This window comes from Mytilus trossulus, chromosome 14 (genome assembly GCF_036588685.1).
Source record: "Mytilus trossulus isolate FHL-02 chromosome 14, PNRI_Mtr1.1.1.hap1, whole genome shotgun sequence".
Taxonomy (NCBI): domain Eukaryota; kingdom Metazoa; phylum Mollusca; class Bivalvia; order Mytilida; family Mytilidae; genus Mytilus; species Mytilus trossulus.
This window is the reverse complement of record NC_086386.1, coordinates 51,886,186-51,958,274: the sequence shown is the minus strand read 5'-3', so window position 1 is coordinate 51,958,274 and position 72,089 is coordinate 51,886,186. Positions and strand designations below refer to the sequence as shown.

The following is a 72,089-nucleotide window of genomic DNA, read 5'->3' as shown; positions in this document are numbered from 1 at the left end:
GAAGGATCAATTTATACAATTTTGGTATTCAGAAATGTCCAAATCTCCTAAGGCATTGTACTATAGATTATTTAAAACACATTTTTGTTTTGAAAATTATATCTCAGAGTTATCACCCTATTATATGTACATCCTTTGTAAATTTAGATGTGGTAGTCACCGTTTACCAGTCGAGACCGGCAGATGGCGTAATTTACCAAGAAGCGAAAGAGTGTGCTCTCTATGTGACTCTATGGATATCGGTGATGAATACCACTATATAATGACATGTAGCTACTTTATCAAGGAAAGAATAAATCTGCTTCCCCCTTTTTGTCACGAAAATGTTAACATTTATAAGTTTGAACAGCTATTTGCTTCCAAAAATTGTAATTGTATTAGAAAAACTATGTAAATTTATAAAGAACGTCCAAGAGAAGGTCGTTCCTCCAGGTAAGAACTTCTTAGTATCACTTTATATATGTTTATGTTCTCCTTCGCTTGCTCATCCGAACATAAAACTTTTCTGATTACTTCAAAGACAACTAAAGACTTATGTGCATTGAGAGATGCACCAAAGCAGTTTTAATAAACTTTTTTACAACAAAATATTTCATTCACAATCAATATATTAGTCCAAATTGTATTAAATTATTTCAAAGTCCAAATTATCGACACAATTCTGGAATCACACAATCTACAAATATAAATAATATGAATTAGAACAAGAAAAAAAATAAACTTCCATACACAAACATTGTAATAAATAATATCTAAATATAACTGTAGAACTCGCTTTGGTGTTTTCTCGATAATTAGAAAAAAGGCGCCAAAATAGTTATATAAAGGTCTAGAACCGAATTACTTCTTATTACGCAAAGAAAGTAAATACAATTATTTTATTAAATAAGAAATATTAATATGTAATTCACACATGCTATATAAGTTTGTATATTGTTAATATGTATATGTTCTCTGTAACAATTGTTTTAAGAGAATAAAGTATTCATTCATTCATTCATTCTTTAATGTTCCACTAATATATTTTTTTTATACATTTTCGCATTTTGTTTCTATTTATAACTTCGACTTGAAGTATGGATATCTTTTTATTTGAACTAAATAACGGAAATATAGTAACTCTGGAATTTTTATTTACCTTCGAAACTTTTGACAGTCGCATCATCTTTCCATCAATATTGTCACTGGAATGACATTGATTGTTTTACACTTTTATTAACAGAATATTTCTTTTCAGTCGTAAAAAAACTCGAAACAGTAAAAATAGAATTAGTAACGGAACTCAAGAGGATTGCACATACCATGTTTATTTTACAATTAACCATATGGTCTTAATAAACGTCTATCTAAAGTACACACAATCTTTAAAGATATTAATAAATGGTTAATTGTGTCTACTTAAATACATTTGATATGAAACGCGTGCAACTGAAATGTTCAATACCTTTGGTCACGTAACATTGTCAAAACATTGTCACAATGTTACGTGACCAAAGGTATTCGGAATAGTTTCGAAAGGTGACGAGGGAAAAACAAGGCATGCATGCATATGGTGCGTTGAGTTTTGGAAGGGTGCATAACATAGTGTTGTGAGTAAAAGAGTTTCACACCAATCAACGATCATTAATGTACTAGTCTGAAGTCTGAATGTCAATAGTTAAACTGAGTATAAAACAATATAAATAGGTTTATATCATTATGATTCTTAACAGTATGTTGTCTACCATTTCGGATTATTTAACACAAAAAGTGGGTTTTGTTTTCAATTACTTCATATTTTGGTCGAACATATTTTCATTGGGTATGGATTTCAATACAAACTCGTGCGTTGTCGAAAAATACTGTATTCGTTGAACCCAGTTTTCGGCTGAATTGACACCGAGTATAGTATTGAAAAGCACATCTCCTTTTAGTAGCTCACCTGGCCCAAAGGGCCAAGTGAGCTTTTCCAATCACTTTGCGTCCGACGTCCGTCGTCGGGGTGTCTAGTTTTAAAAATGTGTACGGTGACCCGGCCAACCAACCAGTAGTAAAATCGTTTATCAGATCAAGATCTATCTGCCCTGAAATTTTCAGATGAATCGAACAACCCGTTGTTGAGTTGCTGCCCCTGAATTGGTAATTTTAAGTACATTTTGCTGTTTTTGGTTATTATCTTAAATAGTATTATAGATAGAGATGAACTGTTTACAGCAATAATGTTCAGCATAGTAAGATTTACAAATAAGTCAACATGACCGAAAAGGTCAGTTGACCCCTTAAGGAGTTATTGTCCTTTATAGTCAATTTTTACCAATTTTTCGTAAATTTTAGAAATCTTTTACAAAAATTTTCTCCTTTGAAACTACTGGGCTTAATTAATATAAACTTGGCCACAATCATCTTTGGGATATGCAGTTTGAAAAAAGTGTCCGATGACCCAGCCATTCAACCAAGATGGCCGCCATAGCTACAAATAGAACATAGGGGTAAAATGCATTTTTTGGCTTATAATTCAAAAACCAAAGCATTTAATGCAAATCGGGCATGGGGGTCGAATTGTTTATCAGGTCAACATCTATCTGCCCTGAAATTTTCAGATGGATGATCGGACAACCCGTTGTTGGGTTGCTGCCCCTGAATTGGTAGCTTTAAAGAAATTTTGCTGTCTTTGTTTATTATCTTGAATATTATTATAGATATAGATAAACTGTAAACAGCAATAATGTTCAGCAAATAAGATTTACAAATAAGTCAACATGACCAAAATAGTCAATTGACCCCCTAAGGAGTTATTGTCCTTTATAGTCAATGTTTTATCAATTTTTATAAAATTTGTAAATGTTTACTAACATTTTCCACAGAAACTACTAGGCTAAGCCCAAGTTCATTATAGATAGAGATAATTGAAAGCAGCAAGAATGTTCAGTAAAGTAGGATGTACAAACACATTACCATCACCAAAACACAATTTTGTTATGAATCCACCTGCTACCTTTGTTTAATATTCACATAGACCAAGGTGAGCGACACAAGCTCTTTAGAGCCTCTAGTTTAGGTTCTGATGATTTAGTTTTATGCAATGGTAGGACTTTCTAGATTCACCTTGTTTTGTTTGTTTTTTATAAATCAAGAAAAATAGTCTTCCGTGTTTATTTTTTTTAGTGCACTTTGCTTTCAGTTAACACGATTCTTTTCACTAAACACAGAAATCGAAGCAAATCAGTTCTTTATCTAAAGTTACTTCTCTAACCAATGTGCTTTCCTTTTTAAAGTCGTAAGAAACCTCAAATCAAAAAAAATAATGCATATGTTTTTTATAACTCAATGGATAGTTTTCATTGTAAAACTTATGTACATATACTTTTTTCTGAAGAAAATTCTTTAATTTATTCATATTTAGAAGAAGTTTACTTTATTTGAATTGCTTCCTTCCAGCAAGCAATTCCCTCGATATATTTTCCGTATGCAAGGTGACCTCAGTGTGACCCATCTCGTAAAAAATCCGGTGACCACAATACGCATGGATGTCCTTTAAATAAACTATTATCTGAATTTACATGTTAAACACGTGCTCAATTTCCATGCTTTTTTTGTTTATGTTTCGTCAATTGTTGACAAACAGGTAACAATCGTTAAACTTCGGATTCAAAACACGGACTTTAATTACCTGCCATATTTTCACAACAACACTGACCGATTGAAAAAAAAAATTGACGATTATACGAAATTTACACGAAAAAAATGAAAATTCGAGCTCAGAAGACTTAGTTTATGATGTTTGTATGCATTGGTTTAAGAATTGGAAGAACATTATTTTTCACCGGTCACTCGTTTCTTATTACTTTAATAATGATTTATCATTTGTTACGATAATGCAGGATACAAGTATTGATTATAGTGCCTTACAAGATTTTGTGAGGTAGACGAAATGGACTTTAAAACGATCGTATTGACTTTTGATGTCCGGAAATAGGCATATCGGACATATTCCAATGAGACTGAAAAAATCTTTTTTGTTGTTGAGATAAATAATAATTTTACCTGCTGTGGTCGTGCGTAAAATATATTTCGACATTTCTATTAAGAAAATGACTTGTTTATGGAACAAAACGTCTTATATGTAACCTTCTCATTTGTCTCCTCAATAGGCTTTTAAAAAAAAATCTTTCAACTGTTTATTCCGAAAAAATGTGAAACTAGAAGAAGTGGCATTTCTATCCTTTCTTACATTAACTTTCATTGATAACACATAATATTGACTCTTCCAGTGTCAAGTTTGATGTTCATTTCAGTTACCGTACATATTAATGCACAATTTTTTTTTATAATTAATCAACAGTCATGTATGAAAAGCATAAACAAGTTTAAAGGTAAACTTATAACAACCTAATCAAAATAAATTGCCTACGATTCAATAACAATTTTAACAATGACCTGTCTACATCATAAAAATGTATAGGGGTAAGTTGGGTAGGGAGAAAATGTCAGATATTTTTATTTCATTATTTTTCAATAAAGAATAAAAATTTGTTAACCAATAGATTAGCTATTTTTTTCATAAACATGATGTTATGTATTGGTATAGCATAAGTTTTTGAATCTTTTATTTGCGTATTTAAGGCTGTAGAAAGTTGGGCCTTCAGAAGTCATCATAACTATTGACTTTATACAGAAAATTTGTCCTTTTAAAATATAGAATATTTCACAAATGATACGCGACAACAAAGTAAATTCATTTCTTAAAACACTACAAAAAATCATTCTGATTGATGCAGTGGCATTGTCATAAATTGCGCTGGAGTGAACAGAGGTACAGCAAATGTAAAATTCCCTCACACAATGTTATCACACACATAGTGGCTGTAAAAGTTAGTCCACAGTAAGATTTAAATTTTCTATAAGAAAATATTAGAAGTGTTACGTGTCTGTAATTGAAAAGAGACGAAAATCAAGACATAAAGGCATGAACGTTTGAAAGTTCAATCTTTGTCAAACAAGGAGTCCAATATAAATATAGGAAGTGCAATATAATAAAATTAAAAAAAAATAAAAATGTACAGTGGAGATCACTTCTAACCTCTCGTTAGAACTGTCAGAATAATCTGTCATAGAACTGTTCTAACCTGTCCTAGAACAGTTCTAGCTAGAACAGTTCTACCCTAGAACTGTTCTAAGTAGAACTGTCAGAATCAGTTCTAGGTAGAACTGTCAGGATCAGTTCTAGGTAGAACTGAGGAAATCAGTTCTAGCTAGAACTGTCAGGATTTAATTCTAGGGTAGAACTGTCAGGATTTAGTTCTAGGGTAGAACTGTCTAAAACTGTTCTAGGTAGAACTGTCCAAATCAGTTCTAACCGTAGAACTGTCAGCAGAACTGACTTAATCAGTCAGGACTGTAGAACAGTTCTAAATGACGTCACTGCAGAAAGGGCACTTTAGAATTTAAAAGAAAAAAAACCGTTCCAATTACTTTACTTTATATAAGAGCAGATTGTTCTATATGTTTTACTGATCACAAGTTACATGTACAAATATCAAGGTAGATAGAAGGTTATCCGACTCATCGGAGAAATATTTTTATAAGATTGCATATGAAACATCATTGTTTACGTTTCTTCGTTTCCCGTTTTTAACTATGTAATTCTTTATTTGCAAAACATATAAGAACCAATTTTGGTTATGGCAAATACATTGACAAAACAACATAATCAAACATAATGAAAACTCGACAATATTATAAGAAATATGATAAAAACAGTTACTGTTCTCCTTTCCTCAGTTCTAATGACCCTTTAATAAAAGAAACAACTGCTTTTACATCATTTGGTGTTGATGGATTTAATATTAGCACGAGTTTATCAGTAAAATTAAGTGTATTAAAATTTACATATTTTTTATATAATATTTTAGAAAGATTTTTTTTTATTTATTTATTTAACAGTTGAAGAAAAAATGAAAGTCATCGTCTAAGACATTACATATTTTACATTTTCTTTCATTTCGTGGTATTTTGGTATATCGTCCAGTTTCTATTAAGAGACAATGATCCCTTATTCTAAATTTGGTTAACATTTTTCTTATTTCTTTACTTGGGTGTGATAGGTAGTATTTCATTTGGTTATTTATATTAGATTTAAGAAATTTATATTTTCGTTTAAGTAATTTATTTTATCATCAATAAGAGTTTGAAAATAGTGGATATAACTTTTTTTTTAATTGGGGTTTTAACATTTTAGGCTGTTTTAAAGTTTTAGCTTCCTCAATAAGTTTAATGTCAATATTTATATATCTTGTGGCACATTTTTTGCAAAAGTATACCAAGAGTATGTTCCCTTAGTATCTAAACTTTTAGTTAATTTAAAGGCTTCATTAAGAAGTGGGTTTAGATTTTCATTATATAATCTAGATAGGTACATCATTGTTTGGGTTTTTATGAAAGTTTCTAATGGCAGAAGTCCTAGTTCATTTCTAACAGCTAGTGTTGAGCTTCTTTTTGTCCCCAGTACTTGTTTAATAAAATGTAGTTGTTTTTTTTCTACAATAGTTTTATCAATAAAATGAATAGCATCTGGTGTTGTGCTATTTTTGTTAGCTCGGAGTTTAGCTCAATAAAATTGAATATAAGTGTCCATATAACATATTTAACTATTATATGTTAAAATAGGTTTGACCAATGTTTCAAAAAGGTTGCAAGACACTCTCACAGGAAGTTGTCCAAAGCCTGATGAGTAAGAGTTAATAGCAAATGAAACTTTTCTTGTTTTTTTGGCAAGATCTGAACTACAACTAGTTAAATTGCCATTAGATGTTATAACACATCCAAGGTATTTATATTCATATACTTTTTCAAGGTATTTTCCTTTAAATTTCAAAAAGGGTTTATTTATTTTACTAAGGTTATTTTGTAGTATCATGGTTTTAGATTTTTTTGTAATAACTATTAATTGCCATTTATCACAATATCCAGAGAGATTATTTAAACTATTTTGCAGACCGTTTTCGCTCTCTGGTAATATGACTAAATCATCTGCAAATAGGAGACTTCTTATGTCTGAATTTATAAGTTTTACAGGGGTACAGTTTGGCTTTTCAAATATTTGACTTAATTAAGTCATTATATATAAAAATATTAAATGAAGTGGAGCTTAAACAATCTCCGTGTCTACCACCTTTATCTATAATAAAATGTTTAGACTCTGAGTTCTTATGTTTGAAAGAACCAAGAGTATGATCGAATTGTGCTTTAATGATGTACCAACTCCTATTTTACACAATTTATACATTAGTCCTAGCCGCCAAAGAGAGCCAAAGGCTTTTTTTAAAGTCTATGAATCAAATATATATTTAACAGTCTCTTCCTGAATATAACTCTGCATTTAATTCATGGAATTTTAATCTTAATTTACCTTGTTTACCTTTAATTTAAATTCATGATATAAGATTCTGTTTTGACAAATGTACCAACGAAAATTGTACAGTGGATGAATTATGGGATATTAATGAAAAAGGTGTTGTTAAACGTAAAAAAAAACTATGTACATTTGCATTATCTCGTAGCCAAACTTATCCACAACGATTATAAATAATATCTGGGAGTCTGGAACGTCAGAAAAATATACTCGATCTGAACATGAATGAAACATTTGCCACTGGGCGTTAGGCTACACACAAAACCAATCATTTTCCTTCTTCAAATTATTCCAAGAAGAGAACTTTTCATACATGTACTTTTCATTTTAGAATAAAGAATATGAATCAGTCATGTGAGTGTTGGATGATGCCGTTAAATAGTTTTGTTTAAAAAAAAACCATCATGAACTACAGTAACTGACTTAAAAAGTAACTTTTGTGAGAATTCATTATTTAATAATTTAATTTTGAATGTAACAGGTCTTCTGATTGGCTGACGTTATTTTGTTAACAGTCCACAGATAAAAGTTAGTCATATGACCGTAACGTTTTTTCATTGTTTGCCAAGGTTTAAAATGGAATTTAGAATTAAGTTATAAGAAATGACTGTTTTTCATGTTTTTTATGTTATTTCTTCATAGACAGAACAAATATTATAGTCATTCCTTAAATAATAATATAATATAATATAATAATATTATCGATACCGAGAGGAAATAATAACGCGCTAAATCGATGTGGACAAAACTTGGTATCATCTTTATTTAAGGAATGACTGTAATATTTTTTCTGTCTATGAAGAAATAACATAAAAAATATGGTGCACACTGAATAATGCGCGTAGCGGGTTGTTTAACAGTATGCAGCACATTTTTTTAATGTTATTTCGAATAGACAGAAAATATATTACAGTCATTTCTTATAGTTTAATTCTAAATTCCAATTTAAACCGTATAAAACCATGAAAAAACGTTGATGACGTCACAGTTACATGACAAAATTATGTCTATGGGCTCATAACAAAATAACGTCAGCTAATCAGAAGACGCGTTACAACCAAAATTAAATTATCATGCAATATCTTTCCTGACATAGAAATATTATTGGTTTACAATGAGGCCATATATATTTACATGATAAAGTATATATATGTTCAGTTTTGGTGTTATTAAAACAACTCAGTCTGATATATCGAAACTACTGAAATTTGTTAACAATTCAATATTTTGAATATAAAGAGGATATGCTGTCATTTGAATTATACAATCCATCGTGATTGGTTGTTGTCTGCTCTATGGTCAGGTTGTTGTCGCTTTGACACATTTGCCATTTTCTTTCTCAATTTCATAAGCGATTTACTATGCAGCTATATAATTATCTATACAGTATATTAAAATTTACATAATGAAGTGTAAAAATTGTCAGTTTTGGTTGAAGCAGACAAATCATTTTGTTTTACCAGTCAGTCTTAGGTATGAAAACTACTGATAATTGTTTATGATGCAATATTTTGATTAAAGAGAGGACACGCTGACACTCAAAATTGATGCAAAAGAAATTAGGAAGCATTGTGTTTCAATATTATTATCATTTGTATTATACAATCTATCCTTACATAACAATATTACAGATTTACTATCCGACTACAAGAGTTACATAAAAAAGAGCAACTATGGTATGTTTTGGCTGATGCAGTCATATATGGTCAGTTTGGTTGATGCTGTCAAATATGGTCAGTTTTGATTGATGCAGACAAATAAATGAGTCAGTCTGAGGTATGAAAACTACTGATGTTTGTTTCTGATGTGATATTTTGAATAAAAGTAGGAAATGCTGGCATTCTCAATCGATGGGAATTTTTTTTCGTGGTCGTTAATTTCCAATATTACAGTTATTTATATACTACAGTCACCCTTGACCTAAAATTACAACTGAAGTACTGTGCAGCTATATAGACTTGCATAAGAATAGCAAATATGGTCAGTTTTGGTTGATGCGGTCAAAAGATTTGATTACACGACTCAGTCTGAAGTATGAAAACTACTTATATTAGTTTACGATTCAATACTTTGAATATAAAGAGGATATGCTGGCACTATAAATTCATGAGAACAAAATTTTGAGGTCATTGTTTTCCAATATTGCTGTAACTTGTATATTACAGTCCCTCCTGACCTGCAATTATAACTGAATAACTGTGCAGCTTTATAGAATTTCAGAAAGAAAGAGCAAATAAGGTCAGTTTATATAGATGCGGTCAAAAGATTTTATTACACGACTCAGTCTGAAGTATGAAAACTACTGATATTTGTTTACGATTCAAAACGTTGAATAAAAAGAGGATATGCTGGCACTATAAATTCATGCGAACAAAATTTTGAGGTCATTGTTTTCCAATATTGCTGTAACTTGTTTATTACAGTCCCTTTTGACCTAAAATTATAACTGAATACCCGCGCATGCAGTTATGAAGATTTGCAGAAAGAAAGAGCAAATAATGTCAGTTTAGATTGATGCGGTCAAAAGATTTTATTACACCACTCAGGCTGAAGTATGAAAACTACTGATATTTGTTTATGATGCAGTACTTTGATTTAAAAGAGGACACGCTGACACTCTAAATTGATGCAAAAGAAATTAGGAAGCATTGTGTTTCAATATTTCTATCATTTGTATTATACAATCCATCCTTACATAATAATATTACATATTTATTATCCGACTATAAAAGTTACATAAAAAAGAGCAACTATGGTCAGTTTTGGCTGATGCAGTCATATATGGTAAGTTTGGTTGATGCTGTCAAATATGGACAGTTTTGATTGATACAGACAAATAAATTTGTTACCCGAGTCAGTCTGAGGTGTGAAAACTACTGATGTTTGTTTCTGATGTGATATTTTGAATAAAAGTAGGAAATGCTGGCATTCTCAATCGATGGGAATTTTTTTTCGTGGTCGTTAATTTCCAATATTACAGTTATTTATATACTACAGTCACCCTTGACCTAAAATTACAACTGAAGTACTGTGCAGCTATATAGACTTGCATAAGAAAAGCAAATATGGTCAGTTTTGGTTGATGCGGTCAAAAGATTTGATTACACGACTCAGTCTGAAGTATAAAAACTACTTATATTAGTTTACGATTCAATACTTTGAATATAAAGAGGATATGCTGGCACTATAAATTCATGAGAACAAAATTTTGAGGTCATTGTTTTCCAATATTGCTGTAACTTGTATATTACAGTCCCTCCTGACCTACAATTATAACTGAATAACTGTGCAGCTTTATAGAATTTCAGAAAGAAAGAGCAAATAAGGTCAGTTTATATAGATGCGGTCAAAAGATTTTATTACACGACTCAGTCTGAAGTATGAAAACTACTGATATTTGTTTACGATTCAAAACGTTGAATAAAAAGAGGATATGCTGGCACTATAAATTCATGCGAACAAAATTTTGAGGTCATTGTTTTCCAATATTGCTGTAACTTGTTTATTACAGTCCCTTTTGACCTAAAATTATAACTGAATACCCGCGCATGCAGTTATGTAGATTTGCAGAAAGAAAGAGCAAATAATGTCAGTTTAGATTGATGTGGTCAAAAGATTTTATTACACCACTCAGGCTGAAGTATGAAAACTACTGATATTTGTTTATGATGCAGTATTTTGATTAAAAAGAGGACACGCTTACACTCTAAATTGATGCAAAAGAAATTAGGAAGCATTGTGTTTCAATATTTCTATCATTTGTATTATACAATCCATCCTTACATAACAATATTACATATTTACTATCCGACTATAAAAGTTACATAAAAAAGAGCAACTATGGTCAGTTTTGACTGATGCAGTCATATATGGTAAGTTTGGTTGATGCTGTCAAATATGGACAGTTTTGATTGATACAGACAAATAAATTTGTTACCTGAGTCAGTCTGAGGTGTGAAAATTACTGATGTTTGTTTCTGATGTGATATTTTGAATAAAAGTAGGAAATGCTGGCATTCTCAATCGATGGGAATTTTTTTTCGTGGTCGTTAATTTCCAATATTACAGTTATTTATATACTACAGTCACCCTTGACCTAAAATTACAACTGAAGTACTGTGCAGCTATATAGACTTGCATAAGAAAAGCAAATATGGTCAGTTTTGGTTGATGCGGTCAAAAGATTTGATTACACGACTCAGTCTGAAGTATGAAAACTACTTATATTAGTTTACGATTCAATACTTTGAATATAAAGAGGATATGCTGGCACTATAAATTCATGAGAACAAAATTTTGAGGTCATTGTTTTCCAATATTGCTGTAACTTGTATATTACAGTCATATTACTTCTACAATTACTACACCCATAGACTACCCAACTCTAGGCACATAATACTAATAAAAAACCAAACTTTAGTTCAAATTGAATACCCACACGACAGTGCCATGTGCTGATTTTAATTGCACACTATGATACATAATATCATGTCGACAAAATATAGTAAAGTAATTCATAATTACTACTGAAATCAAAACATTTCATATAACATCAAATAAATTCACATAAGCAAGATAACAAATTTTAACTGAGAAACACGTCTAGTCGAGTCGGCCCTGTCGTGCTGAATGGCTATATCCCATGAAGCGCGGGAAAACAACTAACGGTCTATGGGAGACAACTAGAAGAAATTAATTTCAATCTAATTCAGTTCTTTCAAACGGTTGAAATTACATATATTTGTTTACGATTCAATACTATGAATAAAAAGAGGACATGCTGGCACTATAAATTCATGCGAACAAAATTTGGATGTTATTGTTTTCCAATATTGCTGTAACTTGTATATTACAGTCCCTCTTGACCTAAAATTATAACTGAATTACTGTGCAGCTATATAGATTTGCAGGAAGAAAAAGCAAATAAGGTCAGTTTAGATTGATGCGTTTTTTTGTATAACAGGTCCGTCCGAGGTATGAAAATTACTCATAAACAGATATCACATTTGTTTACGATTCAATATTTTAGATAAAAAGAGGACATGCTAGTACTATAAATTGAGTGCATATAAAATTTTGAAATCATTAATGTTTTCCAATATAATTGGTATCCTTGCATAAAAATAAACTGGATTCCTGCAGTGTGCAGCTAAATGTATATAGATTTATATGTTGAAATCAAATATGGTCAGTTTAAGTTTATAGTGGATTAATGGCAGATCCAGAGGAGGGGCAGGGGTTTGGGGTTGGACCCCCTTTTTTGACGATCAATGCATTTAAATGAGGGCATATAGTTGGACCACAACTCTTTTTCCTGGGTTGGGACCCCCCCCCCCCCCCACACACACACACATACCGTTTAAAACTGCTGGATCCGCCCCTGGTGGTTTGAGAAACAACGGGCTAATTTATGTTAAAAAAAATAAAAGATAAACCAATAATTTACGTAACACATCAACAATAGAAAATCACTGAATAAAACGCTCCTGACTTGGAACAGTCACATACATACATGCAGAATATGGCGGGGTTAAACATGTTTTCTTGCCGACGAAAAATTTAAAATAAAAACGGCAAAATAGCAAAACTCTTTATAATATTAATCGCTATTTTGCCGAAGCCTTTATATTAAGACAAAGAGTTCTTAAAACTTATAAATCAATTTTAGCCGTATAATTTATAAATCAAATTTAGCCGTAGGATTTATAAATCAAATCTAGCCGTATGATTTATATATCAATTCTAGCCGTAGAATTTGTAATCAATTCTAACCGCAGAACTGTTCTAGAAGTAGAACTGACCAAAGATATGGTCAGTTCTAGGTAGAACTGTCTAAAACTGTTCTAGGGTAGAACTGTCAGGATCAGTATTAGGTAGAACTGTCCAAATAAGTTCTAGGTAGAACTGACCAAATCAGTTCTAGATAGAACTATCCAAATCAGTTCTAGGTAGAACTGACCAAATCAGTTCTAGCTAGAACAGTTCTAGCCAGCTAGAACTGACTAAAAGGTGTCAGGCTGACAGTTCTACGTAATGTCCTAGAACAGTTCTCCTGACAGATTCTGACAGATTTAATGAGAGGTTAGATGTGATCTGCACTGTATTTAACACAGATATCTATAATACTAAAATTACGAGGTCCAATTTGTCAGCCGTCATCACGTAAAAACGACGAATCAAAGAATTCAACTTTATATATAACTTATATAGTACAAAGGTGTAGATTAAAAATTACACCACTCCAGGCCCTTTTGTTTTCCAAGTAATTAATATTGCCAATAATTAAGAAGTTCCGTGTCGAGTCCGATACCCATACCAATACTATATTCACCTGTTACCTATTACCTTATCTGTACGTTCCGCATCTGACAGGCGCACCACCAAACGGTGTATTCAGGACTATGCTATTTACACGGGTCATAATCACAGGGTTGACACTGCTAAATTCCATCAACGATTGTCAAATTGTTACCTATTGTAGTATGTTTAATTTGATCAGTAAGACTTTCTAAGATAACAATACGAATACTAATCACAGTTACAGTTCGAAGGGTTCAAACAGAAAGATTTGAAAGCAGAGAAAACTGTGTAACTATCTTATCGTAATCAGCATGACTTTATCAGATCACAATAATAATACTGAAATAAGGCTTGCGCATAGTTATATACTTTTATTCACAGTCACGGACCCGCGATATCACGGGTGTGTTCTAGTGTTGATTAAAAATAATCGTTCAAAACGAGCAACACTAATTAAAGTTTGAAATCTTTGAAATACAATGTGCTTAAATTAGTTTAAAATATTTATTCGTAGCGAATTGGAGAACAAGTTATTGCAATATAAATCCTTTTCCTCTTTGCGGGTGCGAATGCTGCTCTTTTTCGAAATCTACAAGGGTGTCTTTTACGTGAAAGATATATGTCACTCTCTTAACACGGGTCAGCCATTTATCATCCACTTCCGACGATCTATGACATCTATCATCATTTCCTCATGACAATACTCGCAATGGTGTCTAAGGAGAGCCGATAATTAGGTCACTGAAATTTTCTTCCCAGTTTGGGGATCGAACTACATTTTTAGGAATCTTTGTGTTATTAGTCCGATGCACTACCCACTATATCACGGCTCTCTATTTTTAGATTAAATTGTAAAGACTAAGTATAAAGTTTGCAAATTTCCTAATTTTATTAAAGGACATCATTGGTACACTTCTAGATGTTTATTGTTCAAATACAAAAAAAAATTGTGGATTTATTGAGAGCATGCCATTTGCGAGAATGTGAACATAAAAGTTATTGTTTGTAGAAATAAAATGTGGGATAGTATTGAATTAAACTCGAATTAGAAAGCGTTCTATATTTTCAGGTCCAAAATTTAATATAAATTAAAGCATTATAAAATGTATAGCATTGATCTATATAATGTAACCATGCTATGCTTATGTATAATATTTAACAAACGGATGACAATTGCCTACAATATAACACCTTTTTTTACGTTGTCAGATAGAACAAACAAGCCACATAGATATGACGTATGAATTGTATGTGGGCGTTTTTCAATAAAAGCGTACTTTTCAGACCTAAAAAAATTGGAAAATCAACTTGTCTAAAATTTAATTTCAAGAGTTACCTCTATAATAGACCTGTTTGTAAACAAAAATTGCAATCTTATATATTCTTTAAAATGACATTATTTTCATAATTTGTGTACGAAACTTCTTCTAAACACATATATTTTTTGCAATATTAAATATTTCCTATAGACATTCCAATTTTTTTACTTTAAAAACTAGGAAAAATATATCATTTTTTTCTGAATTGAAAAACCATTTTTATCGATAAAGATTAGACAGTACTGCACATATGAAGGTTCAACTCATGTTACGTAGTGGACATTTTGATGCGTTTCGTAGTGGACAAAACCGTTTCGTAGTGGACAAAAAGTTTCGTAGTTGACATCAACCCTATCATATGTTAATAAAAACATAATAAAAATTACATGAAACTAATCCTTGCTATTTATTTTGCACGAATATAATTAAAAAAATATTTAAAAAAGACTGCATGGTAGTGGTAGTGTCCACTACGAAACGTTTTTCTCCCATACTTGTTTCGTAGGGGACCGTTTCATAAGGGACGTATTTGCATGTTTTATTTTTTTCCCACAATCCCTATATTGCAATAGTAACAAGACTAATTGTATTCATCAAAGCATTTATCAAGCTGTACACTGATATTTTTTTCATAATTTTAAAACCAGATACTGAAGGAGATTTGACCCGTTTCGTAGTTGCCATTATCAAAAATACGGTATCACTTTGGTCCATTTAATGTGCTCAATTTTTCTTATCAACAATTTAATTGTCGTTATAAAAGCATCACTTCTTTTGTAATACCCTAATGTTTATATCTCTTGCAAACAAAAATGACATTGATTTTATAAAACTGTTTATTGGCAAATTTTAACGACTTCGTTTCGTAGAGGACATTTTGTGAGGGACACACCTTCTGAAATTAAAAAACCTATATTGAAAGCTGTTTATTAAAATATGTTGGCTCTGAACATACTTTTGAATTATTAAAGAACTTATGTAAAGTAAAAAAAACATGTATTTCTTCATTTTTTTACAATATTTTAGAGTATGAATGTTGAACAGGTGGTCTAGGGACATGCCATTTTGGTTGTTTTGGACCATTCAAGAGTCAATATCTTATCAATCCCTCTAAAAATAAACTGTTTCTTTGATTAAAAATGTTAAATCTAATTAAATGTACTGACTGCACAAAAAATTACTTGCAAAGATCAAACACATTTTTTTTAAAGTGGCTGGGACAAGAAAATACGTTTTTATTGAAAAACGCCCATTTATCCGATTACATTGAGATTTCAACAAAATTTGTTTTCCAACTAATAAAAATACTTCAAACGTCATATTGCTCGGAAGTACTTGGTTTTGATTTCCATTTGTACTTATATTCATTTTATATATGTGTATAGATATATCGTGACTTTTGAAATATTTCCTGTAAATTTCATCATATGACTCAAGTCCTTTTTTAACATTTATTTGGGTTGATGTTTTCCTAAAACAATCTTTTTCATACCATGGAATGGATTTTTGTTAAAACCCTTTTTTTGTTATTCAGCATTTTTCTCAGAATCATGCATGTAAAAGGTCTTGCTGTTGGGGTTTGTAAAACACAACTAAGGTATGTAGATATTCTTTTAGTGTTAAAAAGGAAATTTGAAAATGATAAAATTAAACTGAACAACAATACTTAGAATGCAAACCATCGACTGTAATTCACATTGATTTAACTAGCAGAATATAAGGGAAAAAAAATATGTTAATGCGACATTTTCCCCCCATATTTTAGCTTCTTTTGACAATATTTCACAGATAAAAGGAATGGCAATTCGTAAAAATAGACCACATGGAATGTCGATTCCGAAGGTAAAGAGTTTATAATATTGTAAACAAAGATATCATGCTTAAATGGAGATTTTTGAGGTTAACAAATTTCCTGAGCCGTCAGAATCAAATATCCCTTGTAAGCATAATTTAATTGTTAAATTCAACCGAATGCTCTTTGTATCTAACTTAATGAACACTATAGATGTCTTTGAAAGTATAATTCTAACAAATATCCAATTATAAATGTGCATCCCTCCTGGTACATGGGCGTCTCTTATGACTGACAAATACACCAGCCAAAAAATCTCAATATATATAGAAATCTTTTGAAAAAAACCATTTTATACATACCATAAAATAACTGTATATTACATTAAGTTGAATTATCAGTAAAATGCATCACTGACTGTTTCAACAATATGCAAAAAATTGTACTTTTCAAAATTACTAAGAAAGGTTTGACCATTTCTGTGCACATGAATATATTTGTTGGTTATCGGAAAAATATGTCCTCCATGAAATTTGCTAACTACAAAAACTCTTATTGTCATTAAAACGAATGTTTATTTGTTCAATATTGAACGATTAGCGTGTAGTGAAAAAAAATTGTGTTAACCTCGGTGAAATTGTTGCTGCCATCTTGTTTACACTGGTTACGAAAAGAATTTCGGCCAACTTCATCTATCGAAAATTAAACAACGTCAAGATCAATTTTCAGAAGTCCTCTCGACCAATCATATAAACATATTCCCCAATATGCACATCATAAAAGAATTATTAAGTAATAAACACCCAAGACAGATGGCAGAATATGTTGCAAATTCTATAATATTGAGCAACTTTTCCGGTTTCCTTTCTCTACTCAATAATTTATGCTAAAAACAAATTAATATCTGTTAGATATGCATCTGAAGCTATTGTGTTATCTCTGGCAGAAAATAGGAAACAAGTTATAAAACTGAATAAAAAATCCATTATTTAACTTTGGAATTCTCTCATTCGATATCATCTAGCGAATTTATACCTACAACAAACAAATTCCAAGGACACAACATATATTGGCTATAACTGTTATGATAATAAGCATTTAAGGATGTACTTAGGTCAGGTTAGGTAAAAATTAAGAAATTAAGAAATTAAAATTGATACTATAAGCTGGTAGGGCATCAATTAGGGATAAAGATAAGCTAAAAATATTGATAGGTCATGGACCTCCTTTTCGAGATATTTGAGATTTAAAATATGGCGGGAAAAGCCTGACTAAGACTTTTACATTTTATTGGGATTATATTGGTCTAAAAAAAAATAAAAAGATCATCTTAAATTTTAGTAAATGACGTTTTATGGCTTATTAAGTCTTATATGGAAAAAAAATGGGTGTTATGAGGCAAATATTTACATTGTATTGTATGGAAAAACACCAAGGATTCAGAACATTTGACTCAAATTCCAAAACCTCACCTAAGCACATCCTTAAAGCAACTAGGTAGCTAATCGATAGGAAATATAACCATGATAACACTTTTCATTCAGGAGAGAAGGAGACAGCATAAAACATGTGGTGGATTGTTGTTTCAATTTTTACAAGCAGAATGGAGAATGTGTGGGTAAGTTAAAAGTACACAATTCATCTGAATTGATAAAAACATTCAACACATATGAATATTTAAAATGAAATGTGTTGTTATACAAAGAATTGTGAAACCAATTTACTAAAAGGTCTTATGTCATGGTCAAGTATGATCGTCTAGTGACAATTGTTTTGAATGTCCAGACCAATCAAAAATCGATAATTTAAAGGACAATAAATTTAATCAACATCAAGTAATTAAGTACATTGCTTAAGTTCTACGTTTTTGCTCAGATTAAAATTATTTGACTGTCAAAAAAATATCTTAGTTAACTGTTGTTGTTTTTACTAATACCCGTATAGTTGATATGCACATGATGTCATAGAAACCAATTTAAACATAGAATACATCGTTACAAGACAATAATGATAGGTAATTCAGTATAATAAATTAAATAACCCATATCTTAGAGGGTGATAAAGCAGATTTGCACCCCTTCAAATAGCATTGTCAATATTGATTCGTCGCGGTTGACAATGTTTTCTCAGGATAGCAACACGTGTTATAACCCTCTCAGCTATGTGTTATTAATATGGTATCGTGATACTGCATGCAAATTTTGAAGGTCAAATTCAGAACATTTCTGTCAAAACATCAAAAATGAATTCATCACGTGTACCAATTACTGAAACGAACTTCAAACCAGCTCCGTCTTTCATATTTACGATCTATCAAGCTTGTAACTAAGAAGTTTTGTTTCACACTGACTTTCAAATTGATAGTTTCGATGTGGTTTTTTTCCCGAATAATTCCTACATATAGTTAGTATAATCGTATAGTCATTTTAACTTCACTCCTATTAGTACCAAGAGCAGAAAAAATATTACATCTTGTGTGGAAAATGTATGCTGTGTCATAAGATAAGATAAGAAAAAAAACTTTATTTTGATTCGGCATGAGTACAAATAAGCAACACAAGCTCTAAGGAGCTTTTGACCGAATATAAAAACATATAAATAACATAAAAACAGTGTATTTTGACATATATAACAACCTGTAATACAAAGTTGAAATCTCATATACATAGCGTGCAATAAAAAATATACAACAAATTTTCGAATGAAGTTAAAACATGCTTGACCATAGCAACCAAAAGCAGCATAAATAATAAACAGTTCATGAATTATCTGCAAGCAGAACAGTGACATCCCAAACTATTCCAGGACTGAACAATAGATATAGGAAGATGTGGTGAGAGTGCCAATGAGACAACTCTCCATCCAAATAACAATTTTAAAATTAAACCATTATAGGTTAAATTACGGCATTCAACACGGAGCCTTGGCTCACACCGAACAACAAGCTATAAACGGCCCCAAAATTACTAGTGTAAAACCATTCAAACGGGAAAACCAACGGTCTAATCTATATAAACAAAACGAGAAACGAGAAACACGTATATATTACATAAACAAACGACAACTACTGTACATCAGATTCCTGACTTAGGACAGGTGCAAACATTTGCAGCGGATTAAACGTTTTAATGGGCCCAAACCTTCTCCCTTTTTCTGAAACAATAGCATAACATCACAACATAGAAAAACATACGATAAAATATCAATTGGCAGACTTAACTCAATCAAAAAACGTATGATTGCACAATGAAGACTTTTAAAATTTGAAAAAAACTGTTTTCAGTCCTGATATGGTTTGGAAGACTTCCATAAAAAAGCAGCAGCAAATTTGAACGATTTTTTTACCGTGACGGGTTGACTTTATCTGTGGAATTTCAAGAATATTTACATACCTGAAAGAATGTATATTTAGATTTTTTGACATTTACCAAATTTTGTAACCACACAGGAGCTATGTTGTTTATAATTTTAAAGGTTTCTAGAGCCATTGTTCTTATCGATCGTCTGATCTGCAAGGAGGGCACCTTAGCTTTAAGTAAGAGGTCCTCGTAGGAGCTGGTAAAATCCTCGTACACAAAACGGAGTGCTCTTTCCTGCACCTTTTCTAGTTTTTTGGAATTATTCTCAGTGAAAAAAATGTCATGCCAAAGGGCAAAAATTAAAATTACTAAGAATAAAAGTATGAAATATAGTAAGTTTACTAAGTCTATCCAAAACTGAGCCTAAACGTTTTAAAACATTTAATTGCTGTGATGCCTTCCTACAGATTGAGCTGATATGAACATAAAAAAAATAGCTGGTAGTCTATTTCAATGCCTAATAATTTTACTGTTTTTTTCACATGTGAGGTTCGAATTTTGAATATGTATAGATGGATTATTTTCAAAAGTCTTTTTGCCAACAGCTAAAACTTGAAATTTGTTAGGATTTGCTCGCATTTTATTTACCATAAACCACTCAATAGGTATTTTTGAATCAGATTCCAAAGTTGAAATTAATAAATCGAAATCTGGAGTACCAAAAGACAAAGTATTGTCATCTGCATAGTTACATAAACTTCAATTTTTAACAAAAAGAAAAATATCATTTATAAATATGTTAAACAACAATGGCCCAATGTTCGCCATGAGAGCAATCAATATGAATGCTAACTCTCGCGACAGAAGTATTACTGAAGCTATGGATATTTGCAGAGATCTGGTGCACGACAGGGTGATACAACAACTAATTTCTTTTGATAATCTGCTTTCCTTGGATGAAATATCAATGTATCATTGGTCATGTTACAATAATTTATGATAAGCTCTTTAATAGTAGTTAATGAACTAGTTAAGAGCACTGACAGATTAGTTGTAGAACACTTACTAGAGGCCGAGATGAAACGATATTTAAATGTTTTTTTGGGTAGTTTAGGTAGCCAATACATAGTAGGGACCTTCAAATGTTGAGAAGAAGCCTTAAGCTTTGATGTGGTTGTGATATGCTTGTTTACTAAATGACTCGCTGTGAAGCGGTTAACTATAGCTGTGAACGGATCCAGTGACGAAAAGACGGACCTTAGGACAAACGAAAAAACTTAAGCCTTCTGTGTCTTAACACAAAACCGGAAGTTAGATTCCTACTTCTAATTGAAGAAATCATTTGAGTACTATAAGCACAATGGCACAAATCGACAATTCTACCAAAACACCTTCATGCGGGAGCTTATAAAAGCTCCTACATTTGAGGGAAATTTGTTGTTTATTAATCAATATTATTAGTACCATCCAGCTGAGCTATAAATGATTCAGTATAGACCTGTGCAAGACGTATTGATTATGATCATTCTATTTGGTTAAAGTTGATTGATGTATATGCAGGTGCTTACCCTTCCGGAGCACATGGGATCACTCCAGTGTTTGGCGACGTTCGTGTTTCTCAAGTCTTCAGTTTTCAGTTTCCTTTGTTGTGCTTTGTGTACTATTGTTTGTATATTTGTCTTTTGTTGTTTTTTTGTAGCCATGGCGTTGTAAGTTTATTTTTGACTAATGAGTTTGAATGTCCCTCTGGTATCTTTCGCCTCTCTTTATGAATTGCTGTTTCATTTTTATGATTGTTGTTTCTTAGATGTTAAAGACATCTCTACAAGTGATTTATTACTGCCAACACGATATGGGTGCGTATGCAATATCCGATACAGTGGTACATGTATGATACGACACCCAAGTTATATTACACATTTTTTTCGGACTAAAAAATAATTTCTTTGTATATTCTTGTGATTCCTTACTTACTCTTGTTATTCTTTAATATTGCTTACTAATTATCAAGGTTTACGCTTCATATTTAAATAAGACTATGTGTTTGTGATTGCCAACGACACAACTCTCCATCCAAGACCACATGTCGTTAAAGTAAGCACTTATAGCTAGGTTACTGTATGATCTTCAACATGGATAATCGGATAACACTATAAAGCAATTGGGGGCTTTATAAATTAATAATTAAAGAATAAACGAAAAATTGTGTATTAAATAAAATTTCGAAATTTTAAACCTTATACTTAAGTCCCCCTAACCCCTGCATATCAGTTTAACTGCAGAAATGCATTTATATATCAAGCGAAAATTTGAATCTAAATTTTTTTTTTTGGGGGGGGGGGGGGTAACGGCAGTTAGTTCTTGTATTTGCATTAGAAGAAGAATGTGTTACTAATCCGTTTGTGCTTTTATTTTGCATTTGTTGGTGATGCATTTCGTTCATCAAATATTTTTCATGCAAAATACTATAATCAAATTTGGAATTATTTATCTTTGAAAAATATCACAAATTGTCAGCAAAAATTCAGTAGTTTTCATAACTAAATAGTTTTATCAAAAAGTTCACTTTTAAATTTACACAATGTTTAAAGAAAATACAACAAAGTGTCAAAACTGAACCACTCCATAGCACACTGTGTGCCTACATTAGAAAATGCCTGTACCAAGTCAGGAATATGACAGTTGTTATCCATTCGTTTGATGACTTTTGATTTTGCCTTTTGATTTTTGATTTTCTTTTTTGAATTTTCCTTGGAGTTCGGTATTTTTGTGTTTTTACTTTTTTTTCCAGTATTGGTCTAAATTTCTCGTTCCATTATTATATTCCTCTTTCAATCTCATCATCCGTGCTTCTAGATTTCGCCATTTTCTTTTTCTTTTCGGCGCTGGATCGCCCCTATTGACAGCCTCCACGGAGTTCTCCAAAGTTGCTTGTTGGTCTTTTAAGCATCTTATGAAAGTCCACAAAGAAGGGTGTCTAACCGAAACAGTGTTATTCCAGAGTCGATGGAAACCTGCAAAATTAATAATAATTAAAGTATATTAATATCAAGTAAAAATATGTGATACATATTAATTAAATACTTCTTTGTGTTTGACATGACTGTTTTACACTTGTCATTTTGTAGCCCTTGAAAGTCTACTTTGCTGTATGAGTCAAGGCTTAAATTGCTTAAATTACTACCTAATTAGGTTTTAGATAGAGTTGTCCCGTTTACAATCATATCACATATTCTTATGTTTATATAGACTTTAAACATAAAACCAAATTTGTAATATGGAACAGAGAAGCAAACGCTACAGCTATACATACTTGTACTGACGTGAGTTTATACATAATAAATCAAATTTTAATCATTTACACCTTCAGTAGCCGGGTGGGGGGGGGGGGGTAAATGGTGTCCACTATTTTAGAAAAGGAATGTTTAATAATTAAAGAATAAACGAAAAATTGTGTATTAAATAAAATTTCGAAATTTTAAACCTTATACTAAAGTCCCCCTAACCCCTGCATATCAGTTTAACTGCAGAAATGCATTTATATATCAAGCGAAAATTTGAATCTAAATCGTATTAAGTAAAAAATATTCTGAATGGGAAGTTTAAATTGAGACCTTTTTCTCGTCAGATTTACTTTTGAAATAAAAAGATAACACTTACTTTCAACGCAGTTGTGTGTTCTGTTGTTCATATCTCTTTCATAAACATTCCACATCTGGGGAGGGAACAACCCGTTCAAATTGTTTCTTTCGAAGAAGTCAAGAAAGTCCCTTAGTCCATTATACCGCCTGCAGAATCTCTGAGTTCTACGGGATGTTCTCAACAAACGAAAGTTCTGGCGCACAACAGTAATTGGTAGGTATCCAATGGTAATAACTTTACGGACAAGGCTTTTTACTGCTGGTCGTCGTCGGTAACTTGCCGCAAGACCTAAGTTCTGGACTTTTCGCTACAAACTCTGATTGACGTGAAAATAGCAACCACTAATTTGAGCGCGTGGAAGCTCAGTTTCTACTGCTGCTATCAATGCGAGCTCAAAATCACAGATGACTACTTGGGCGCCATCTGTGCCGTGTGATTTGTCGAATTTTGACTTTCAGTGTTTCTAAAATATGTCTATAGTCACCAATATTGCGATCAGTCATTAGATAGTTTACAAAACACATCACCCTATTACGGTACCGGCCGTGAATGGTAAAATATTGTGAATATGGTCTTGGACAAGTTCTGAAGGTCCCGTCGCAATATATCTCTTTACATTGTCTAAGATTCAATAAGTTTTCATGTGTTGCATATATCAGAACACCCCAACCATTGTTTTTGTACAACAGAAATCTATCTTCCGACCATGTTCGTTTCCAATGCCCGTGAATAGAAAATTCATTAATATCATGAGGCACAGCGAGGACGTGAGCTAGTCGAGTTCGTGTCATGGTGACACGGACTCTGTGGAATTCAGGAATATGTTCTCGATCCCCGCCTCCTTGTGCCACATTTTTCGCAAAGTTGTTGTATACCCGCTTTATTGGAACGCTTGGGTCTTGTTGAATTGCACTACGCAAAGACTGTAATGTTGTATCGACTCCTATTCTTCGTGTGTATGGGAACCTTCTTGCAAAATAGTTATAATATTAGGTGCTTGATCATTCAAGTTGAATATATTTGTTTGAGGCCCTGCACTCTTGCCTCAAACATCGCTAGTATATAGCATGAATCCTCTGCCGTTTTTTCCTGGTATTTGACACCGTTGTATATTAACACTTTTCCTCCGCGATTTCCAGCAATGACCCTAGCAGCCATATTAGAAATGTAATTGTAAAGGGCAGCTGAGTTCTTTATATATACCATCTTTTCATGGGAACTTTCAATTCACTCAAATATGTCAATTTCAAAACAAAATTGACATTTCTATATAAGGAATAGGGGCCAATGCAGTGCCATATTTTAACACTTCCTGTGCTTGCATCATCAACGTGGTAACGCGCATCACCGTTATTACACACGTGCAAAGTGAGAAATTCTTGAATCATTATAGCTTACAATAGGTTGAAATATGAAAGAATATTTTCTTATAAAAAATAAATAAAAAAGGCGGAATCCGCGGCACACGTGTCTGCAATTGTAATCGCGTTTATGATAATTTAAGTATCAATATTCGGTTTTTTTAAAACAAGTTATATCTTTAAAAAAACATAAAATCCAACCATTAATCTTTTAATCAGTTAATTTTTTATCATAGTTTAAAATTGCACAATTGCACATAGGGCTAACGCCTGACAATTCTTAGTCCTATAATATAAGCCTTCGTAGGTTCATATCGTCTTTCTACGACGCTTTTTTATCAGAATTTTTTTTTAACAATCAAAAGTCTCGTGGTTCAGAATTGATAGTAAAAAAGATCCGATTAAAAACGTCGAATGAAGACGATATATACCTACGAAGGTTTATATAATAGGACTAGAGGATTTGGAACGTCGAATATACCTAGCTGTAAAGGTTTTTAAAATATAAAATGTACCCTGTGTTTAATAAGCATCTTTCTTTAATAAACGCTTAAACTAATTGACGAATGTGGTGTAATTAAGCGACTTTCTCTTCCGAAACAAGTCGATCTTTATTGAATACGGTCTTTCTTAGGGGCTAAGTAGTCCATATCGGGATATACACAAAGACCTGAAAGTGGACATGAAATGACCTGGGCCCGTATATGTGTCGATATATTGAAATTAAAATAACTTTTTAATTTTTCAATGGATTTCCTAAATATTTTAGTTTAATGAAGGGACCATTTTCAGGTCTGTAGTGTAACCTATTTATATCATATCCGGTGTGATATGTCGGACTATCGAACAGTCGGACTATAGAACCGTCGGACTATCGAACTATCGGATTATCGAACCGTCGGACTATTGAACCGTTGGACTATCGAGCGGACCCCAACTTCAACACATTATCAACTCATATTTCAAAATACCACTATCGAGTTTGTCCTTTATTGAAAAAACTCGTCAATTATGCGCGCCTTTGTGACGTCATAAACCAGATAATGGAATCACTTGTATCCCTGCACTATTTAAAATATTCATCAAGCGTCTTAGTTAACGTCATTGTGCATGATAAACAAACAAAAAATGATTGTTCTGTAGTTACTGTACTGTAGTCACAATATCCTTATCACAGCATTGCTGATTGTCAATTATGAGAATTCAATTTGACGAATAATTCTAACCCTAATAATCCAGTCGCTATATTACAATCACTTCGATCACCCCATTAACCTCTGGAGGACAATGACCGTAAGGGGGCGCTGTAATTATTCGAGTTAGAATAATTCGTACAATATAGCATTATAGTTATTAACCACTCGCTCAACATTGGAACGCACGAATGACGTTCAAAGTTGGTGACGGAAATGCATCGAACTCGAAAGTGTTCTATTCCTCCAAGTATGGAATTTCATGTTAATAATGAAAAAATAAAATTTCCATAGATATTTAGAATGGTAATCAATTTATACTTTTTATTTTTATATTAAAGTCATAATAAACAAGTGACCGGTGAAATATAATGCTATTTCAATTCTTGAACCAATTGAATGCATACAAACATCATAAACTTAGTGCTCTGTGCACGAATTTATTATTTTTTCGCATAAATTTCGTATAATCGTCAATTTTTTTTGAATTGTGTTGTTATGAAAATAAAGCAGGTTATTAAAGTTCGTTTTTTGAAGTCAAAGTTTAACGAGTGTCACCTGTTTGTAAACAAACAACAAAAAGCATGGATATTGAGCACGTGTTTAATTAACATGTACAATCAGATAATTATAGTTCATTTTAAGGACATCCATGTATATTGCGATCACCGAAGTTTTACCAGATGGGTCACACTGAAGTCACTTTGCATACAGAAAATATATCGGTGAAATTACTTCCTGGAAGGAAGGAAGCAATTAAAATAAAGTAAACTTCTTCTGAATATGAACAAACTAAAGAATGTTCTTCAGAAAAAAGTATATGTACATAAGTTTTATAATGAAAACTATCCATTGAGTTATAAAAATCATATGCATTATTCTTTTTTAATTTAAGGTTCCTCATGACTTTACATTTTATCATTTTTCAATCATTATTCAAAATTAAAAAAAATAATGTTAACTTATGGCAGTCATAACAGCATCATAGCTATCATGACTCTCTTACGACAGCTTTGATTTACATCCTATGACATCTCATATGATAGTCATAAGATGACCATATTAAAATATATCTATTTCTTTGCGTTCCGTTATATCATTAAGGGGGTTTTCCCTAACTATGTATATTTTCCCGGGTTAGGTGTTTGCACGGACGGTTTCGATTGAGAGTATATTAAGGAATGTGTGTGGCTATTTTGATAAATGCGACGTTTGTTATAAAGTTAGAAAGGACGTGTCATTATATATTCCAGATTGCTTTAGTTTCCCTCATTCCCTCTCCATCTAGACATAGCTTTGTACATTTGGTGCTTATGTAATTATATAACATGTTGACATTGATTCATGTGTCTGATCTTTATTGTTTTTTGTTTGACTCGTTGATTATAATTATGCGATCTTTGTAACGAACGCACAACCTTATTTCTTGTTTGTTGTTTATTTTAGTTAGATCAGAAAATATTTATTTTAGTACGAATGAAATGAGGTAGAAAATAAGTTCTAATATATTAGGACATTATTATATATTAATATGAAACTTTCGAAAACCAGGCCCCTCTATTATTGATAGTTTTACACGTAAGCAAACAACAAAAAATGAATTAACGTTGTCTTTTGTCACTGAAAAATAAGTTGTTTACCTCATCTTTTGAGAAAGTTTTTTTTATCCACAAGTAATTCATATCTTTATTTTTTTCAGCAAGGCTAAGAATAAAAAATGTAAACATAAAAGTACTATTTCTAATATAATTGGAATGGTATATCGAAATTGTCAAAATCAAAGGCTCGGTTATTTATGCTTAGCATCGGAACGACTTGCAATAAAGTGTCATATTCCAGACTTGGAACAGGGATGTCAGTACACCATGGTAGATTAAACGTGATTTTATGTGAGGCTAAACATTCCGTGTGAAAGTTGTGCATAGTAGCAATATACATGTACCACAATTGCGGAGACATGCGTTATAAATAACCAACATTAGTGGGAGATATTATGGACATAATTGTGCAAATCGTGATACAAGCATGAAATTTGGTATAACGGTTAACTAAATGATACTTATAAAAAAATCCGCTGCTGGCCAGAAAAAATAATCATTTTTTCAAGATGGTCACCACACATTTTGAAAATGGCGTCATAACAAATTAGCCAATATTTGTTAATCCTTTGAAAGGTGTGTTATATGTAAAATCCATTGTTAGATTTGATAAAAAGGAGATGACAGTTACTAAATAACGACTAGACAATACATTAATGTAACTTCAGGTGACTTCCGGTTTCAAAATGTCGGCTAACGAGTCAAAAATTTCGAATTTTTTTTACTTTCAAGCAATTTCACAAGGGATTTTAATCCTTGAAAGATGTGTTATGTATAATTCAATGTTAGATACGATAAAACGTTAAAAACAGCTCCTTAGTACGACAAAACAACACATAACTGAAGAAAAATAGTGGTTTCCAGTTTCAAATTAGATGCAAATACGTAAAAAATATTTTAATAATTTTCATCAACTTAACAAGTAATAACACAAGCATGAAATACAAGCATGAAATTTGGTATACAGGTGGACTTAACGATAATTAAAAGAAATCAGGTGCTGGCCATAAAAAAAACAATTTTTTCAAGATGGCCACCGATCATTTTGCGAATGGCGTCATATCCAGTTGTAAATCTTTGAAAGTTGTGTTATAGGTATAATCCAATGTAAGGTTTTATTAAGCGTAAATTACAGTTCCTAAAGTACGGAAAAACAACACATAAATGACAAAAAAGAGTGATTTCCGGTTTCAAAATGGCGGCAAAATTTTTGTAAATATATTTTTTTATCATCTCTTTGTTAAGATTAAATACCTAGTTTTGTTAAAAACACAGGTTCGGACAGAAGCCAAGAACAAAACTCGTACAAGGAAGGACAGAACGGTAGCATTTACAGTAATCAACACAACTGGATTTTTCGCCTCCTCATTTCAAAAGTTCCCGACAGGAGGAGGCAACTTTAACGGTAGTCGAAGAAGTCCTCGATTTTTTTCTTTCATCCAACCCCAGTGTTCATGAATTGGTACATAAATCAGGCTGAGCCCAAACGTATCCTCCTTGATACTCTGCTCTTTGGATGTGCTCCGAAAAAAACTCTTGTAGGCGGAACTACATCACAATGCCGCTGCTTCCTGGGTAAAAAATTACATCTTGTCTCCTTAACAGCAAATAGTGATGTTGTTCTGTCATACATGATGCAAGTAAATGCTTCTTTTATGTCCTTGTATGTGTCTTTATACTTCAGCAAAGAAATAAGTACGTCCCTTACATGTTGAAATACTTCCTATGTCATCCAAACTATTCCCTTAGTGTCAAATGCAATGAATGTATGAACGAAAAGAAGAGTAGCTACACGAGGACCAAACGCATTTGATATATCACGTACAGGAAGCCATCATAAGTCTTCATTTCTGCCAAAACCTATTTACAGTTTGTTCCACCATTATTTTAAGAGTGCTGCAATTCTTAATACTACTACATCTGTGTCGGTGCTACCTTAAATTACCGTCCTACAACAATTTTCATAATCAGACCGAACATGTACAAACATTCGTATATCTGCTTCTCCATGCTTATAAGGGGTCGCTGGAAAGTATCCTTATTAGTCTCTACAGAAGCATTTCTATCGGCAAGACACTTGAAAAATTTCGTTTCGTTGTCATCTTCATAGAGAAAACTACTCCAAAACCCAACTTTTGTCTTCTCACATCTAGCCTTTCAATGATTCATTTTGTAAATCTAACACAATATCTACTCTTGAATACTTATCGATGCAAGATTTTATTTAAGGCCGTATAACACAATCGCAAAATCATCCAATATTGATTCCCTACAAGGAGGCCTGGAATTAACCATTGCTGCTCTATCAACGATAAATGCGTCAGAATTTGGATCTGCAAATTACAAAATGTTTCAAGTTTATCCATTTGCACCGATTTAATACCACTGTTTAAAATGACATTCGAAGACAAAAACGGAGGAGCAGTTTGTCTTTATTGATTAAGAAATATTCCAAATTAATTTGTCCATTGCGACAAAAAATAAAAGTCTAGAAAAGATATCTAAGAGCTCTAGCTTTGTTTTTTTTTTAACAAATACGTTTACAGTTTTATTTTACCGACATATTAGGAGTTGTTCTTTTTAATCTGGTTATAAGAAACCGGTTCTCCTTTGTTTTGTATTTGCTTCAAACGATCTTCAAATTATTTGCCTTTGATCTTTTTAAAGAAACCCTTATGTGTTCATTAAGTTCATCTATTATAGAATGCCTCAAACCACTAGATCTTGCAAATTTATCTGATAGTCTACTGACTTCTGGTCTAGCTACCATCAATACGTTTTAATGAGGTCTTCGGTTAAACCTATGACAACAAATCGCCCTTTACAATTGCATTATTCTGTTTTTGTCTGATCAATTGTGTTATAAGAAAAATATTTTCTGGTCTTACGTACAGTAAAATTATCATTTTCAAAATCAATTGCCACCTGTGGGTGACTTAAGAGAAGGGAAGCCATATCTCGGAGAAGGTCGGTCGCGATCGAGAATATGTTACACGATCAAGACCTAAATGATTACAGTATCATGCTTTATATGGACTGTTTGTACAAAATCTGACTCATGAAATAAGCATACTACCAAATTCACAAGAAGTTCTTATTTTATAATTGATCGCCAGGAATTGAACTGTGGTAGAGATGACTATATTTTCTTACGCCAGTCTATCAAATCATTGAACGTCACAGAGTCATGACATGATTATAATTTCTGTGTTTAGCTTTCTTAAGCCGATATATACCTTTCAAGCTAAAACACATAGAGTTATCTGATGCGCGTGTCTAGTCCTAGGTACATTTGAACATACATACAAGAATATGACGCTCTAGGTATTGCAATAATGGTTTTAGTGAGGACACATGATCCATGTGTCCATCTACCTTCACGTAATATATCACCCAGAATTTTATAACAAGTCATTTCAATGTGAAATCCACCTTACATGACGATAAACTTATCTTCTCTGTTCAAATCAGGCAATTCCCACTGAATACCCATTAACAAAAGTGGCTGATCTGCCGTTACTATTGATGTTTTTCTCGTTTTGATCCCGTCTTATCCATCAAATACCTGATCAATGCAAATGAATTGGCTTGTTGTTAAACAGTGGCATCATATATTTTATACAAATCACTCATTATGTCTATAAATAGTTTGCGCATGCGCAAAATTGTTAAATCATGTATGTCATAACCTTGAAAAATGTTATCAAACCAAATCATAATATCATTGAAAATCCCAAATCACTTATCTTATAGTAAATAGTTAAAATATATTTGAATGAATATTGTTACATTTTCGCGCATGCGCAAACCCTGTATGTGTCAAATACTCATGTCTAGTGAATTATTCACATGTAAAGAAGGTAGCTATCAAACCTGACAGCTGTGTTTCACTAAAAGAAGGTAAACGAAAAGTTTTCCAGAAAAAATCAGTATTTTCAAACTGAAAAAACAGCCATTTTAGTAAACGGCGGTGGCCATCTTGAATTTTTTTTTTTTTAATGGCTAGCAGTAGTTTCTTTAAAAGTATATAATAATGATGCTTTGCGGTAATTTTCATGCTTGTATCATCATTTGCACAATTCCCTCGATTTTGCCTGCTAATATCTTCCACTACATGGTTCAATTAAATAATCATAACAAACATACAATTAAATATAACAAAGAAAACAACATTTTTTTTAATTTGATAGGAAAAATGATTTGGTATTGTATAAAGAAAAAATATAATAGATCATAATAACTCTCCTCTGATACAGTACAAATTTGTGAAATAAAAATTTCGTCGGTACCACAAATGACAACTACTACCCTTTCGGAAAAAACTGAAACCACCTCCATTATGTGGTGGGGTTTGTGTCTCTGTGCTGTGTGTTGTGTATAATTGTACGTCTGTTCTTTTTTTAACAATGGCGTTGTCAGCTTTTTTGCATGAACCCCCTGACGGGTTCATGCTTATATATTGGTGAGTTTTGGATGTGTCTATGGGCCACTCGATATCTCTCGGCCGGAAGTCAGAATAGATTTCTCGGAACGTCTCGAAAGTTTTCGGTCATTTATACAGGTCTTAACAGGTCGTTATCAATTCTTTGATATGGTCCCTTTATGGCCCTTGACGATGCAATTATATTTGTTTTAAAACGACCACTGTATACTGTGTGTATCTAGGTCAATTATAACTTGGTAGTGTCTGTTGTCTCGATAACATGTAAACTAATTATGTTTGAAGATTGAACCACGGAATACTGTGTATTTCAACATAGACTTACGAGAGAAAAGATTATGGTTAAAATATTAACATTAGATCGGAAAACATAAAGCTAATATTATAATAATTATAAAATTTATTTAATTCAATTCGAATCAAAAGAAATGTATATAAAATATATACTGTATTTATGTTTCTGAAGAAACTAACAATGATTGAAATCTGAATGTTTTCCGAGTTGCAATTAAGACATAACGTAAGTATTTTATATGACAAGATACTCTGCTTTGGTATTTTTAAATATTCATTTGTACAGGAAACATAAAAATCAAATCTTTATAAATTCTTGCATCCTACTAAAATAATGTTTATAAACAATAATCCTAATATGTCTACGCTAATTATTTCATATGATTTTGTTATTTAGGTTTTATGAGTAATTATTATTTATTTTTTTGTATTATAATATATCCATAAAGCGGAAAGTAAGATAAATTTATTAAATATTCAAATTTTAAACGGTTGTGAATAAAAATACTTGTGTGTTTTCAATTCATAAAGCATCATTTTAAATCCTTGCAGCTCACAACAACCGTAAAATAATTTACAATCATCACAACAAAATTTAATTACGACCATAATGTTGATTTTTTTATACTGTTTTAGTATGCATTTAAAAGCCTGTGCTTATATATTTGCATAGTAATATATTCACATAGTGGAATGTTTGAATTTAAAAACAGATTCATTCGATAAATAAAATGTCCATCCGTAAATATTTGACGTTCGTGTTTATTGATAAATATATTCATAGGATTTAAAAAAAAAAATACTAACAGGAACGTTAGTTTATTACAAAATTTCAATTCAATTTTTTTTTTTTTTTTTTTTTTAATAGTTTTACCTTATAGCATCTACCTATTTATACTATTGTACGGTTTTGAAAATTCTATTCATTGTGTTGACCAACTATTATATGTACGTCTTGATTCATGCACATTATAGATCACATTATAATAGCACACTATCGGTTTGCGTTCTCAAAAATTCTGAATAAAATGTCAATGAATCTGGAGTCAACACATTTAATGTAGGCCGTTTGACATTCGAATTCAACTATCAGATTTTCCTGAGTATCAGTGAGATGCTTTCTATTTACTATTTCGTGCGCTAAAATAAGACTTGCATGCAATACTATACATTCACTTGTGAAAGCTTATGTTCGTTTTTGTTATCTTAATACAGGACACGACGGAAAGAGCTTTACATGTGACTTTCAAGCACAGTCATCATTACTAATGGTATTCAGACCTCGAGTTGTTTCTATTTTGTTTCATTTTTGAGTCACTGTCCTATTATAAACTTTGACCTGTTCGAAAAGCTAAGGATTGTCTACCCAAATAATAGATTCCTTAACTTTGTAATGTATTTAGTCTTTTAACATTTTTCATTCGAGCGTCACTGATACTTTTCTTGTAGACTTAACTCGTGTCTGGCGAACATCATTTCAATTCTGGTATCTTTTTATATCTACATACCTTTTTGCGTAAACCCTTATTTAAATTGGTTATTTTGAAAGTGTGTAAAGGTATTCATAAACTTCTGAATTAAGAAATTCTTCGGCAAAACAAAGTTTCCTTGTATAATGTTTGAATTGATTTAAGTAAAATCAGGAAATCCTTAAAATCTGAGATGCTTTGTGAGACCAAAATAAGTCTCTTCATAAGAAGTCCAGATGAATTGCTTGCCACAGGTTTAATCGAAAACAACATCTACCATGTGAACCAAATATGAAGATATGATAGATAAAATAAAATCATTCAGAATTCAAGATAATAAAGGAAACTGAGTGCATAAATTTATATTGCGATAGGTTTGTGCAATTTGCATAAATCATCAAGTTAGTAGAAATTAGGATTTGCCAAAGGGTTATAATCGGAAACATTATGTACATTCTCAAGTAATCAATAAAATAGTTGAGCTTTAAAATAACTATTCAAATAGAAGCTGTAAACATATACTTTCAACTGGCTTCTTCTATTCAGTCAATTATTTCAATTCAAAAGCAAACACAAATTCAGCAACAATCTTTTGGTGACCCGGCAGTCAGCGGTCTTAGGTTCATGTATTTCTTTTCTTTTTTTAAAGAAAGCAACTTGTTTTCTCTTAGAAGTATGAATGTCCCTCAAGTATCTATCTCCTGTCTTTGAGGTGGGCATTTGTGTTGTATAATTATTGTTAAAATTAAAAAAATATCAAAACCTCGGGTCGTTTCTATCTGTAGACAACTATTGCCTAACCCAAATTAAGCACACCGTGTCTTACAAAAAAATAATCTTTTTGCATTTTGGTCGTAATTTTAATATTTATATTGTCACGTCCACAAACAAACAACGTGTCTAACATTGATAATTTTTTTTTCAGAATGCCCGATTGGTCATTCTTCGAAGGGGATACAGTGTGAAAAATGCGTGAATGGACAATTCGGACGAAAATGCGCAGAGTTGTGCCAGTGTAAACCCAATGAAAGGTGTTCAGCTGTATCTTATTTTAAATAAACTGTATACATAAGACTTATAATCTTACATTTGAACACATATCTTCTCCGGTCAACTTGTTATATCTGAAAAAAGGATTTCATTCCAATGGATGTTTAACATGATTGATTTGAGACAAAAAATGACCAATTAAAACCATTTTTGATGTTCAACCATTTCCAAATCATTGTTTACCCTCACTTTTTCAAGTGTTGTAGAATTTTAAGTTGGTACCCAACACCTTTACTAAAATTAGTTTGGCTCGTTTAATTTTCATAAAATGTTGACAAAGTATTTACTTTGACCTTTTGACAAAAGTATAAAAATTTCAGAAACTTTGAACCAACCATTTTGTCGTATTCCATTAACAACACAACGTAGTTAAAACGTTTAGCTAATTTTAAAGAGTTATCTCCACCTCATGCTCCATGTAGTGTTAGATACCACCTTAAGCAAGAGCAAGATAATACTTTGTAACTTAAAGGACAAAACAAGACAATTCATAAAACAGTACGAGAATTTGACTACGGCAAATGGCATATTATAAGTATGAGGTCATGTGTGGCACATAATTTTTCTTACGGTTATCTGATTCAAAAATTTGGTACACACTTTCTACACACACATTCATGCGTGACAATTCAGAAAGTTAAGAAACGGTACGTGATTATATGCTGTTCTTCATCTCTATTCAAACCGATGTCTGTGTGTAAAGAATATAGTGGCTTCTTGTAGGACGAATAGCCGATGGTATACACGCTTCTTCTGCCTTTAACTAATATTGGTTGATATATGTTGCTTCGTGTTCATTTATTAGATATAAACTGTTATGAAGTTGTCGTTATTCCAAAAAAAAGTAGTAGTTTTTTATTAGTCATTTTAAAATCTTTATGCCCTGGATTTAAGGAAATTCAAAATAATTAGGCAAACTTTTAAAGACCGTATAGGTTCATCTCTTTAAAAAAAATGAGGTTAAAAGTAACTTGGTGCCTTGCTGTCATTACCGTCTGCCAAATGATCATTTTAATCTTACTGATAGTATAGGGAAGCATATTTGATGCACAGAAAGTGTATACATGAACATTTAACTTAAAATACAAAATAAGTATAATAAAACAATTTATAAGTTTTATTTTATTACACAGCTGTCATCATGTGAGGGGATGCATTACTGTTACAGTAGAAGGTAAGATATTGATGTAGTATGCATGCTTACATTTTATGAAAGAAGATGGTCGTTGGGTTGTAAAGAGTAGGACTGCCATATAAATCAAAACCGGCCCTTAAATCTTCAATGGAATATCTGTAAATATCGATAAAGCGTTTAAGCATTAAACACATTCGATCAAAAACTGTTTGAGTTTAGATTTTACAATTATGTTTACGTCATTTTCTGAAATAAGTTTATACTTAACAACAAAAGACATGCCAGTAACAATGATAATTTTTAAGATGCTGCAACTGACAGGGTTTATGAGTTTGCGTTTTTTTTTTCAAATTGCCTCTATAGCGTGAGATTAAAAAAAAAAATTGTCAATATTTCCGTGATCCTTGACCTTCTTTTTCTTAAAGCATCATAATATCATAGTATGATCAAAGGACAGACAACAAACTTAAAGGTATAGCTAATCTTCAATAATATGTCTTGTCGTGCCGGGGAAGGGGGTACTGACTATCCGTTTGGGTATAACTGTGCCGACAGCACTTACCAAATCAGTCATACATAGACAATGTCATGCTCAAAAGACCCTGTTCTCACCAGCAGGGTATGAAAGTACCCCCCCCCCCCCCCCCCGGCTTGTCATATCTATATACATGTATGCCAGTTTTATTCAATTCCTAGCAGTTTAAACATAGTCTTTCCGCGGTTGTTATGTGTTATGTCACTTTTGGAAAGAGAATGTGGACCTAAAATGCATTGTAACAATCAGTCGCAATATTGTTTCAACTAAAGGTTTCGTAGATTGAACCAATTTATTTTAATAGTTTTTGAACGTCTGAATGGTGTTTCATCGCATTTAGGCTATTTCGTGGTGGCCAGTTTTTGTTGGTGGAGGCAGCCGGAGTGCCCGGAGAAAACCACCGACCATCGACAAGAAAACAGACAATCCTAGTCAACTAATGTTGAAGCCGAGTGCACCCGCTCGAGATGAGTTCGAACTCACAAACTCAGTGTTGAGTGGCTTGTGATTACAGTAGAAACTACTTAGATCATTCAGCCACCGAGGCCATAATGTCGTTTCGAAGTCACGCTTGTATTACTATACTAATAAAGAATACAGAGTACTGGTTTTATCAAATATTATTAATTGAACAATCGGCAGACTTAAAAAAAACCAAAAAACATCGAGATTAATGAAAACCAAAAAATTTAAAAAATCAAGAATCACAGATTAAAAACCTTTTATGTATTTGGCTTCATGTAACATTATTAATTTATGACTTTATTTTATCACACTTTAGACGGGACCGAACCGACAAATCCTCAGTTAAATGGTAATCCAGCCGAACAGGCTTCGGGTATGTTTATTTTTATGTTTGTGAGCCTGTTATACATGATAGATAATTCTACAGATGAAAGAAAATACTGTCACATGATATAGAAAAAAATAAGTGTGTACTCTGCAATCATTAAAAACGATAAGCAAATGTTCGATAGTCAATGTTTTTAAACTGGTTATACTTTAAAAAGATAGTAAACACCAATCTTATTTAATGTAAGAATTTCTACCAGTTAATAAGGTATGAAATTGTTCGTTCAAACATATAGAATATTAATATATTTCAAAAATCTGTTTCACTTTGTGTACATTTTTCATGTTTTTAAAATAAAATTGAGAATAGAAATGGGGAATGTGTCAAAGAGACAACAACCCGACCAAATAAAAAAAACAACAGCAGAAGGTCACCAACAGGTCTTCAATGAAGCGAGAAATTCCCGCACCCGGAGGCGTCCTTCAGCTGGCCCCTCAACAAATATATACTAGTTCAGTGATAATGAACATTCTTCTAACTGGTGTGGGAATTGAATAAATTGGAGCTTAAAACACAATATCCTTCAGCTTCCACTAATTGGTGAAATAACTCTTCACTACAAACAATGTTGTTTCAGAAATGTATTCCTATTTGGATTCAGACAAAGATTTCTATGATCACTGTACCTGTTATATCCCAAAATCTGGATTTGCTAAACATTGCTCCTGGATTGCGTTCAAACCATGTAAACAATTAAAGAGTTACATACAGTACTAGTACGATGATGTTGATAACAACTATTTTGCAGCAAAAATACCAGAAAATCGTGCAGATAAAACACTGTACAATATTTTCATCTGTTAGCAAACCAGATGAATAAGCTAGAATTATTAGCATATGATTATGAGAGTGTGGAGACAAAACAGTTTAGCTCTGGCTAAAACTCGTAGAGTGTACAAATCTCGTGTTAAAGTTGGTTAGGGAGGTAGACCATTGTACGTACTTGGATATCAGATATATTGGTTAAACTATCTCCATTGTTATCAATTGTTTGTATAGCTTACATATTTAGTACCGCCCAATTCTGTTTATGCCTGTCACAAGTTAAAAAAAAACTGTTATTCAGTGGTTTTCGCTTTTACTCTCACGGTGTTACATATTTGTTTTTCGTTTATTATTTTGAACATAAATTAGGCGGTTAGCTTTCACATTTGAAGTGTTTTGATTTGTCATTTCAGGGCATTTTATAGTTGACTATACGGTATTGACTTGTCACATTTTTTAAGGCTATACGCTAAATGATAGTTGCCAATTGCATGTAGTATCTTTTGGAGAGTTTTCTTATTGGCAATCATATCACATATTTTTTTATGAATAATACTCCGAGGCGGATCCAGAATTTTCCAAAAGGGGAGGGGCGCTGCATTTTACGTTGTTGTTAACAGTTAAAAAAAAAGGTGAAAATTTTTCCCAATACAACCATGTGAATTAAAAAAAAAGAAAAAAACAAAGGGGGAAAAGGGGGCGGGACTCTGACATTTAAAGATTCACCTGACGACATGTCATAATTCTTTTTATGCTAACGTTTAAGTACATGTGTATTGTTGTATTTTTTGCAGGACATGACGATGTTGTTACTTACATGACATGTGTAGCAGTTGGAAGTGTTTTAGTTGTCGTCTGTGGTCTACTAGTGAAGAACAGAGAAGCAATTTGTAGACGAAATGGTACTAGCATGACTGCCATGAAAAATGAAATCACAAAAAGAAAGCGACAAAGTGTCAGTTCTGGAAAAAACAGCGGTAAAGACAAAAAAGAAAGCTTGTATGCGGAAATAAACGAAAAGTACATGATCAACTTTGACGGAGAATGAATCAGAATGTTGCAACATTTTATTTCAATTTGCAAGCTAATGGTTTTTTTTGCATTTGTGTGTATAGATTATTTCAGAAACTATAACTTTCTCGTTTACTACTTATTTTCATTTTATTTTTAAAAATATTCAGTGTGAGTGTGGTTTGTCAATTTGTCGAGTTCAGTCTGGTGCTGTTGTTGTTTGGAAAACAAAAGTGTAAATAAATAAAATATGAGTACTTTAATATAAGAAGTGGGTGGAATTAGTGCATATGAGACAACTCTACATCATAGTAACAACTTGTAAAAGTGAACCATAATGATTATAGGTCAAAGTACGGTCTTCAACACGAAGCTTTGGTTCACACCGAACAGTAAGGTATAAGGGGCTCCAAAAATGACTAGCGCATTCATGACCATTTAAACGCGAAAACCAACGGTCTAGTCTACATAAAAAAACAAGAAACACGTATGAAACACTTCAACAATATTTCTGAAATGTGAAATTATAAAGTTTCATTCAATTATTCATTCTATTAACCTAGTGTATACATGTAGCTGTACAATGTGACCCATGGGAATGCAACAAGAGTATAAATCTCAATAACCGACAATTGTACCATAGCTCTCTATGGCATAATTTCACAATTATACCATGATTTTGTTGTGAATGGTCCCCGGACAGAAAAAAGAAAGATAGGAAGATCTTGCCGTGTTCTCTTAAATTTTTTGACACATAAACAACGGAGTCAGTGCAGGGCCATTAAGCTAAACTGCTCTCTTTGCACCAGCCGATATAAATGAATACCTAGGGTGGGAATCGAACCAAAAGCATACCAACTTCGTTGTCCTATATATTTAAGTAAATGAAAAATCGCTCTCAGACCGAACAAAAATACAACTTTGGTTAAAAAAACTCATAAATGTATCAAGAATATATTCACATATTCATATTTTACTGGACAATATATGTTGATTTTCAGTTATTGAAATGTATACTTAGATTGTATTCTCAAAGGATTTACTGTACAGCTACATGTATAACGAAACATTCTTTTAGGGGGAGTGAACAGGGGGCACGCCGCTTTTGAGGACCTCGTATAAAGTAAATACATTAGAATTTAAAAATTATTGTTCAAATGTTGGCTTGCGGTATCCCCCCTTTCAAAATCTTGGAACCGTACTAGATTTGTTTTCTAGACTGATAAACAAGGTTGCTCAAGTAATAATTAATTTTGAGCCGTTAAAATTAGAATTCATCCGAATTATCAGTACGATACTTTTATAATTTATTTCCTCAGATTTATAAATTAATCTTAAAAAAAAAGACATTCCGAATGTTTAGATAAAATAAAAATAAACTCATAACCCGTAATCTGGAATTCCAGAAAGCATCAAAATAACAGAAATTCTTTGTCTTATCTTGCCTCCAAATCAACAAAATCTGATTCCGCCATCAGTTTTTTTTTATTTGCAACGTTATCCGTCAACAATGTACATGTACGAAATGTACATGAACATCCATCGCTGCCGAAAAATCAAGTCTAACTGGGGCTGGGTCGTGTTCAATATCGTAGCAGCTACGTAGCGGCTACGACAATGCTATCAATATCTACATGTATATGTAGCAGCTAGACGTTATTTAACTGATTCTTATCAAAATAATTTTAAAATATACAAACAAAAATATTTGACATATTATACAATTTTAAACAACAAAAGATGCGATAGGTTAAAACAGATATTTCATATTTGTTGGATAATTTTACGGTGTTTCGTAAATCATACCATCACGGCTTTTTGTCGAAACCTCTCGGCAACCTTACTCGACTCCGTCACGAGAGGTTATTGCCGAGGTTTTCAACAAAAGCTATGGTATAATTTACGAAACACCGCAAAACTGCCCAAAGATATGAATTATCTATAACTTATTCGGGATTTGCCCTATTGTTAATTTATCTCTAGGAGATGCCTCATATCTACACACAAATATTTGTCTGAAAAAAATACTTCGCATGAGATTTATACGTATAAAAATGATTATTTTCCCATTATTGTGGGTTTCAAGCTTTCAGAACACCGGATCTTTTCTTTTGTTTTTGGAAGTGGTTTTTGGAACGGAGTACAATATATGTGCCAGCTAATACAAAATTGTATGTTATAAAAAAACACGTAATGCCAACTATTTGCATCTGGAGAATAGACAATAGGTCAATACAATTCCCCTAACTTAGGTTAAGGGTTTAGGTTGAGTGCTCACACGCATATTTACCCCCGTCCCTTACTACCTAGTGATTATCGTTGGTTGGTTTATATTCGTCCATAATTATGTGTATGGTCTTTTCATTTCAATTTTTCATCATTTTGTCATACCGCTACCTTCTTAGATCTTCAGCCCAAGGGTGACTGGGGAATCGAAAAATGGTCACTTGGTCTTCTCCCGACCGGCAGTAAAACGCTTGCCGAAGTTTGGCTGTGCGGGATGTTTAAAATTCGCAGTCACGTCCGGTCAGAATGGGTACGTTAAATCCGATGCCTCGTGTATAGAGAGTACCACGCTCTTTAAGAACCCTTGCAACAAGTCTTTGAGGGGTCCGTATGTGACCTGTTGCAAGGCAAAATTTCTGTCCCTATCCAATATTCCCTCCTTTTTCAGTGGCAGTCCAAATTTCTCCGACCATCATCCCGGATGGCCTTTATCATTGCAAGACCTACCTATTGTATTTATTGTGAACTTGTTCTCGTCTTGAACATGCATGAAATAGTTGCCACTGGACGTTAAGCAACAACAATCAATTAATCTTAGATCTTCGGAATTTAAAGGAGGTTTACTGATTGGCTGCAGACCAGGTACGGTTGGTGTGTCTTTCGCCTGTATGTGAAGTGGTGCATGAAACTATCATATTTTACAAATGTATGATGATGAAAAACAAGAGACAGAAATAGCAAATATTTAAAATATAGACCTATGTTGTTACTGTTCATTTGATTGCAAATTGACTGTTTGTATAACGTTTTGGTTTTAAGTTCTATGTACAATGAAATAGTAATGTGCATTTCGTACAGAAGTTCACAAATCAAGTTTGATTTATAGTGTACATCTACGTGAAACTAAACTAGTGAAACTAAAATGTTTGTTGTTGGTGTTGTTGTGTGTGTGTTTTTTTTTATGGGGAGGGGAGGGTGGTTCTTTTTTATATCAATTGTGATTACCTAAACAAATTGATATGCAAAATTTTTACAAATTGTTACATTCATCTCCTTTTCTTAGACATGTTAGATAGATACTACCAAACAACAAAATGCTGAAAGTTGCGTAGTTACATGTACTGACTGCATGGATCCAAAAATGTATAAAAAATACAAAACAATATTGTTGTTTGAAATCTTTGTATTACTCAGTAGTTGTGTTCCTCTGTGCAGTGTCACTTTCTTTAGAATTGTTTGTAAAGCAGATACTTATTAAAATACGATAACATTACAATATAGGCTCGTTTATATTTATAGTTGTTTATTTGTAAAATCAAAGTCACAAATTGTAGCATACGAAGACGAAAAACAAAATGCTTTATTTTGTTGATATCTAAGTATATAAAAAAATATATAATATTTACATTTACTAATGTATGTTTATCATTATAATATGTACTTTATTCATTTGATTGATATTTTAAAATTCATGTTAATAGTAAAAGCGGAATAAAGTACGGCGAATAGCGACGAATGGTTGTTTTCTTTTCTTCTTTTTTTTTTGGGGGGGGGGGGGGGGGGGTTGGGGGGGGGTGGATTGAGAACTATGCTATTTGCTGCCATTGCTTCTTTTGCATTATCCGAAAGTGGTTATGTACAGTGTTTGTCGGAGGAAGGAACAGATGCACGACCGAACAAAGTGGACGAAATATACTCCTAATTAATAGTATTGCATTTTCAAATTCACATATTAAAAAGAAGATGTGGTATGATTGCCAATGAGATAACTCTCCACAAAAAACCAAATGACATAGAAATTAATAACTAAAGGTCTCCGTAAGGCTTTCAACAATAAGCAAAGCCCATATCGCATAGTCAGCTATAAAAGGCACTGAATTGACTAAATTAATGTAAATTAATTCAAACGAGAGAACTGACGGCCATATTTACAATGTAGGTTAAAAAAGAAATGAACGAGGAACAAATATTCTCTTATGGTCGTGGCCTGATATCTATTTCTTGTCTGGTATTAATAGAAAGCATCAAAATGCAATTTGATTTATGATTTTATGTGTTTTAGCTCCACGTTTAAGCACCGCTTTTGGACTACAAATTAAAGTTTTTAATGACCTTGACCGGCTATACAGTCCTTGCATGGTCGGTATATTGGGCTATTTATTGGCGTCCCGTTCTTATTCTTGGAGGGAGCCGGAGTGTCCGGAACATGAGATTTGACCTACAAGATATACTATGCATCATCATTCCTAAGCATTCTTTACCAACACAGGTCAGGAGTGTGACAATTGCTCATGCATTGCTTTTTAATGAACAACTTTAGATATATAGAATTGCATATTTTAAGAAAGATATGGTATAATCACTTTGTTGACCTAACTGTTATAAATAAGGAATTAGAAAAATTAAAACTTGCAGTTTTTAAACTTATAGCTGTAAAATTCCTCAAAAGTTGTCACGGTCAATTTATAGTTCAGCAATTTTGAAGCAAGTCAAGTAAAATGAATTTATGTTTTATACATAAGATGTATAATGAGCAATACACTTTGACCGGATCAAATTTTAAAAAGTGCACTTCAAAAAATGTACACTCCTTACATTGATTAACCGGGTGCCTTTACTGAAGTTCATACATGATATGCAGGGGCGGATCCAGCCATTTTAGAGAAGGATTTTCAAACTATATATCCCCATTCAAATGCATTGATCGTTCAAAATAAAAAGGGGGTTCTAACTTGGCCACACTCATCATTGGGGTATTTTGTAATAAAAAACTTTGTCCGATTTAAAAAAAATTGAAAATCTTTGTAATATTTTACAAATGTCTTCTCCTCTGAAGCTACCTAGACAGAGTTAACCAAACTAAGCCACAATCATCATGAGGGTATTTAGTTTTAAAACAACAAAAATGGCCACCATGGCTTAAAATAGAACATATGTGTAGAATGAAGTTGTTGGCTTATATCGCTGAAACTAAAGTAAAAGAATAACAGTTGCATTATTTTGTGCATCAATTGTGAACTAACATATAAGATGTGCGACACCACCAGATTCCTTGTGGGCTTTATCGGTTTAATCAGTATGGATATGTTGGAAATCTTGCTTTTGCGTCATATCTCCAACATAAAAAAATATTCCTGTTTTATCAAAAATCTATATATTTTTATTGAAACCACCAATTTTTACATTGTATACACAATAACTAGACTTGCCAGGGCACAAACATGTTCATAATCTACACATTGATGACCAATACAGTTCAACTCGCAAATAGTTTTATAGTGTTAATTTTTCGCAGGTATGTCTGGGCAGGTATTATAAGTATATTGGATGCTTAACAAATACTGAATTGACCAATGACACCGATTGTTTCTTTATACGTTGATTCAATATAGTATTGTGGACTGTTTTAATATATCGTGAGATCTTTCGCTAAATTTAACTGCAGTTGATTTCACGTATTTTGATCATTTTTTTACCTTGTTCAGTTCATCAAGAATGAGCCTAAACCCTTTTTCTTGAGCAATGGTTATAGGATTTAGTTCAGAGTTACCAAATATTTTTACTTTTGCACCATTGTCGCATAACATCTTAACTATTTCAATATTACCATTGAAGCATGATATATAAAGAGGAGTTTTACCATGATTGTCTCGTAAATTGACTTTCGCATTTTTCTCGAGCAATGTACAAACAATGTTTTTATGACTGTTCGTACAAGCCACATGAAGAGCAGTAACTCCGTCTTTATCGGTACGATTTACATCATTCTTATGCTTCAGTATCATATTAACTACATCCTTGTTTCCATTTTCGCAACTGAAAAAAAGACCCGTCCAACCTTGATTATTTTTCTCGTTATATTTTACATTTTTCTTTAAGAGAATATCTACAACATTCTGATGTCCATTTTTGCATGCTTCATGAAAAGGAGTCATCGTATTGATGGTTTTCGCATTGATCGAAGCCTTCTTGTCAATTAACAATTGTACTGTTTGTTCATTTCCTGTTCTACATGCTAAATGTAGAGGTCTCTCCCCTGTTTTCTCTTGTGCATCTACGTCTGAACCTTTTTCTATCAAAAGTTTCACAATATCAATACTCTCTTTATCACAGGCCGCATGTAAGGGTGTAAACCCGTTTGATGAACTTTTGTTAATATCTGCGTTATTTTGAATAAGAAGTTCCACGATATCTTTATGATTCGCTGTACATGAATAATACATCGGCGTCCTTTCTAGTTTGTCCAATGTATTAACATTCGCTCGAAATTTTATTAATGACGACGATGTAACCCTCTGTCCATTACTGCATGTCAAATGTAAAGGTGTTAATCCACTTTTGTCTTGTACGTCAACATTAGCGTGATGGTTCAGCAGTATTCTTGTTAGTTCTGTGAAACCTTTAAGACAGGCAATGTGAAGAACAGTTCTGTTCTCACTCGTATACGTTTTATTGATATTACCAACCGCGTCCGGTAATTTGATCATATAATTCACGACAGAAATATTATTTTTTTCACACGAATAGAAAAAAGGCGATACTTTTTCATTGTTTAACATGTGACTGTTTCGACCATTTACAGCAAGCAATTCAACTATATCAAGGCGACCATTCATGGATGCTAAATGCAAAGGAACATTTCCTTTTTCATCCGTTTCATTAATCATTTCTTTGTCCAAGTTTATAAAATAAGAAACATAATCTCCATAACCCAACGATGAAACAACATGAAGGACAGTTGAGCCGACTGCATTCCTTTTCTTTATATTTCCGTTTTTACGGATCAAAAACTCTAAAAATTGCTTTCTAAATGTTGGAAATTGATTTTGATTATTTTCCAAAATACCAAAACAATTTATCTGTCCTTCGATAAGGTCTCCTACAAGACGAGTAAAATAAGCCTCTTCATGTTCTGGTGTAACTTTTATTACAGGTAAAGTCTGTTCTTTCCTTAAACATGTTATACCTGCCAAAGTTACTTGACTTTTAATTACAGTCTCTTTGCTGTACTTCAGTACATAGTTCATAAATGTTTTTGCAACGCAATATAGAACTATTGATTTCATTTCTACATGGATAAATTGGAAACAGTCGTTATCAATCTTTACGTATGTGTCTGTCAAAGCCTCGAGTTGACTGACAATAAGTCCTTTTGATGGAAGTATTTGAGATCCAAATTCCAGGAACAAGCTTTTCATCAACTCTTCATTTTCAATGTTGACAAAAGATACATTTTTAGCTATGTTTTCTTCAAAAGCGAGCACAGCTAAAGAGATATACAGAACTGGTGATTTAATTTTGTAATTATCTATTTGCTCTTCGATGATTTGAATGGGATAGGTAAAAAAATCCGCTACCGTACCAACGTCTTCTGATAAATAGGTCGAACATATGGAGGGCAGAAAAGGATACATATTTATTATTTTGTCATTTACTAGTAAAGCATTTATGTCACTATTTTCTAGATATGCTTTACAGATGTTCAATCTTTCCGTCGGAGTTAATCTTAACTCTTCTGAATGTAAATCGCATACGAATGCTATTTTTAATCGTTCACAGTTTCCCAGATGCCAAATAGACTTCCTACCCGTTAGTAATACTTTAATTTGCTCGTTATTATTTAAAACATTATGTAGTAAAGTTTCCCATGAAACTAGTTCAGCCTCATTGAAGTCATATTTCCCGACAATATCATCAATTACAAAAACTTGCTTTGCACCCTTTTCAATGTAACGGGTAATGTCTGCTGGCTGTTTGGCAGGAATAATTTTATAACCATGTTCTTCACTTAATCTAAAAGCAACATTATAAGCATACACGGATTTACCCGTCCCTGTTGGTCCTATAATAGCAACTACTTGTTTTGTCTGGATGCGTTCATATACCAATTCTACGGCTTTCGTAACAACAAATCTTTGAAGTTTATTTCTCCAATATTGAAGTATTTCTTGCAATTCTGTAAAATTAAAGTCAAAGTCAAACATTATAAGGAAGATTATAAGCAATATGTACATAATATGTTTTTTTCTGGAATACAAAATTGGTACACCCCGATATATGGAACACAACCGCCGTTATATGTGGAACTTTGAAATTACATAATGATGTTTTGATATAACTCAATATGAAATAGTCATTACTAAATGATATTTCGATATTCATGATATTACATTATCTGTTTTCGTATTGACTTGATATAGTTTTGTAATTACTTAGTATGGTTTTTACATAACTCGACATTTCACCATTATATAATTTGATTTTGACATTAGGTAATGTGGTGTGAATATAACTTGGTATGTACTTAACTTAACGTTATGTTTTATTGCATTGAACATGATGCGGTTTTGTTATTTCGTAATTTTGATTTGCCAATTCTTTATATGGCTTTTACATAACGTAATGATGTTTCAAAATTTGACAATTTTACACTACATTATGTGTTTGTTTCAGCGTATGATGTGGTACTGCCATTCTTTGATGTGGTTATCCCATAATTTGAAGAGGTGAAAACACGTTACCATTTCGGAAAACATGTTCTATTTTCTATCCAATTTATATATGTCGCTTGTGTATTTCGTTTTAGTGGGGAATGACATCAACTAAGTAAAAGTTAAAATTCAGTTGCTGTTTATAGGTATTTGGTACGAAAATGGGAATCGACAGACAAAATTCAGAAATAAGATACTAAGACATTAACAGTTATTCGGAAATAAGGGGGATATACCAAAACCATTCGGTCTTGTCGTTTTTTTTCCTTAGGTCATAATAAATAATAGGTTTGTTTGCCCAAACGCTACCTACCCAGAAAAAAGCTGCCTACTTAAATTCTTTTATTGTCCTGATTTGAAGAAGTTTTTTTTTAATCAAATAGGCATGAAGACTTAATCAACATCTGATACTTCAATTTTTTTTTTTTGAAAAAAAAAGAAAATGCCTACCTAACTTACCACTGTCTCAGCCTTTGGGTAGGGTTTGGGCAAACCAAAATATTTTTAAGTGTGGCCTTAGTTCTCAAATGGACGCCGTATATTAATAAATGCGTAAAAAAGATCTAAAGAACTCCGTAATGTAAAATTTGAAAGGACGCTAACAATTATGAATGTAAACAATTAATTAACATTGGTTAAACATACAATTTGTGTTTTTGGCAGAAACTATAAACGGTAGATAAAAATTGTGTTAGCATAGCTTTCAGCAAAATAGGATCTACAAATAAGTCAAAAGAGTGTCAATACGGAATTCAGTTTTTGCCCCTGAAAGAAGGTTTTTGTTTATTTTTGTACATGACGGACGGGCTTATACAAATGAATAAAAAGTTTCAATGAACAACGACACCTGTATTGGCAATGTATAAACTTCTCATCTAATAGACATTATAGAAAACTGAATGTTGTGCCTTCAACAAGTAAAACAATCAAAAAAACGTTACATTGGTTATTGTATTGTCTTGATATCTATGTTGATATTTCATTTTTTTTTATATTTCAAAGGTAAATTCAATCTGACTATACTGACGAATACATTTAGTGATTGCTAGTACTGTTTTCCTAAGCAAACTTAGATTTATATAGCACATAAAAGATAGGAACAGTAAATGAGTAAAATTGATATGTCTGAAAATGTATACGAGTTTTACAGTGAGTAGTTTTAATTTATATAATATATATAGCAGGCTATACAGGTATTTTCAACTTTTAATTATTTTTAATTATGGAATTTGCTTAATTTCGTGTGCGTGAAATTTTTATTAAATTCCACTTTTATTCTGTATTTTAATATTCTGTGCAACCAACAACAAAGAAGATAGCACATTTTAAATAAAATGCACTGTGCAACACTAAATACATTAAATGGAAACTGCCGAATCCATAATAGCCTGTTATATGTATGTTTATATGAAAATTAAACTACCATTGTCAATATCTTGCATGTTTGCTGGTAATGACTGGGTCTCAGGCTCAGCTTTAATGCTATCTAAAATAAATAGAAAACAATAGAGCGTTAGCATTATTAAACAAACGCATCAAGGCTGGCCATATCTATTAAGATATATGCAATTTGCAGGTTTTTTGTCCAAATATAACATGTATAATTTCTGCCTGTCAATTTAGTTTTTTGGTATTTCTAAAGTTTCCCTCCATCTAATATCAATATTCATGTAAACCTCCGTTGCAGGACCTACTTTCTGAAGTTAATGCTAATCTATTCTCGTTGTGAACATAAAATATTAGCCACCTGATGTTTAACAAAGAACAATCAATCAGTCTACGTATAACCAAAATCTTTCTGACACAGACTAGGTAACTATCACATGTTAAAACATTTAATAACATTGCAGGTACACTGTTTATTAATAGTAATTATTGAAAGCATAATAACATTGTTTTTAAAATGTAATTTATTAAAATTATAAGGATTGCAAGATGCTAGAATGAAACGATTATACATGCACTAAATACCAGTAGTATTACTTGTAGAAGCTTTGTTTATTTCAAATTTCAAATATCATTGTTACATTTACAAAGAGTTTACATGTAGTTATATTGAAAACAGTTGTTGGCATGGTACAATGGTTTTGATCTTTTCCTATATTTCATGATGACACTTCTCTGGTATTGACTGGGTATCAGGATATATTTAAACTACTGGTTTGATGCCACTGCTCGTGGACGTTTCGTCTTCGAGGGTTTCACCAGCCTAGTTGTCAACATTTGTTGACATGATAATAATGTGCTTATTTGAAAAAATATCCTGTTCACAAAAATTTGAATTTTTCGATTAACTAAGGAATTTCTTATTCCAGGCATAGATTACCTTAACCGTGTTTGGCACAACGTTTTGGAATTTTGAATCCTCAATGCGCTTCAACTTTGTACTTGTTTGGCTTCATAAATATTTCGTAACTAGCGTCACTGATGAGTCTTATGTAGACGAAGCGCACGTCTGGCGTACTTAATCATAATCCAGGTATTTTCGAAGGTTTAATGCCTCTGCTACATAAATATGGGATTTATTTTGCCATTACAATGCACATGTATCGGGGACTTGCATCATTAAGTCATGCTAACTTACTGAAATCTTCACAATTCTAGCATTTTAGTTAAATTTTAGACGGCTTTCGTGTAAAACGAAAGTGGCCGCATTCGTGAGCATCCTTAATATTGAAATATAAGTTGTATTTAATGACAATAAATAACATATATAAAGGTTGAGGATGAACACGGATGCGGCAACTTTTATTTTTGACAAAAACCATATGAAAAGTGACAGTTTTTGGCATATTTGATAGATTTTTCATAATCTAAGCTTGAATTTTTGATGAGAGAATCTGTTAAAATCGTTCACAAAAAAATATTTAATCAATTGAAATAGACATTTAAGTGTTTAAAAAGTGTCCAAATCTTTCGTCAGATGAACTTGAAATATGAGGCCAAAATCGGCCCTTATCGGACCTACTCCTTTCCTGTTAACAACAATTTGATTTTTCTCGAAAAACTAAGGATTTTCTTATTCAAGGCATAGATTACTTTAGCCGTATTTGGCACAACGTTTTGGAATGTTTGATCCTCTATGCTCTTCAACTTTGTACTTGTTTGGCTTCATAAATATTTCGATACGAGCGTCACTGATGTGCTTTATGTAGACGAAACGCGTGTCTGGCGTACTTAATTATAATCCTGGTACCTGTATTAACTATTCGAAACCCAAAACGAGGGATTTGCCTTGATTTTGATACGATGAAAACATAACTTCGAGATGGGGTTTTTTCACTGTTAAAGACACAGTGGTAGCCTGATGCTGTTATACATGTGTATGCTCTTTGATTAGGTTGTTGTCTCTTTGACACATTTCTCGTTACCATTCCAGTATTAATGAAAAGATTAAAAACCATCAAATTCCAATGTGTATAAATAAGCACCCTTACTGTTTAATAAACTCATTAGTGGTGCTATATTCAAAACAACATTCAATAAGAAAATCACCATGCATTCAATTCATTTTATAATTCTTCTTCAAAATTACCATATCAATTAAATTTCTTTGACTCATAGTATTATAGCAACTGCAATAAGTAACAGTCACTTTTATTCTCACTTATAATTAAACATTGAACATATTTTGTTGGTGAAGTTTCAAAATGAGTGTAAATATGTGTTTAACATGATGTATGGTAGGAAAGCACAGAGGTTAGTTTAGTAACAACAAAATGTGTAAATAAACTCATCATAGATACCAGGACTAAATTTATTATATACGCCAGACGCGAGTTTCGTCTACAAAAGGCTCATCAGTGTATTTCTTTCTCCGATTGTGATGATTTGTTTTTTAAACATTATTAATTAAAGTACATACCCAAGTGTTTCATTCCGTTTGAATCATCTTTTTGGATCAGTAGCACTACCACACAACTCACTGCTAATAAATGAACCACATTATGTATTGATTATTTACATAATGCATTTATATATCATATAGTAACATATAAACATGTACAATACAATAATATGAGCGTTAAACAGTGATACCTTTATTATGTTTTTGTTAGTTTTTTCACATTGTTGTAAATAAAGTGAGTCGCTGAGCACAGCCGGGTACGACTGCTAAGGTCGAACCCCGAACATTTGGGGCAGATTTAGACACAATATTCAGGCATGCTACTGTCTGAATTTGGATTGCGATTAAACTTTGGACATAATATAGGTTTCTTACACAAATAAATGTGGTCAAAAATTTTACAAATCTAGTGTTCAATACTGTGCAATTGAAGGTTTATTCTTTCTTCTTGAAGATTTTCAAGAATTTGAAATTTGAAAATAAATAAAAAATCCCATATAAACCCATTTAAACAAATTGGAAGAAAATACACCCCCCCCCCCCTTTAAAAATACAAAAGTTTTGGACACTCCTTGGAGCAATCTTCCTCAAACCAAATTCCAGCCTATCTTTTGTAGTATGGAATATTGTGGTAAAAAGTTATTGTCTGGAAACTACAAAAACAATCGTTTTTGCCCTTTTTTTGGCACCTAATTCCTGCATGTCTAGGGCAATAACCTCTTAACTCAAACCAATACTTCACTTTGTGATATAATACACTTCGGAACAATGTCAAAGAGATCCGTACAATCATCCAAAATTAATTGTCCGGAAACTACAAAAATGCTTGTTTTTGGTCCCTTATGGTCCCTAATTCCTAAACTGTTGGTATCATAAAACTCAAAATTAGTCACAACCTTCTGCCGGCAGTATTACACATTTTGGTACAATTTCAGAGCAATCAAAATAAGTATACCTAAGTTATTAACCTGAAACTACATGAACTAGGAAAATGCTTGCTTTAGACGACTTTATTCCTAAACGGTTGGGACCATCATCTCCAAAATCAATCCAAACGTTCCTTTTGTGGTATTAAACCTTCTTCAACAATTTTATAGAGATCCATTTACTTAAACTTAAGTTATTGTCTGGAAACCAAAGGTGTCTTTGAACGACAACGCATACGACGACATCATACCATTATACGCTAAAAAAATGCTTACGATCGTATATATATGTTATTTTTTGTGACTGTAATACAAGAAAGAAGTTTAACTAGCTATTAAACCAGGTTTAATCATATTTTTTTTACACAGAATGCCTGTAAAAAATGAGGAATAGTGATTTAATAATAATTGATGTCTACAAAAAACTTTAACCACATACTGAATCTAAATGATGAACCCACCAACGACAGAATCTAGGATCTCTATGTCTTGCTTTCGCGAAAAAAAATTCGCCAGCAGAACATTAAATGATATAACATATGCAGTAGAAATTTGAATATACTAGTATATGAAAACCTTAGCTTGATCACTCATCCCTAAAATTAGTTCACTGTCTGGTTAATCCTGCCTGAGTCACATACAGATACCATATAGTTGATTCAACCACATATAGATGGTATATCACTACAAAAAATGGGCAAATCACTATACATAGATATTTAAACAGTTAACCAAGAAAAGTAAGGTAAAGGTTAACATAAATATACCGGACAAAATGTTTATTCCATTAGACATACAGACTCTCAACGGTGAACTATGTAATATTCGTCGCAGGGGAAAGTGTATTAAGCTATTACTTACTTAATATGTATACTGCGACAATGAGAACTAATATTAGAACTACAACTCGCACAAGCTGTATATTTGCTGAAGAAAAAAAAACACAATTGGTTATATTTAGTAACATATTTTGTGTACAGCACACGATTTAAATACAAAATTTCATTGTGGAAATCCATCTTTATCTTCGTTTAAAAGTCTAGTTGTTCTTATATTGCACCAATCAAGCTTACGATATTTAATGAACATTGAGATCAGATACTAGCACCATATTAGTGTTTGAAATCAAATAAAACTTCCTAATATATATTGACTTTCTTTCATTTGATATACATGATATAGGCTGGTTTAACGAGCTGGATGAAATTTGATAACACACATCAGTCAGTAAAGGTTATTATTAACTAGAGGCTCTAAACAGCCTGGGTCGCTCCCCTTGGTATATGTGCATATTAAACAGAAGACTCACATGCGTTTATGAAAAATATTTGTTTTGGTGATGGTGATCTGTATGTAGATCTTACCTTACTTAACATTATTGCGTCTTACAATTATCTCTGTCAATAATGCACTTGGCCAAGTAGTTTCAGAGGAAAATATTATGCAAAAATTTACGACATTGTTTAAAATTGATTACAGAAAAAAGAAGATATGGTATGATTGCCAATGAGACAACTATCCACAAAAGACCAGAATGACACAGACATTAGCAACTATAGGTCTCCGTACGGCCTTCAACAATGAGCAAAGCCCATACCGCATACACGTAGTTAGCTATAAAAGGTCATCGATATGACAATGTAAAACAATTCAAACGAGAAATCTAACGGCCTTATTTATGTAAAAAAGTTAATAAATGACAATAACTCTTAAAGGGTCAATTAACCATTTTGGTCATGTTGACTTATTTATAGCTTTGATATAAATGCTTTGGTTTCAGAGATCTCAGCCAAAAAATGCATTTTACCCCTGTGTACTATGTTTAGCCAAAGTCAAGCTCACACAATACATAAAAATGTCACAGTCAACAGTGAGTAAATGAACCAAAATGTAAAATGACGCATTTGTTTTCCAGCTTAGTTTTCCAGCTTTTTTAGTAACAATTACCTTTACTTGTTAATATTATAAGTACAAAATGTACATATCAACTTAATAAATTACAACATACCTATAGCTAGTACATAAGACTCTAATGAAGAATTGTTAGTTGATAATGATATTTCAGAATCTTTGGGTAACCTGACAAAAAAGGAAAACAAATAAAAAACATTAACATCGAAAATCAAGTTATGATGGAACATTTCTGTATTGTTTATGAGATAATAAGAAAAAATCCTAACGACAACGAATATATTTGATAAGGGGCCAGATGAAGGACACCTCCGGGTGCGGGAATTTCTCGTTACATTGAAGACCTGTTGGTGACCTTCTACTGTTGTTTTGTTATATGGTCGGGTTGTTGTCTCTTTGATACATTCCCCATTTCCATTCTCAATTTTAATTTAAGGAGATATACCTAGGTTACGGGAAATAACTCATAAAATCATTAGTTCGTTTGAGTCAACCACTTTCGTAGGTACATTTGAAGCCTCAAGGTAACATATATTATTTCCAATCTGTTATAATCCTGGTACCTTTGATAACTATTTACAGGTAAATGCTTTAAATACATTGATGAAACTGGCTTAAAAAAACGCATAACTGATTTAAAGAGTTTTCTCCCTGAACCTAAGTCTACCCCCTTAACATTTTTTCAAGCTGATAATCAACAAATTGTGAATAAAAGAACAGAATTGTACATATTATATCTATCTAATTAGATACAAGGGCAACAACAACAAAAAGTAAAATTAAATTAATGTTTATAAGGGGCAAAACCTTTTTACTGACTTTCGAATTTGCTAATATAAACCTATGATATGAAATTTATAAAAATCTGGCAAGAATTGTACTTATGAGAGCTTTAACAAGAGCCTACTGATGGACGTACAGAAAATATGTCCCCAAAAATGTATTACTCATTAGACAATAAGTTATATTTTTTTTATTAAAGGTTGATTAAGTCCATAAATACTAACTCATTATTCTTATTATGATTGAAGGTTGATCAATATATAAAAAGAAGATGTGGTATGATTGCCAATGAGACAACTATCCACAAGAGACGAAGTAACACTAAAATTAACAACTTTATGTCACTGCACAGCCTTCAACAATAAGCAAAGTCCAAACCGTAGTACGTGATGCTATAACTGCATTACCTGATGGGAACGACACCTTATAAGTATACGTCATGTAAAATGTTTAATGAGACCTTTTAAGGGTTCAAAACTTGATAGAAGCGTGCTTTGTGTTTTTTTTATTATTAGGTTTGGCCCATTACGGTATTCTGGTGCTCCATAACACCTTAACTCAAATATGTGCTCTATATTCACTATAAACGTGTTGTTGCACAGTCCATATATAGGCTTGTTAAGGATATATAGGATTTGATAATAATTAGGTCATTCAAGGGTTCTAAACTTTATAGAAACTTTATTGATGGTGTATTTTTGTGGTTGTGCTATTGTTACGGAGGGGGTCGGTGACGGCACCTCCCGGGACGTGTAGTTGCCAGTATTGTGTCCCTATTCGACCATCTGTTTATTCACAAATGTACAATAATTGCGGACAAACGAGTGTCAAAAAACTTTCTTAAATGAAGTTCAAAAATAGAGTAATTTCAAATGTAAAATGAAAAATAAAGTGTTCCCAGAGTTAGTCTTTAGTAATGTAAATTGGCTTCGCGTTGTGTTTCGAGTAATAAAATTGCACCAAGAAGAGGTAACTAACTCTAGTGAACTGCACCGAAATGATGACTAACTCTAAACTCAAGTGGACTGATACAGTCCGGCGAGTATGTGGAGGCCTGTACAAGGCCGACTCCGACTGAAAAACAATTAAAATCCTTATATTGTCATTAAAACGGATAACTTCAACTTAAAAGTAACTGAAGACAAATTGAATAAATTAATATTCATAAAACATTACAGAAACATCAAAAGTTAAATACTATAACAGTTAAATTAACAATCCTTACTTTTATCTCACTATGGAGTTTAATTCAAATTAAACTTAAAATCAACATTAAATCAACAAATAATTAATTTATCCAAAATTAAGGGAAAATAATTAGGCACATCTATTACACTAGTATAAGGTTTAATCTTTATATTTTAGGAAACCTCAGTATTATATACTTAACTTTTATAAGTCCCTTACTAACGAAGTTGAAGGGGACTTTAGGTTTGCACTTTCTCCGTCTGTCAGAATGTCCGTCCAGAAAATTAGCTTTCCGCATTTTTTAGTTTTAAACATATTTATTTATATTGGAATGGGAAAAACGTTTTGCAACTTATATAAATCCCTTTCCACTTTGCGAATGCGAGTGCTGTCTTGTAGCGGCATTAACTTACTCGTTTTCGAAATCTACAAGGATGTCTTTTACATGCAAGAGATAAGGCACTGTTGTTGGCCATGCTTGAAGAAGTTGATTTGATATTTAGTATATAGTATAACCATGACAAGTTACAGATCAAGTTCTAATTCTGTTCCGGGTTGATGATTTTTTGCAGAGTTATTACCCTTGGACTTCGAAAATTCACTTAGATAATTGGTTTCCACATTTTGTTTTTTTACAGATATTGACTTAACATTTGGCATATAGTAAAACCATGACAAGTTACAGATCAAGTGCGAATTGTGTTCCGGTCTGATGATTTTTCGCAAAGTTATTGTCCTCGAATTTAAAAAAAAATCATACTAGTATTAAATTTTCCACTATTTCTTTGTCATTAACTTACGGATTTAGATTTGAAATTTAGTCTATAGGTTTACCATTACAAGTTACAGATCAAGTTTAAATTTAGTTTTGATTTGATGATATTTTGCAAATTCATATGATCCTTAGACCTAGAAATATCACACAATTAATCAATGTTCTGTACAAGTTTTAGTCGGTCATGCTTGTCTAACTACCGTTATCTTGATTTGATATTCGGTATCTATACTTTTAATCTTACCATTTACACATCAATTTCAATTTTTTTTTGAGAATAATGAATTTTAACTGGAAGGGGACTGTGTATTGCCATGTAATACTCCACACTTTGTTCACACTTTTTACGTTTGTGTATCACTTCTTAGCCATTTTTATGGATTTATTTTTTTAAGTTTAGATATTAATTAATAGATTAAATAATTTGAAAGTGAGATATGTAACAAAGTAACGTAAGTGACACAATTGTACATGTACCGTATAGCTTCTGAATATACATGATACAGGAGAAGTATTTTCCAATATTTTTTGGAAGGGGTTTGCCAACATTGCTCTAAAAAGTACTATTTTCATATAAAATTCACTTGAATTAGGTTCATAAATTTATATAAATATATAAAAAAAAAATACTTAAACTTAAAAAGAACATTTTCAATATGACACGGCCATGCTTATATAAGCTTTAAATGTATAGCATCACTCATAACTTACTGAAATTTTATATGCAGCTCCCTTTAAATGCATTTAAGGATGTACTTAGTTGAAAATAAAAAAAATCCAGGAATTCAAATTGATACTATAAGTCGAAAAAGCATCAACTAAAGAACAAAATAAGCTGAAAAATACTGATAGGTCATGGAGCTCCTTTTTGAGATAATTCAGTTTTAAAAAATGGCGGGAAAAGGCTGACTTGGACTATTACCTTACATATGCATTGGTATTAATTGATCTCAAAATTAGCTATAAAAGTTGTTTATAAAAATAAAAATTGGTGTTATGGGGCAAAATATTTTACCCTATAGCTTTGGAAAAAATCCAAGGGGTCTGAAAATCTGACACATATTTTCAAAACCTCACCTAAGGTCTTCCTTAAATACCACAAAAAGCCATTAATATGTGATTTCCAATAGCATATCTAATCAAATATGTAGAACATAACATTACCATAAATCAATATTCACTTACCAAGCCACAATGAATTTTGATATAGAATTTCATATATAAAATCTAGCAAAATTATGACCTATATTTTATCGTATACTGATTTAAAGGAGTTTTTAAGTTATAAACGCTATGCGTAATAACGTCCGAGAGGTCCCGTGTTCTTATAAAGATGTTCTGACATAATGAAGTGTTCAAATAACTTCATATGTGTTTCTTACCTCGTAATACCCATTTGACATAACGATGTATATATTTTGGCATAATGTAATAGAAATACAACCTAAAGATTTTTTACCATAACGTAAAGAAATTTTCGCATCATGTAATAAAACTTTCAGATTAGGTAATGAAACAACCACATCACATAATGAAGTTTTCACATCATGTAATAAAGAATTCACATAATGTAATGAAGAATTCACATCATGTAATGAAGAATTCACATCATGTAATGAAGAAATCACAGCATGTAATAAAGATTTCACATCATGTAAAGAAGAATTCACATCATGTAATGAAGAATTCACATCATGTAATGAAGATTTCACATCATGTAAAGAAGAATTCACATCATGTAATGAAGACATCACATCATGTAATGAAGAATTCACATCATGTAATGAAAAATTCACATCATGTAGTGAAGAATTCACATCATGATATGAAGAATTCCTATCATGTAATGAAGAATTCACATCTTGTAATGAAGAATTCACATCATGTAATGAAGAGTTCACATCATGTAAACAAGAATCCACATCATGTTATGAAGAATTCACATCATGTAATGAAGAATTCCCATCATGTAATGAAGAGTTCACATCATATAAAGAAGAGTTCACATCATGTTAAGAAGATTTCACATCATGTAAAGAAGAATTCATATCATTTAATGAAGAATTCACATCATATAAAGGAGAATTCACATCATGTAAGCAACGTTTACATCATGTCATAGTAGTTTCTTCTTATAAAGCAGTGATGGCGTTCCATGTTTCAAGTTGATTTGACTTCAACTGCATCAAAAACTACCTTGACCAAAAATTTAACTGAAACTCGCACTATCATTTTCTATATTCAGTGACCGTAAAATAGGGATCTAATTAGAAAGATCATAGCATAGGGAACATGTTTACTAAGTTTTAAGTCGAAAACTACATTGACCACAAAAATGAACAAATAAGTGACACATCAACAAACGAATAAATTACAATGTGTTTTATCAAACCGAACTGGTCAGAAAACAGCAGGCAATTCGTGAAAGTGCAAGGTTATACAATAAGCTATACAGTCAAACCTGTATTAAGCAGTCTTTCTTCGGAGTAATCAACGACGATGGAAGTAAGTTTGTAACGACTTTGACTGACTATACAGCCATAGTGCACGGTCAGAGGAATAATCAAGAGTTACTGCACGAGAGAGGTGACATCTGAAGATGTTCCACAATTATTTATAATCCAACATCACCCATAGCTGGAACCGGGGCTAAGTGTTTTGGTCGTTTTCAATAGGTAGAGTTATCATTTTTGTGGCACAATGTATTTAACTAAAACATGGCGGATTCTGGTGTGGCAAATTAAAAGAAAACTGTTTGTACTCTTAGAGATATGTTGATCGTTTTTAACTGAAACGGGACGGTGTGGCAAAATGATAATTCTGAAAGTCACCTCCCATTGCATGATATTTGTTACAAACGGGTTATAATTTCCGATTTGACTTCGAAACGCTATGAATATACTTTTCGTCATGATTATTTGTAAGTTATTGAAGCACATCAAAATAACCATAATTGCTTAATATTGAAATGAGGATTTCGTCTGAATATTGTATGACCCTCACTGTGATAGACAGGTGATCGCTGAAATGAGTTAATTAAAATGAGAAAATCCTGGGAAGTCCTTAAAGTGGTTGTAGGAGATAAGTTAAGGTTATTACTAGGTGATCCTTCAGGCAGATTTGACTGTACTCACAATTCTATTAGAATTTAACTCAACTTGAATTTTTTGAATGATATCATAAATATCAATCTCAGAATGTCTGAGCATAATCGGATGATTGTAATCGTCGTTCAAAAAGTGATAGGTAGTGATTCTGAATTGCTTAAACATTTTAAACAGGTTAAGATGTCGAAATTGAAGTTTTGGGATTATTTCTTTTATATTAAAATGTTTGTTTTCCTATGCATGCTACATACATGCATGTAGCTTTCTTTTGACTTAGATTAAGCACTTTAAAATACTTGATGAAATATACTTTAAACTAATCATGCTTATAACAAGTCTATGGGCTATTGAAAATGTTTGCACCTGTCCTAAGTCAGGAATCTGATGTACAGTAGTTGTCGTTTGTTGATGTAACTTATACGTGTTTCTCGTTTCTCGTTTTTTATATAGATTATACAGTTGGTTTTCCCGTTAGAATGGTTTTACACTAGTAATTTTGGGGTCCTTTATAGCTCGTTGTTCGGTGTGAGCCAAGGCTCCGTGTTGGAGGCCGTACATTGACCGCTATAATGGTTTACTTTTTTTAAAATTGTTATTTGGATGGAGACTTGTCACATTGACACACACACCACATCTTTATTTTAGATTATATCCAACTGAAACTTCCACAAATAGTAACAATTTATTGGAATTGCATATATATATATCTCTAATTCTTCGACAATTTGTCCCTTCCTGTACCCACTGTATAACAAAATGTAATCAACGTGTGGTTCGTTTGATCTAAGTTCTCCATTGGTTAAAATTCGATTATGACGTCGAATTTTCTTGCTTTCCTCTGAATTTCCTATTGTGACGGCATGAAAAAAGGCGACCATGCCTGATGACGTCACAAAGAAAGAACACACCATTTTGCAGATCATTTGAAAAGAAGGAATACGTTTGCCTGCTTACTGTTTGAAAATCATTAGAGACACAGATTCTACCAGCACCGAATCTCGTGTAATACGATATTTATCCACTCTCGATAGTTAAATTTTAAATATTTAAAACGCTCGGCGAGCCTTGCGTTTTAAATTTGAAAATTTGACTGTCTCGAGTGGATAAATATCGTATTACACTCGATGCAGTGGTAGAATCTATATTTAACTGAATATATTATATTTTAATTCAAACTGATCATGATGTCTTATGAATATAGAACACACTTTAATGTGACTTTACAGCAAGTGCTGCAATCCACCTTTTGTACGATAATCAAAATTCTGACCAAACTGCAGTTTATTTTAGCTCTCCAGACGGTACAAATGGTTAGATATTTTAAATATATTTAACAGCTACATTATCATACACAGTCAAATCGTGGAAATGCAACGTGATAAAATAAGGCATACTTACAATCCTAATAGTATCTATATATATATATATACAACTCGTCTAAACATCAACCCAACAATGTTAGATCTGTAAATTTGCTTTCGCAAATGTTTGGTTCTTCCCTCGCCGGGATTCGAACCCATGCTACTGTGATATCGTGACACCAAATCGCCTGCACTGCAGCCGTCCCGCTAGACCACACGACCACCTGGGCTCTCAAAAAAAAGAGCTTTCGGTGGCCATATGTTACCTTTCCACGTCAGTTTTAATCTAGCGGCGTACTACAGTACATGATATATAAGGCATGAAGATGTTATTGTTACAGATCAGCTAAATTATCTATAGTAAAGGATCCTACAAATTAATGTAAGATACAGTCACAGAAAATAATTATATTCATAAGTACGTCTGAGTCAGTGAAAATTCTTTAAAATATTTTCTTAATATCAATGTAGTGGATATATATATATATATATATATATATATATCCACTACATTGATATTAAGAAAATATTTTAAAGAATTTATATAAGTATATGGTTACTGTAATAGTCGTGTAAAAGGAAACTATATACAATTATAGGTACTAGTAGTATTTTGATACTTGATAAAATAATAACTGTCCGAATTTAAGTTTTTTAATTGTTGCTTCTAAAACATGTAAAATGGCATTTATTTTCAATTTTGTGTAAAAAGAAATCAACAGTAAAGATTGATAAATGAAGCTTTAGACTGTTTAACACCAACCTAATCTAAACCTGGGATGATCCAAGTTGTTTCAGAAGAGTTAGGAAGAGAACAGTTTAGTTATTTTTTTTTAAAATGTTCTAGATAGACTAAAGGGTAAATGCAGTTGATGACTACTGCGAAAGACTAACATGACCAAGGAAAGTAATCATTATGTGTCCATAGCTTATACAGTTAGAAACAATAAAAACTTACACAACAGAATGCAATAATGTGCAGTTAAAGCTTGTATTCCTTTCTGTCACCTTTTTACATTCATAATCTGAAAAGATTACATAAATAAACACTGTTAAGGTAGATTGGGTGTCTAAATTATAATCCATAGAATTTCTTAATAATTTGCCAAAATGAAGTTTATATCTTGCTTGTTTAAAAACCTTAATAAAAAGAATGAGTCACCGGATTTATTTTCACACTACAGGTTGTGCAAAATTGTCAAATTTTGTATAGATTATGCATGGAAACCCAATTTTCGGTCATAAAACAAAAACTACACCATAGAATTTTGAGATAAAATCTGAGAAGATAGTTCAAATATTATTCTTGCAGATAAGAAGAAGAAAAAATGGGGTCACCGGACTCGTTTGCTTGCTTCATAATAAAATGGGTAAATTCCTAACACATTCTATTGTAAAAGTAACGCTATCTGAATTATCTGCCCTTTCATTTGACTTGTCTCCCCTTATTTGGCAAAGTTGGAAAAAAATGAATCAAACGAAAGTATTCGTTTTTTTGTTGTAAAATACAACCATTAGTATGATAACACATGGCATTTTCTATACCATAACGAAAAATCTTACACAGGAATTACCTTCTTATATCAACATTTGCACATTTCATCAAAAATCTGGACCTGGTTTTCTGGTATTTCAAAATTCAAAATGGAGGAAGACACCCTCACTACCTTAATACAGAGGTATGTTTAGCCTTTTTGTATTTGCGATAATGCAAAGGTTGAAATTAAAATATCAACACTTTAGCATGTAAGTTTGGCATATATTTATAATTAACTCAACCATGAATTAAGGTTCATGATTACACAGTATAAATTGAAATAAGATGTACAGATGCTAAGACAGCTGTAAACCAAATACTATTGACTTATCATCAGTAGTTCCCTTTAAACAAACCTGGACAAAAACTAGTAGATATAATTTTTGTTTAAATTTCAAAGTGAATAGACCATAATTGAGGGAGTATGGCCAAATACCCTCTATGGTTAAGCGATGTACCAATGTTAATACAACTGCATATCAAATGTCACTGACCTTCCACTAGCGTGTTCCCGTAAATGACCTACCGCTAATCACAAACTACAACATGAAAACTAAGAAAAAGTTTTAAAGTCAATAAAACTCTTTATGAGGGAGAATGGCCAAATAATTTCCATATAAATAACATATGACAATGTTTATACCACTACAATTATCATTGACTTAACATTAGTGGTTCCCCTGAAACTAACCTATAAATCACAAACTAATATATGTAAAGGAAGCAAAGATTCAAAATCAATTGACAATTACTGAGGCGGCAGCCAAGGAAACACAATGTCCGCTTCAGCCACCGGAAACATCATACATATAGCTCCCTCTTTAACTACGCCCTGAAGGCAATACAAAAAAAACTATAAGTAGATGATACAGTCATGCTTTTAAAGCACGAACTTGTATTTACCAGTTTCTGCAAATTTCTAAAACAATTTGCATAGAACGCCCATATTGGGACACAATTTTATGTCAAAGACAGACGTTTATTATTTTGCTGATATTTCCCTCCCCCTCCCCCCAAAAACATCACAAAACTTTTATACATTTCAGTACATTATTATGTGTTTGTATTCAAGATAAAGCTTACAACAGCAAATAATAAAATGGCGGTTAAATCAAAAGTAGGTGAAATAAATTTATAATTGTTCATATGCCCAATAAGGTATTTGAGTTGTGATCTTTACATACATGTACATAAATTTACACTATGTAAATCAACTAGTTTTAAAATATACATGATAGTTTTTTGATATTATAATTACAATTTTTTAAAGGAAAATAGCATGTGAATATGTTCAACATATCTTCAAGTCATCCTCTGTGAATTGTGTCGAAATATCCGGCGAAAATGCTCTTTTAAATTTAGCAGTTTATATAACCTACATTACATACCTTGTGACAAATTATAGTTAGGTGGACATATCTTACGATGACAGGAACAATCTTCTTCAGAAGGTACACAATAACATGTTTGCTTTGGTTGAATAGTAAAACTATATCCTCTCGTATAATCACATCGGCATGATCTATCTACTTTATTTGTCTCATTTCTATAAACAACTTGTCCTTCTTCGTTGCAGTACGATTTTGCTAAAACACAGCTATGGCTTTCATTGGTCCAGAATTTTAAAGGTTGGTAGAAATCATTACTACAATTAGACCCTTGCAGTGTGTGAGTTGATCCAGCAACAATTAGCTTTTTTCCTAAATGCAAATACAAATCATATCAAACACAAAGTTGCTGGAAAACAATTGTTCAAATACCATATTCATGATATTTGAGAAACCAAAATGATATATTGAACCACGTGTGTTATTGGTTTCCATGACAGGTAATACTTTATCAATTAAAATGAGGGCAATGTCAGATAACAATGACAGAAAGACATGTTCAGTCTACAGTCCTTCCATACACTCAATATACTAGACCTATTGCTTATAGTATCCAAAACTTAACCTTGTTCACTGATCCATGAAATGAGGTCGAAGTCAAGTGAGGTATTTCAAGGTTCGCACATACTAAATATGTTTATCCGATTACTCATTATAAGAGAGAAATTAACATTACAAAAAATCTTAACTTTTTTTTTCAAGTAGATACTGAACCATGAAAATGTGGACATGTGACAGAGATGGAAACTTTGTAACATGAGACATGTACATGTATATACAAAGTATGAAGCATCTAGGTATTGCACCTTCTTAAAAACGAAGTTAGCTTACTCTGCCTCCGCCGCAACCGGATAACTATCTCTATGTCGAGCTTTCTGTAAAGTCGCAGGCTCGACAAAAAACGGTAGTTCATGAATTTTACCCAATCATCTTGCTGGATATAACAGTAGAGGGGCAACAGGTATAAACTACATATGTAACAGATTGCAATAAACAATTAATTTCCGCATTGGGAACCTTTTTCGAGATACAGACTTTAGAAAGTTGATCTTTTAAACGAAACTTTGCTATAATTTAATGATAGTTTATTTGGAAAGTACTTTTTGGTCCAAAAAATATAGGTTCCAATGTCTTTTCTTAACGTAATTTGTACTTATCTCCTTTGCCTGTCAAATTAACATTTAAAAAAAAATATGTGTCTCATCCTTGTTTTGAAAAGACACATCTGTGTTCCGTTGGGACTAAGGAAAGATATATCATTTTGCCTTTGAGTTTATGCAGAGTACAAGAAGTATCTAATAATAAATTATAAAGGGTACACATATCGACCAATCAGGATTAGCCATACCGTTGTTTTATGAATACCATGTTGTAATTGGAGTAAATACTCTAATTTGGCATTAAAATAAGAAGGATCATAGCAGAGGGAACATCTGTACTAAGTTTCAAGTTGATAATGGAGGACTTCAACTTCATCAAAAACTACCTTGACCAAAAACTTTAACCTGAAGCGATACAGACGGACGAACAAACAAACGAACGTTTGCAAACGTATGAATGATTTAGATACTAAGGATTTTCTTATCCTTTCTTATTTGGAACAACTTTTATTTTAATTTGGGTTATCAATGCTCTTCAACTTTGTACTTTTTTGGCTTTCTAACTATTTTGATCTGAGAGTCACGGATGAGTCTTATGTAGACGAAACGCGCGTCTGGCGTATTAAATCATAAGCCTGGTACTTTAATCACTATTAAGAGAAAAGAGGATGTTAAAGCAAATACATGCAATTTCAGTTTTTAATTTAATTTTGTCTTTATATAGAAATATTAGAATTATTTGGAAAGGAGTAGGGGCATTAAGGCCTGGATTTGGCCCACAAAAATTAAATGTTTGATATCTATTTCAAATTGGCACATTATGTTTAGAAATGCATAGGTTCAAGAAATATAAAAGAAAAACATCAAGATTTTTACCTGATGACGTCACAATTACGTCATAATATGTACTAATTAAAAGAAAACGATGAAAAATACAGATTTTATGCAGTTTTCCATCTATATTTCTGTTATGGAAACATCGTGCGCAGGCAAGAAACAACAAAATAATTTAACAGAAGCTTTATTATTACTATTGACATGATCCCACCAAATATAAAGTTGTTTCTTGGGTGCGCACATACTTTTTCAATCTAAAATATGCATAACATTTGATGAATAACAAGGAAAATCACGAAATTTTACAAAATATGCAAAATAAATCATGAATTGTTGCCATGGAAACTTGTTCAATGTCGAACTTGTTTTGTTTCTCTGGGTACCTTGTACTGTAGTACGGTTTTCAGTTATTTAAGAATACATATGATAACTTTTAAATTTGCAGTAATTTTTGGGCCAAATAAGGGCCTTATAGGGGCTACTCCTTTATGAACAATTTTCTTACAACTGAATTACGACTATTATTGCATCTCACTATATGTACTAATTAGATTGACCATTTAGCCCAACCTTTATGACCCTAACAAAATATCAACACCCTTTAATTTCTGACCCATTTGCGGGTGACTTTTTTTTTTAGATGTTAGAACATTTTTTAGAGTATGTCAGTGGATGTACAGTTAGCTGGAGGTAGTAATGTCCTTTAACGTCAGGCGTCAAACGGTAATTTTCGGCTATTATTACATGTAACGTCAAATTGGTAAATTTTTTACCGTGATTCGTCAAAATATCCTAATCGTGATTCGTCAGAGGTCTCAAATAATTATCGTTTCCGGGTTTTTTTTAAAGAAAAAAATAACGCCATTCGTCAAAATCAGTCGATGTTTTTAAGAGTCATTCTCTGTAAGCATCAAAATCATGTGGAAATGACATGTCACAGAATTGGTTAAAAATTTGTAAAATTGATCTAACAGTTGTGATATACTGAAAAATACAACCAGTTTCGTGTAAAAATTTGTGGTTGCTATGGTAACGGCTTGAACAGTTTTTGGTCAATTTTGGTAAGGAAAAAAGGCTAAAAATGTGCAATTTTTGTTAGATGAATACGGCCTTCAAGAGAATAAAAAAGAAAATTGTGTTTGTTATTATGAATAAGTATGGTTACGACATATTTAAAAATTGCATTTGAAAAAATATATTATATAGCATGTATGTCAAGAACCTAGCTCCAAAAAGGGTCAAATTCCATGGGTATTGAAAATCCAATTTTACCCTGTTTTGAAAGCATCGAAAATTTTCAACCCAGATTTTCTCAACATGGTTAAAATAATTTTTAAATAGTTTAACCATTGCTAAATCAAAATACAAAAAATTAGGAGGGGTATATTTGAAAAATTTTCAAAATTCAATTTTTTGAAAACATGGTTTTTCGAAATTACTGTTTTTGATATTGCTACAAAAATAATATTGAAATTAACAAGAATGCTTAATTTGTCTGCAAATACTTAATCTTGATCTCAGAAAAAAATAAATGTTACCAAAATTAAATATAACAACTGCTAAACTCTAAAATCTCAATTTAGAGCCCCTTTTAGTTACCCCTGTGTAGCAGGAGTAGCTTCCCCTGAATTACTGTTCAGACAGAAAACGTCTAAAAGAAAGTGTACATTTTATCGTCATACACCAAAAACTACCGTTAACGTCATTTGGCAAGCATTTTTACCTTTTTATGTCATGAAGGTACACCCATGACGACCCTCTTAGCTATTTTAAAGACATAGACAGTTAAGTTGGTATGTATTTAAAAAATAATTAGTATTACCTGGTGCTTCAAAATCGGGATGATCTCTACAAAATTCCACAAATGTTTTATTATTCTTATCATATAAGCAAGAGTAACTGCTGTTAGAGCCAAAAATATTGTCAGCTCTATGTTTCCAGTGTGACTGAACAGGACACTGAAAGCTAAACACAGCATCAGATATCTTCAATATGGATATTGAGTGAACAGGACACTGAAAGCTAAACACAGCATCAGATATCTTCAATATGGATATAGCCTGAAATTTAATTAAGTAAAATGAAAATGTTAGTTGACAAACATATACCCAGATAAAATAAGCATACTGCATTGTGTTCTAAACATGTATCAACATTGTACTCAGACTTCTTTTAAACTGAGTTTTAATGTGTGTAATGCTATTTGTTTTTTTGTTATTCTAAATTGGCTAGAGCTATAGGGGGATGGTTGAAATATCACAAAACACTGTTTAACCCCACTGCATTTTGGCGCGTATCCCAAGTCTCTGGCATTTGTTAGTCTATAGTATTTTATTTTTTTATTTTTAGCTCATGTACATGATTTGGAGTTTAGTGTGGCATTTAATTTCACTGTACACAATATATTCAGGGGACAGCTGAATAACACCTCCGGGTGCCGGATGTTTTGGCTGCGTTGACGACCCATTGGGTGCCTTCTACTGTTGTGTACACTTTGGTCGGGCAGTTGTCTCTTTACCATTATTCCCAAATTTCAATTCTAAATTTTAATTTTTGAAGTCTTACTTTAATTATTTCAGATTGGATATACTAGCTTTCATTTAACCACTCATCCAATGAATTATAAACAAGATTGCACACAAGCTTAAATCATTTCTGTTTGCAAAAATGTATCATACTACGCATGCTGTATATTCACTTTTCGCTATAAATTTGTCTTTTGCATGCATTTCCAAATTATCTACACTTGTATCCATTTTTTTCTATTGCCTTTTTAAAAGCAGGATCGCATTCTCGCAGGTTACTTTTTTATTTAAATTCAACTGTATTTTTACAATTATCCCTAAAACAAGAGTCTCCTTACCAAGAAAAAACTGTAAATATCCATGTCAAAGCTGTTTGGAAATATTTTGAAAGCTGATGCTGCTGCAAAAAAAACTACGGTATTAGTTATACATTGTAAAATAGTTCTTATACGATAATATGATTGATTTTTGGTTGCTTAACGTCTAGTGGCAACTATTTCATGCATATTTAGGACGATTAAATTAAGTCGGGCGAGGCGAAGATAGAGCCGAAATGAATTTTATTGACCCGATAAATTCCGTATTAGAAGAACTGCACACTGTGTTACGAATTTATCATATATTTGTTATTTAAATATAATAATATTCAAAATCAATTATTAAGACAATACCAACCAAGTACATTTAGATATGTAATCTAAAACTGTGAAAAATGAAAAATATTGGTACGATAAAGTAACTAAAAACAAATATTTATAAAGTTATGGTAAATTACTCTAAATCAGGATAAAATGACGTAGTGTAAATTGATTTGGGACAGTATTAATGATACAGGTGTATTCTTCAAAAGAAATGCTATTTTCTGTCGTTCCCATTTTTGGCAACGATATAAACATGATCAAATGATAAATAATTGCGGGAATCTTATGACTTACAACATGGCGACGTCCGTCAACAGAACAGGAACGTGGTAATGTCCAAGCTCCACTGTTAACAATTTTGATTTCACGAGTAGATATAGTTTATATACATATATATTTTTCCGTTTTATTCATTGTTCTAATATTATGTTATTGAGGACTTGCCGTAGTCGTGTAAAACACAATAAAATAGAAACATTTACAATTGATCTTTGTTATATTAGCTCTACTGCTATATTTGTAACTTAAATACATTAGGAATTGATGCAAATTTTCGGCTCTAAATAATTGTTACCAAATTTTTAATTTCATTAAAATTAAAAAGAGGGACAAAAGATACCAGAGTGACATTCAAACTCATAAATCGAAAACAAACTGACAACTCCGCGGCTTAAAAAGAACAAGACAAACAGTCAAACAATAATACACAAAATAACACAAACTCACCAAAAACATGGGATGATCTCAGGAACTCCGTAAGGGTAAGAAGATTATGCTCCACACATAGCACCCATTGTGTCACTTATATAAGTACATACCCAGTCACACGTCTAATTTGGTTGGTCATATGTGTGAAAAGGGAACAAGATTATATAAAAAAGAAGATGTGGTATGATTGCCAATGGGACAAATATCCACAAAAGACCAAAATGACACAAACATTAACAACTATAGGTCACTGTACGGCCTTTAACAATGAGCAAAGCCCATATCGCATAGTCAGCCAAAAAAGGCCTCGATAAGACAATGTAAAACAATCAAACGAGAAAACTAACGGCCTTATTTATGTAAAAAAAAATGAACGAAAAACAAATATGTAACACATAAACAAACGACAACCACTGAATTACAGGCTCCCGACTTGGGACAGGCACATATATAAATAATGTGGCGGGGTTAAACATGTTAGCGGGAACCCAACCCTCCCCCTAACCAGGGACAGTGGTATAACAGTAAAACATAAGAACGAAATAGTTATAACATTAGGAACATTTCATATGTGAAAGGGGCAACCTACTATGATGAGGTTTGTAAGATTGACAAAAGGATGATGTTAACTTCACCACCTGGTTTAAAAGCTTTCTTGTGAGCAACGAACCTATATCAAGGTACATGTAATCATTCTATCTATGATAGTTTTTGTAACACCCATAACATTAGAGGTCTAACAAAAATGTGTCCATAGTACACGGATGACCCGCACGCACTTTTATTTTCTATGAACTGTGTAATTGGGTTTAACATTATAATTTGGCATCAAAATTAGAAAGATTATATTATAGAGAACATATGCGCTAATTTTTAATTTGAGTGGACTTCAATTTCATCAAAGAATACCTTGATCAAAATTTGTCAGGAAGCAGGACAAATAGACGAAAAGAAGGAGTCTTATCGCCACACATATCTGAAAATTAAAGATTGATAGAAAAAACTTGAATGTTTTATTTTACGCCATGTGTGTCATGTTGGTGGTAGGCTAAGTCATTAAATTTTTTTTTTTTACTTCTTCGCTCGATTAAATTCGGTTAAAATTGTGAATATTTCAGGATTTAGAATGACTTAAAGATGGTAGTACCCGATTTGTAAATTTGTTTGTAAAGAAACAGCCCATATTTATTTGACAGAAATTTTCTACTTTCCAATAGATAGCATAAAGTTTACATTCAATCAATTGTTAAATTTAAAAAAAAAAAATTCGGACCAAAAAGGGATCTTACTG

General features: G+C 32.2%; 2 protein-coding genes across 2 annotated transcripts; one reads left to right on the top strand and one right to left on the bottom strand.

The window, feature by feature from the left end:
* Positions 1-16,424: 16,424 nt before the first annotated feature.
* Positions 16,425-39,651, top strand: LOC134696278 (uncharacterized). The gene is made up of 6 exons (XM_063557976.1): positions 16,425-16,606; positions 18,346-18,419; positions 35,024-35,129; positions 36,282-36,322; positions 37,600-37,656; positions 39,231-39,651. Exons 1-6 carry the CDS (start codon positions 16,503-16,505, stop codon positions 39,482-39,484), a joined length of 636 nt encoding a protein of 211 aa, XP_063414046.1. The 5' UTR covers positions 16,425-16,502; the 3' UTR covers positions 39,485-39,651.
* Positions 39,652-44,939: 5,288 nt separating this feature from the next.
* LOC134697860 (uncharacterized) lies at positions 44,940-69,680 on the bottom strand. Its single transcript, XM_063560149.1, has 9 exons — positions 69,606-69,680; positions 68,747-68,984; positions 64,988-65,299; positions 63,021-63,087; positions 54,946-55,016; positions 53,799-53,864; positions 52,030-52,092; positions 49,588-49,650; positions 44,940-47,629 (listed from the first exon to the last, which is right to left on the bottom strand). The coding sequence occupies exons 1-9, from the start codon at positions 69,678-69,680 to the stop codon at positions 45,138-45,140; spliced, it is 3,447 nt and encodes a 1,148-aa protein (XP_063416219.1). The 3' UTR covers positions 44,940-45,137.
* Positions 69,681-72,089: the final 2,409 nt, after the last annotated feature.

Excerpts from the sequence above, each read along its gene's own strand:
- LOC134696278 (XM_063557976.1), top strand. The coding sequence starts at position 16,503 with ATGGAATGGATTTTTGTTAAAACCCTTTTTTTGTTATTCAGCATTTTT. Across the intron at positions 18,420-35,023 it reads GCAGAATGGAGAATGTGTGG|AATGCCCGATTGGTCATTCT; the intron begins GTAAGTTAAAAG and ends TTTTTTTTTCAG. Across the intron at positions 37,657-39,230 it reads TCCAGCCGAACAGGCTTCGG|GACATGACGATGTTGTTACT; the intron begins GTATGTTTATTT and ends TATTTTTTGCAG.
- LOC134697860 (XM_063560149.1), bottom strand. The coding sequence starts at position 69,680 with ATGGATACAAGTGTAGATAATTTGGAAATGCATGCAAAAGACAAATTT. Across the intron at positions 68,985-69,605 it reads AAAGTGAATATACAGCATGC|GCTATATCCATATTGAAGAT; the intron begins GTAGTATGATAC and ends ATTAAATTTCAG. Across the intron at positions 63,088-64,987 it reads TAACTATAATTTGTCACAAG|ATTATGAATGTAAAAAGGTG; the intron begins GTATGTAATGTA and ends TAATCTTTTCAG.